We start from the raw sequence: 72,089 nt of genomic DNA, 5'->3' as shown, positions 1-72,089 counted from the left end.
GGCCTACTCTAGGTTGGTTAGACGCCAAATAAGGGGTGAGAGGCAACCTTACTCTAAGAACCAAAGAATTCATGTTTGAGGACTTGGTTACGCCAATTTTGCCTAATGCCCATTAGCTGTACCTTTTCCCTTTCAAAGAAAAGAAAACTATTCTTTTATGCAATCTTATTCTATATTAATTAGATAAAGAAGCTCAGTTACTCATTTAACATTGAAGTTCCCACAAAAAAAATGTCTCAAAGTTCATTAACGTAATAAATAAAGAACAATCATGCCTGAAAGATCCGTTTATGAATTATGAAGAACAATCTTCGATGTCTTCATATGTGCCGTTCCGTTTAAATCTGATTATAGAAAGATCCATGCATGAATTATGGCTAATTATATATAAACATTAGATGTCTAACTATCTATTAAATATGCTCATGATGAGGAGATTGATTTATAGGTGGAAACCAGTTCGTCCAGCGTATCCAAGCATCAAAAAAGTCTCTGTTAGGTGACTTCGTAAAACAATTTCACAAACAACTAGCTTGTACCTTTAATATTTTTGTATTATATTTATTTCAAGGATAAGTGCACTAAAAATCCTAAAACTTATTATTAAAGTATTAATGAGGCCTGAATTTCTCAAAAAATTCTATCAAATCCTAAAACTTGTCACGAAGTGCAATCGAGTTCTAAAATTTTCAAAAAGTACAATAAAATCCTAAAACTTGTCATGAAAGTGCAATCGAATTTTAAAATTTTTAAAAGTGCAATCAATGGAAAGAATAACTAATATGACGAGTTTTATGCCCCGATTGCGGAGAGAGAGAGAGAGAGAGAGTTTTATGCCCCGATTGCGGAGAGAGAGAGAGAGAGAGAGAGAGAGAGAGAGAGAGAGAGAAGGCAACGATGGCTCAAGCGTCGAAAGGCAAGTAAGAGTGTCCATGGTGGGTTCGTGCATGGGAGAGCGAACAAAAAACTAAAGGTGATAATTGTCAAATTAATCTTAAACCTTTTGTATGGATCTCAATTAGTCCTAAACTCTTCAAATTTGCCAATTCTTAACATATTTATGAAATTCCTATGTTATCCTTCCAGCCAATTGCCACAACAAATCAGTGACATGACATCTAGTCATCAATGGCTACTCTACGTGGCACGGCCAATAGTCTAACATGTACAATTCTTGATGAAACAACCTTGTTTTGCATATTTTTCTGATTTTTCTGTTTTTCCCTTTTCTTTTCTTCCTTTTTTGCTTTTCTTTCCTTTTCCACGCTATTATTCATCTTCTTCCTTAGAGAGCTCCTATTCATCGTCCATGGTGGATACAAATATGGAGGCTCAACCTATAGCCATTGAGTTTGTTGAGATCTCAACAGGTACAAGCTCAATGGCCATGTAGGAGGAGCGGCCATTCACCTTGGTTTCTTGCACCTCCACGTAGATCATCCCTCGCCGCGGTGAAATAGGCTTGACGGGGTTGCTGGATTCACGAGCTCTGAGCTTGGAGCTCCTTAAATTTAGCAAGATTCTTATCATTGTCGGTGCTTCTTGTTCTCAACTTTTGAAAAGGAGAAAGAAGTGATAGCAACTACAGGTCACTTGAGAAATATGATGCCGAAGAGAGGAATCATTGTAATTTTATACTTTTATGTAATCACGAAAGATTACAGGTAGCCTATTTACATGCTTTGTTACATGACTATCTAAGGTAATAAGATAAACATAATACCAAATATAATCAATCAAGGATATGCAATATCAAAACAGATATATACATAATCCTGATAGATGTGCATAATCAACTAGATCTCCTAATATCTTTAACAAAATTCATCCAAAATTTAGAACAAGCAAAAGAAAATTAAGAAAACCAAAGCTCTCTATTAGGAAATATTCTAAATATCTCTAGAAGATATCTAAAAGTATATCTAACACTCTTTGAAGATGCATTTGTGAGTCAAGAAAGCCATGAACCAAACTTCGACCACTCGCCAAAAAACGAAATTCAACAAAAGAAGAGGAAACAACGATGAGGGTGGCCTTGTCGAGCTTCAAGGCCGAGTGTTGGGCTACGTCAAACGAAGTGAGGCGGGGCAGGCAACGACAAGTGGCCATGATGACACGTGGCGTAGTGGCGATGACGATTTTCGAGCCGATTTTGGGGGTTGGTGGTGGCCACAATTTAATCGTTTGACCACTAAAATAATAAAAATTTATCACAAATGGACCGACAATTTAATAATTATTCTCGCAAACAATTTTGTTGTTAAGTGAAGGCCCATTTGATCACCAGAACCCACAAATTAAGGGGAAATTGTCAAAAATGGTCCTAGCTAGACATTTTGCACTTTTACGTATTCAGCCATAAATACTTTTAAAGTTTTTTTTATTCTGTCCTATTAATCGAAAATTACTGACCTGAATAATTTTCCTAACTTTTTTGTACTTTTTTGAATTTTTGAATTTTTATTTGTTTTTCCTTTTTTCTCCTCCAACAATCACTTGGCTTCGCCGGCGTTGGGCTAGGGCCGTCCTAGCCGAAGTTGGGGGAAGGCTGCCCTCGTCCTAGCCCAACTAGGGCAGCCCTTGCTTGACACCGGCGGAGCCGAGTGATTATGGGAGGGAAAAAGAAAAGGACAAAAGAAAAAAAGAAAAAATAAATAAATTCGTAAAAATATTGAAATATTATTAGAATTATTGACATCAATGATTTTCAGCTAATATGACTGAATTGACAAAGTGTGAAAAGGTTTAGGACTTTTTTGATAATTTTTTCATAAATTAAAGAGAAATATCTCGTAAAGTGAGCTTTTTGGACTTTTCTTCTGTTTGCTCGCTGACCTAATGTGACAAATAATCAGGACTAGCAAAAGGGCCACACTTCATGTGCACAAAACATCGAGAAAAGAAAATTCTCATCCACATATAATTGTTTTTGTCACGATTCTCACCCAATACCGGCGAAGGCTACCCTAGTCCGAGCCCAATGACGGCGATCCTAGTCTGATGCCGGCGAAGCCAAGTGTTTACGGGAGGGGAAAAAGAAAAGAAAAAAGAAAAATAAAAAAATAAATTTCTTAAAAATATTAAAATATTATTAAAAATTATGAATAGGAATGAATTGACAAAATGTGAAAATTTTTAGGATTTTTTTGACAATTCTTCCGATAAATTAAAGAGAAATATCTCCTAAAGTAAGCTTTTCAGATTTTTCTTCTGTTCACTCGCTGATCTAATGGGACAAATAATCGAGACTTGCAAGAGGGCCACACTTCATGTGCACAAATCACCGAGGAAAGAAAATCCTCAGACACATATAATAGTCCGCGTGAAATCAATATAGTATTCTTTTATAGTTACCTTTTATATTTTTGAAATAAATAATCATATCTCTTCAATTTGAACAATCATGAGTCTAGGGCTTTCGTAGAACTTTTGGGGAAAAATATTGAAGGTTGAAAACTATTCTTATTTATTGTATTTGTAATGTATATCAGAATGGAATTTTTTTATGCATATTGTGAAATTACGCAAGATCGCATATTCCTATTATTTTTCTTCAAATCAACATAACATGTATAATAAGACCCTTTTTTGAATACGATAACTAGCCTTCTTTCTTGGTATTCCCCTGCAAATTGTCTTTAGGAATCTCTCTCTCTAGAATGCAAGCTTTTCTGAGCAGTCGAATAACCAAAGTCACTGAAAAAAAAAATTTACCAAAGTCAACCTTTGACTAAAACACCATTATAGAAGTCGAGAGTATATAATCTTTATTAATTAAAAATTTCATGCTTCATAAAATTTTATGAGCGGCATCTAATTACAAATCCAATTACTTTGGACTCTATTTACTCAAATATACATGATTGAAAAGAAAAACAATGATCATTTCACGAAACATAGTTTTTCACTTGAAAAACTCGAAAAGATCAAAGTAGATGTCTTTCTTCTCATCGATCTAACACCATAAACATCCCTATTCATCATCGTGAAAAACTCAACAAGATCAAAAGTAGATATCTTTCTTCTCATCAGTCCTAACATCCCAAAAATCCCTATTCACGATCGTGAAAAACTCAACAAGATCAAAAGTAGATATCTTCTTCTCATCAATCCTAACACACCAACCATCAAAGGCCTTGTCAAGCGATGATGCTCTCAAAACATTCCTGAACTCGAAAAAAGTGAACGCGTCAAGGCACCCATACTCGATTTGATGATCTGTGAGCATTTTGTCATCCTCAATGTAATCTCCTCCGGCTTTTCAAGCTGTTTGTTGAGGATTTGCTTGGATAGCATCTTGAGATCCATTTCACCCCACAAGCGGTTACTTAATCTCTTTGATGCCAATGTGCTGATGTCGATCGTGCACGACACGCTGAGTCCATAGTCTTTAGTAAGTTTACTTGCGTTTTCGTCCACAGGCCTCGAAACTCGTGCACCACTCAATATCAAGGCCAACGAGGCCAATGATTAAGTCACAAAGCCTACGACACGCTCTAAGGCCGACGATCAAGTCACGAAGCCTGCAATGACGGAGACGCTCGACTTTGCGAATTCAATGACTAACCATACCTAGCTCGTCGGTTATCCATGTCGTGGTTTCCTCATGGTAGAAGAGGACTGTGTGAATAGAAAACATATTTATTTTGCTTTCGCTTGAGGAAAAGCAAAACACTGATGAGAATGCTGAGAATACAGGAAGAGATCGCAAAATATATAAGTCTCGGTTGCAGTTGAATAAGGAAATTTTTTGGGAAATTGAAATATAAAGTATTACGGCTAAGATTATTCCGTTGCAGGTGAATTAGGAAAGTTTTAGGGAAGTTGAATTAGGAAGTATTACGGCTGAGATTTCTCGATAAGATATCAATCAGATTTATTGATCAAAAGACTAACGTGTTCTAAGTAAAAGAAAACACAGAAAAACAAGAAATTGGGCAAAGAAGAAAGCGGAAATAACAATGGCACACCGAAGATAGAAAATTGTTACTTTATTCATTGTTTCCTTCTTTTGGTCATCGATATGATTCCTCTTATTTGGGAAAGATTGCAGTATCACTTTTTCTTATTCCATTCATTATAGTTATATTCTCGTCAACCTCATCTCACTCTCAAAAGGAAATGGATCCCTAACATTGAAATGTCAATGTTAGGGGTGATATCGATCTAATCGGGCTGTGTCAATGTTAGAAGATTCGGATCTCTCTCAAAAGCCCTGACGATATTGGGTGAAAAAGCCAGTTTTTATTTTATTTTCCAAAAAATACATATGACTTGAAGTCGAAAGGGAAACATATTGTTGTATTTTGATAATATAATGACATAAATGGTCAATAAACTTTGATCCAATGTGCAATGTAGTCCCTGAATTTTTTATTTTGAATATGATCCCCAAACTTTAGCCAAATGTGCAATATGGTCCATGAACTTTTAATTTAACCAATAAGATCCATGTCCTTCATATAATGTTAAATCTTTTAAGGGTTCTAATGTTCCAAGTTGTTGACTGCGGAGGCAATTATGATGAATTTACGGAGTTGTATTTTTTCTTTTTTTAAGTTATGTTGATGCGTGCTGTGTAATTGGGAGAATATCCGGTAGTAAGGTAGTTGTCTTTTGATAATGGGCACACATTGATTTAGAGATATGTGACAGGTTAATTTGGACAAAAATAAGGGGAGCTTTATGAGAGATTATTAGATCGGACTAAGCATCTGAAAGTGTGGATCACCTACGCGAAGTTTGAGGAGGCACCAACCATGGCTTCCCTTGGTGATGTTGGCGTTGGGCCAGCCTAAGCTGCCAAAAAAGCTGAAGAAAAGGAGGCAGGTTTTGGCTGAGGACGGTCCAGCTAGGTATGTAAACGTACTCACTCACTCATTTATTCTCTTTGCTACATTTGATGCTTGTCAATGAAGATGTCCCTTTTAGTATTCCGCATATCTCTGCCTTCGATTGGTTTTTGACTGTTGTCTGTTGGGTATCAACTTACCGACTGCCTGCCATAGTGATGGCCTCTTAAATGTTAGCTTTCTATTCCAATTAGCTTTCTATTCCAATTGTTGAAAAGCGATTTACTCTGTGTTTAGTCCCACAATTGATCTTATGGATCTTTAGGATCGCTGCATAAGCCAAAATTTGTGATAGAGTTTGCTTGAAATGTTTCAACGAGTAAACCGGTAGCAGTATAAGCCCAAATTGCGATATATCCCACCACATGTAATTCTCAAGGTCCGGCAAGTTATTATCTCCGAGATAAATATTGATTGCATTCATATTACCAGCTAAAGGAAATCTGGTTGGGAAGTTTGGAATTGAGATGTTTGGAAAAATTCTCCACTCCAATCAACGCAAGTGGTGCTTAACAGATTTTCAACTCATAGAAAATGAATCAAGATACAAATGAGTACCAACTTCACCGTATGCTGAAGGAGGAAAGCAGACCCAGGTCGGTCTTGGAAACCCCGCTTAAAAACCCAGCGTGGTGCGAGTAAACATATGATTGTGGAATGGGGACACATAGGGTCCATTTATTACTTTTACTTATTGCTTTTTTATTTTCTTCGAGTCTTGCACCTGCGAATTCTCAAAATATGCTAATACTGATGTGCGAACGTATAATTTTTCTTTCAAAGAGGCTATGATAGCCATCAATTTGTTCACCTCTTCATCGAAATCGGATGAACAGAACTCTGCCGAATGTTTATGTTCATGTAATTCCATGTTGACCAAGTTCATGGTTAATCTACTAAATGAGTATGAAAAGTAACAGGTCATCGCATCGTCCAGAAGTATTTACCTATTTGAGATTGGCCAAGACTCGGGTGACCCGTTGACCAATTCCCCTAAAACGAACAACTTAATTAACTTCATAATTGTGGCAAAAACAAAAAAAAAATTAATGTCATAGAGCTCACTTATCTAATGCCCCGAAATGCCCTCCAATGGGTGCTCTTCTGGGGTTTCTGTAAAAGACTTAAACGTTACTAATACAACTCGTATCACTCGAAGTCAAGCCGAAAATGATTGAATTTAATCATATTGCTAGGTAAACGGCATTTCTTGTTACGAAAGATAAATATATGTTTCGATACACATATTATGCTACACAAAAATTATGTCATGTTCAAATATCATTGGTAACGACCTGATTTGTTTTAGATAGATCGAATTCCAAAAGTAGTACTCAAGTGGCCCTGCTCCCGATGTCGCGTAGTGTTCTCGAGCAGAAAATCCTAGCCAATTTGTCCTCCTATAATTAGTAGGATGCTTCTCCTTGAAGTAATGCCAAAGCACCATCTTTGAAGAAAAGTTATGAAAATTCTAAAACTTCAAGACGGTGATGAGAGGAGATAAATAAATAAAAGAAAAAGATGGTTTGAAATTTTTATCGCCGCAAAATTAATTCAGCCATCTAAAAATAACACTGACATCTTTTACCTGCTGCTAGTGAGCGAACAAAAAAAAAAAAAAATGCATGTTGAGATGCCTAGGCAGTAGGCAGTCCGTTGGGCATCCGCATGTCTTATGTCCATGACGGGAAGGTTAAAGAGTCGAGGTTCTTGGTGATGAAAACCCAAAAATTACCTTAAACAAGTAAAGCAAATCAAGAAATCGTTGACGTGGTGCGAGCGACGCTGGCACAGCCAATTTTTGACATTTATGAACTTTTCTTATTTCTTATTTCCTTTTTCTCTTTTTTTTTTTTCCTTTCTTCTTCCTTCAGCTGGCTGTCGAGCCCAACGAATTTTCAAGGGCAAGGACCGGTTAGGTCGAACTTACCGGCCTCCGGCAAGGAAAATAAAAAAATTTATAAAAAATTAAACATTAGAAAATGTCGCTGCGTGCTGGTTAGATTAGTTTAGTGCATTTATTTAGATTTAGATTTAATTCTTACATGAGATAATCTCGGAATAACATAACTCATTTGAAGATATTTTATCTTTATTTTTTATTTTCATATTAAGTCTGAAGAGATAAAAGTCTTAAGACTAACAAATCGATAGTTTAGAACATATTGGCCGAATGCATCCCATGTGGCAAATTTTCTCCGCAATTGATGCACGTGGCAATTACATAGGTGAGTGAAGTGGTATGTGTGGAGTAAACTTACATCAAACGGTTAAATTTATATTTTGAGATATACTGTCTTTATTTACTTTTCTTTTTCAAATTTAAAATGAATGAGAGATAAAAGTTAGAAAAAAGATACATCCCGGAAAATGTTTTCGAGGTACTTTCTCTTTATACTTATTTTTTTAAATTTGAACTCATTAAAAATAAAAGCTTGTTGATGACAAAATAATAAGACAATGCTTTAAGTCGAAGCGACTTGCCACAAACGAGCAATATATGAAATGGTAGATAGGTAAATTTTTTTTTTTTTTTTTTTTTTTTTTTTTTTTTTTTTTTTTTTTTTTTTTTAATTATTTAATATTTTTATATTTTTTTTTTTTTTTTTTTTTTTTTTTTTTTTTCCTCCCTTTTTTTTTCAAAACCCTTTCCCTTTTTTCCTCCTTTTTTGTTCTTTTATTTTTTTTTTTTCTTTTTTTTTTTTAAAAAAAAGTTTTCAAAACTTTTTCAAATCTGAAAAAAATTAAAAAAATAAAAATTAAATATTTTTTTTTTTTATTATATTAAAAAAAAAATTAATTTTTTTTTTTTAAAAATATTTTTTTTTAAATAATTTTTATATTTTTATTTCTTTTATAAATTTTTTTTTTTTTTCTCTTTTTTTTTTTTTTATAAAATAAAAATGTTTTTTTTTTTTTAAAAATAAAAAAAAAAAAGAAAAAAAAAAAAAAAAAAAAAAAAAAAAAAAAAAAAAAAAGTTTTTATTTTTGTGGGGGGTTTTTAGTTTGGGGTTTTTTGTTTTTTTATAAATTCCCCAGGTAGTCGGTGTTTACAAATAATCAACACAAGGTATAAAGCTCATAGCACAAAATATCACCGTGTGTTTGTCTCCTCTCCTTGTGCGATGGATAACTCCGCTGTGCGGCTTTTTTAGAGTCCACGGTCAAGCACTTCTTAGAGCCCTCTAACGCGGCTTCAAAGGAAAACCATTACTGTTCATCCTCCTTCTATTTCATTTTACGCGGCTAAAAACAAGACAAATAAACTGTTCTCTTTATACGACCCATCAACAGTGGGGAAAAATGTCAAAAAAATCCTAAACTTTTTTTTTGTGCTAATTCAGCGTTAAACCTTTTGTATTAGTGCCAATTATGTCCTAAACCTTTTATTAGTGCTAATTTAGTCCTAACCATTTTGGGTTTGTGCCAATTCAGTCCAAAATCTTTTATATTTATGCCAGTTGAATTAATCCGATCAATTTTAGCCGAAAATCACTGATATAAATATCGATTGTCCTACGTGACACGGCAAACGCCGACTTGGATATATTTTTTTAATATTATTCTATAATTTTAAATAATTTTTAAGCATTTTTTGGTTTTTTTAAAAATATTTTTAGAAATTATTTAAAGTGCAAAAAAATACTTAAAAAATACTCCGAATTTTCTCGCCTTTTGTGTAGAATCGTTCGTATTGGTCATTACGCCAATGAAAAGAATTGAATCTACCCTCATATTGGTGAGATGGAAATATCCAGGGAAAACTTCTCACGGTAGCAAATGCATTCTTAGATGCCCCATCCTCTCCAAATGTCAAATCTTCCAAACATGAAGGAATTTGTCCAGAAAGATTATTTTGAGAGAGATCCAATATGCTCATGTTTCTCAACAAACATAGATTCGGAGGGATTGAACCTTCAAAGTTGTTTCCTTGTAGTAGAAGAACCTTCAAGTTCCAAAGCGAACCGATCCAACTGGGGACCTCACCCGACAATGCATTGTGTCTAAGATCCAATGTGACAATCGATGAAGCTCTGGAGAGAAACTTAGGGAAATACCCTTCAAGTGTATAATTTGCTAAATGCAAAAACCTCATAATTGTAACATTGGCACATGGGGGAATATTCGGCCCAAGGTTGTTACTTGAAAGGTCTAAAAGATCGAGTTGATGCAAGTTGCAGAAGCTCAATGGCAAAGGGCCTTCCAATAAATTACTCGATAGCATAAGCATTTCCAAGCATCCAATATCTCCAATCCAATTAGGAAGTGTTCCAGATAGGGAATTGTTACTTACATCCAAAACTCGCAACGAGGAGCCATTTAATTTGCCAAGCGATATGTCCCATGTGAAACGATTGCTATCCAAATACAAATATGTCAACCGTAACAAGTTAAACAACCTCAGTGGTAGTTGGCCTTGCAAGTTGTTGCGTGACAGTTTCAACAGACGAAGTGACGTACTATTTTCGGCTAGTGGCTCTGGTATCTCTCCCGCAAAGCCATTATACGACAAGTCCAACATATACAAACGTTTCATATTGCCCATGGAGGAAGGGATTCTACCTTCCAGTAAGTTTGTTGAGAAATTCAAATAGACCAAATTCGGGAGGATATAACCAATCCAGGATGGAAGCTCTCCTTCAATGATATTAGCAGACACATCGAACCACCACATGTTGTCAAGATTCAAATTGGAAGGCAAATTAAGAGCACCTGACAAATTGTTGCCTTGGAGTTGGAGGTGCTCTAGATTGACATTGTTGTCCAATAGCCAATTTGGGAAATTTCCTCTCATTCCACTATGGCTGAGCCGAACACGCCTCAAGTCACACCGTTGTTTTAAGAAGCTGGGAATGACGCCATTTGCGTCTTTGTTGAGCACACAATTGGATAAACCAAACACCTTCAGTTGAGATGAAGAGAACCAAGCGAGTTCTTCCGTATTTACTTCCAGACGATTACGGTTGCCGATGAGGCGGAATACCTCAAGGTTAGAAGTATTGGCCAAGGAAGCAAGCGAAAGTGAGCCTTCAAAGGCATTTCCAGAGAAGACAATATATTCAAGTGACTCGAGATTATGGAGGAGAGATGAAGGAATGGCCCCGCTAAAATTGTTATATGACACATCAAGTACCCGGAGTGAGGTCAGATTGTGGAAGCAGGAAGGAAAAGGACCCCAAAATCCATTATTTTTAATATCCAACTCTTCGAGGTTCCTCAATCTGCACAAGCCTATTAAAGTGGACACAGCAACTTTGAGTATCACCACTAAATTGTACTCGTATCATTAAAACCCTCAGAGATCATGGTTTGCCTCGATAAGGGATAAATTGCTTTATCCATCATGAGATGCGTTACTCAATTGATGTGAAATTCATCAACTAAAAACATTCGTTAAATTGGACGAACAAAACTTGGGAGAAAAATTTTAACTGAAAACTTTAGCTAAATAGATGTACAATAGAACAATAATATAAAGAGTAAATACTATTATCTTCTTCACAAATTTAATTTAATTTTTGTTATAATTATGTGGATTTCATTATTAAAGTCGTAGTCTTTAAAGACGTACAACAGATCATTTTCTCATTATCCATGAATGAAATCGCATTTGAATTGTACCATTGAAACCAAAATTGAGCAAAACTCACTTTCAAATTAAGTGGACTTTGGATAAGTTTCTTTTCATTTTTTTTATGTTAAATGTAAATACTTTAAATGAAATAAGCTATTTCAAATAAGTGAATTTTAGAGGAAGCGAAACTAAATAAACTGTAAATATTCGTTTGTGAAGTAAGTTAATTTTTTTTTCTGATGTTTAAGAAATTAATCTTACTGTAGTGCTTAAACTTAGAGAATATTACGCAAAATAAGAAATATAATAAACTTCCACTCGAATTATTTTAACTTAATTTTAAAAATTAATCTATAATTATTTTTAAAATTTGAAATCATTTAAGATAAAAGCTTGTTGATGACAAAATAATAAGGCAGTGCCTTAAGTCGAAGTGAATTGCCACATGATGAGCGATATATGAAATGGTAGATAAGTGAGAGCTTACCTATTAAGAATATACTTAAATCGTATATGTTTTAGAGTTCATTTCAAATTGAATAAGTTTCGTGATTAACTACTATTAGAAATTGTTTTCTTGATAAACTGTCGTAGAAGAATATACTCTCTCTATATCCATTATTTAAAATTCAAATGAATAGGAGAGAGAATTTTGGGGATAAAAAATGAATAAGCTAATACATACGTTTTGGTTGCATTTGGGTCACATGGCAAAACCGGGAAAATTACCAAAAAAATCCTAAACCTATTGAAATTGTGTAAATTTAGTCCTAAAACTTTTTTTTTTTTTTTTGCTTTTTCCCAATTAAAACCTAAACCTTTTGCACAATCCGATAAATTTTGATCGGAAATTGCCGACATGAACATCGGCCATTCTACTTGGCATATCGATGCTAACGTGGATAATATTTTAATGCTTTTGTCATTGATTTGTTATATTTATTTCTTTTCCTTTCCTTGTCCTTCCTTCACCTTCACCCACCCGACAAGCCGTAGATGGTGAGGGCTGCCGAAGATCATCGATCACCGGACGAGGGCCACGAAGCCTTCGCTCGGCCTTGCCGGCACCCGGTGAAGGCAACCTAGCCTACGGCTGGCGATGCCATGGCTGCACCTCGAGATGAATTGGGCGAGGCGCCCTTAGCCGTGGGCGAGTCCAACCTCGCCGGTCAAGAGCGAAGGCAACCATGACGAGGCTGCCCTTGTCTTGATGTGGGCAGGGCAACATCGCCCGTGGCGGCAATGGTCTTGGCCGGTGGCCCGTGAGCTCCGGCGACACTCGCCAGCCACAATGGGTGAAAGAAGGAAGAGAAAAAAAAGAAAAGAAGGAAAATAAAAAAATAAAAGGAAAAAGAGAATAAAATAAATTTTTTGAAAAATACTAATATAATTGTCCATGTAAGCGCCGACCATGCCGCGTAATATGGCTAACATCCATGTCCGCAATTTTGGTCAAAATTTGTTGGATGGACCGAATTGATATAAATGCAAAGGGTTTAGGACCCAATCACCAAAAAAGAATTAGGAATAAATTGGCACAATTACAATAGATTTAGACTTTTTTAATAATTTTCTCGGCAAAAATTATGCAATTTTCCTTGTTACGTTGTAATCAGGAAGATAAAGTGAAGTGTCACTTGTCGCGTGAAATATACTTTCTTTCTTCATTTTTTTTAAATATTAAAATAATAAGATAATAAAGTTTGAGAGGACGAACAATAAGCTAAAAGCTTATATGTCCAATGCAGGGCACGTTGCAAATGTGTGTAATGTATCTTGTCAAGTTGCTATCACGAAGGCAAGATGAAGTGCTACGTGTCAAGAACAAGAGAGACTATTCTCATGTATGTTTGTCCCAAAGAACGTCGTATACATGAAATGTTTATTTATTTTTTTAGTGGTGCTCATTGTTAATGTGGCTGTCTAGGGGTTTATTAAAATGTGACACGCCTCAACAAATTGTTTGTTGACATGCCCAATCTTGAATATCTTTTTTTATTTCGTTAATTTGAGGTATTATCTTCAAATAAGAGAGATTATAAAACAAGAACGATAACATTTTAGCATCAGATCGGTCAATATAGTTAGTTAGAATTATGAAAGAAAGATATTTTTTAGGTCCACGGTACTCTGCCTTTTGATAATAGTCACTATCAGTATCAGTCAAATGCAACCTTTCTCCTTTGTCATCAGGATCAAGTGATGCTTGAGAATCAAACAGTAGATTTTGAAAACTTGACTCGCTTATTGTACTTGCATTGATATAGGTAATTTAATCAAGAAGTATTACCATAACCAACAAATGATGTGCGTCTTTTTTTGCTTTGTGAAATGTACAAGATAATTTGTTTTTTACTATACTAGCAAAATCTAACATGAAAGTTAATTTAAAAATAATACAGGGTACTATGTCTCCACAGTTGTGCATGTTGCGGGTGTTTTGAATTTTTTTATTATTATTATAAGAAAATGTCAAAGTGAAAGATTTGCATGATTTAGAATAAGCAAAAAGAATGAAAGTAAAAATCAATCGAAACATCTACGTCCATTAAGGTTGATTTGTTTGAGCTTTAGAGTCATTTAAATTTTTAGGCTCCACGGCTCATTGAAATCTATTAAAATTTTCAATGCCTGAAGTTGATCACCATTGTGGTTTAAGATATAAACTTCAACCATTGTTTGATTTTGATTCTTGAACTTTTGCATGTAAATTGGTATACGATATTTGAACTCCTTTCGCATATTGTTATCTCAAACCGTTTGTATCCTTTTAGCAATAACTCACTACATCTGTTTTGTCATTACACTATTCTTCACATTAACCGGGAAAAAAAGTTGCGCAAAAGTAAAAGCATGGGCCCTAAACTTCAATCTTCAAAGATCAGGGATTAAATTGTAAATGACCAAATGTTTAAGGATCACCGACATCATGAATCCGCGATAGAGACATTGAGCATGACATGAGTTTATTCATCGCTTGCATAGACATTTAACTTAATCCTTGCAACTTCAAGCATGAGCCAAACAACTAGAGAATGTCACTTATTTAGATGCATGTCGTTGGCACTAAGTTACTTGAAGAAAATGTGCGGCCAAAATATGATCTAGAGGACGTCAAGTAGAATGCAGTCATGGCTTCTACCTTCAAGACGATCTTATTTTAAAAGGGTGACAAACAAAAGGATTTTCAGAAAAGTACCTTCCAATAACTTTGAAGCATTCAGTCCACAACCACCGATTTCTAAGGCCTTAAGAGATGTTATCCTCGTAATGTCTGTGAGGGCATCATTCACCAAATTGTTATCGTAAAGATCCAGCACCTCCAGATTCACACCCGAGATTGACAAAAGGTTCTCAAAGCCAAACTTTATATACCAAGGCATGGTCTTCTATTTTGCGTGTACCTTCAAGCTTAATGGAAGACAAATGTTGGGTCTCCACTTAAGTTTGCTTGTACAATGTGGGGACTTGTTGTAGATAATTGCCAGATAGATATAGCCTCTTCAATTTCTTCAGGTGCAACGCTCCATTTAATTCTGATTAATAAAAACATCCATGCATGCATTGGTTAGTTAATCATCTATAAATATCAGTTATCTAACAATCCCCAATATGTCGAAATAAACATATGTTCATGACGAGGAGAATTGAATTAAAGGCAAAATACAGTTTGATCCGATATCCAAGCATAAAGAAAGTCTGTGTGACATGACTTGGCAAACAAGTAGCTTGTACCTTTTAACTGTGTTTATTATATTTAGTTAACTAGCAAAGCTGAAATAATTGTGTGCTTCCCACGTGACATTTTTTAACTCTACATTTGTGATTATCACGTGCCAACATGCATTGCATAGTACTGTCATGTGGCTAGCATTCGGCCAATAAGCATTAGTTTTGGCCTGCTTGCGCGAGGTCGCCGCCTCCTCATAAAACGGCGGCCCGCTCAAGGGTCGCAGCGCTTGTGTGAGTGTCCATGGTGGGTTTGTATGTGAGATAAGAAGCGAGAGCAAACAGAGACTAAAAAGGGATAATTACCGAATTAATCTTGATTTTTTTACGGATATCAATTAATCCTAAATTCTTTAAATTTTCCAATTTGATCAAATACCTTTCTATGAAAGTCCAATATAATCCTTTTGGCTATTACAGCAAAAAATTGCTGTCGTGATGTCGCGTCACGAATGACTGACCTACATGACACGACGGACAATCTCACATGTATAATTATTGACGAAACAACGTGGTGTTTGCATAATTTTATGATTTATTTTTCTGTGTTTTCCTTTTCTTTTCTTTTCTTTACCTTTTTTCTTTCCTTTCATTTTCCACGCTATTGGTCCTCTTCTTCCTCAGAGAGTTCCTATTCGTCATCCATGGGCATGGTGGCTCCAGATATGGAGCCTCGGTCTATGACCATTGAGTTTGTCGGGATCTCAACGGCTACAAGCTCAATAGCCATGTAGCAGATTGTCCTCGACCATGACAAAATGGGGTTGGCCGGGGTTGCTGGGATCCACGGGCTCTGAGCTTGGAGCTCCTTAATAACAGCCTCATTCTTATCATTTTCGCCACTTCTTATTTCCAACTTGTGACAATGAGGAAAACGTGAAAGCAATTAAGGCACCATTCTGTTTGTTTCACGAAAAAAAACATTTTGAAAAATATTTTTCGGATTTTTCGGCATTTAGGGGACGGAAAATAAGTGGTTAAAGAAAATATTTTTCTGTCAATGAAAAATTTCCTTTTAAATATGGGGAAAACGATTTCCTTTTTTGAGAAATGAAATATTTTCCTGATCTTTTTTTCCTCCTATCTTTCACACTTCCTTTGTTAATAATTATTTTTTTCACTTTGTTAATTTTTATTTAAAAAAAATTATTTTATTTTATTTTTCTTTTCTCCTCCTTCCTCCTTCCTCCAGCCGCCGCTCCTTCTTCCTTCGGCCGCCACTCCTTCCTCTAGCTACCCTGCAATTGGCCATGACTCGACCCAGCGAGCTTGTGGCGGCCGATCCCGGTGATCTCGGGCTCCCCAGAGGCCGGTGAGTTATGGGGCTTGCCAGATCGGTGAGTTTCGAGCTTGATCAAGGAGCGGTGGTGGCGCTTGAGGAGGACGGACGCAATCTCAGTTTTCCTCCGACAGAGCGCCTCTAGGAGCGGATTCCGCCAAACAGCATTCTGGAGCAACTATGACTCCATCGAAGAGCAAGGCATTACATCAGTAATCGCAGATGACAAAACAAGGATCGTGATTCTACCGAAATCAACAACGAGGCAGATAGAACTCGGAATCAGACACCAAAAGATGACGGAATCGATGGTTCAAGACCAGGAGCGTTGGCGTCGGTGAAGGCGAGGGAACGGATGGCAGAGGCTTCGGAGAGGCGGACCGCAAGGTGGATAGGGTCTCGTGGAAGGGGCCACCGCCGCCGAAGGCGTCGAAGAAGACGATGGCTTCAACTTGGACCGAAGACGATGAAGAAGATGAAAATCATGATTGAGTGCATAAAAAAATATTCTTTTTTAAGATAAAGAATTAAAAAATTCTTTATTTTTTATAAAAATAAAAAATGAAAAGAAAAAAAATTAAAAGGAGTTCATGGAGAAAAATCGAATCTGATTTTCCATACTAAATGACAGAAAATATTTTTCGGACATTTTTCATAGTTTAGCCAAACACCGAAAAACATTGTCATTTTCTTGAAAGATAACTTTTCGAAAATATTTTCCAAAACTCTCATATTTTTCGCAAAACAAACGGAACCTATAGAGGTCTAAAATTCCAAACAAGCAAATGAAAAGTACGAAAACCAAAGCTCTTTGAAGTTGCATTTGTGAGCGAAGAAACCCAAGAGTTTGAAATGACTGATCGAGAGTCGCTTAATACAGAGCAAAACACCTTGAGAGACATTGAATGAGCAGAAACTCAAAAAGACTCACCTATAAAAAAAAAATTTAAAGGATTATTCGCTTCCAACGATGTTGTAGAGACAGAGCGACACGGTGGTCTCAGCTCTCTAAGGAAGAAGATAAACAGTAGCGAGGAAAAGTAAAGAAAAGAAAATGAAAAAGAAGGCAAAATTTTTTAAAAAGTATGCAAAACGACGTCATTTTATCAAGAGTTGTATATGTCAAATCACTGGCCTTGTTACATATGAAGGTAGGCGATGGCTGGATTGCCACATAGCAATTTCAAAGTACAATTGGTAGAAAAGACTAATGGACTTTCGCGACAAAGGTTTAAAACTATATAAGTGGAATTAGAAAGCTTAAGGCTGAATTGATAATTTCCTTGATTAAAAGAGAAGGGGGAAAGTAGAAAAAGGGGAAAGAGAAAAAAGAAAAATAATGAAAAGCATAAGGAAAAGAAAATGGGAAATAAATTTGGACCGTCAAATGGTCCTTGTGTTTAGGTGTTTCAAGAGAGAAAATTTATAATTATCATGAATATAGAGGATCTCAATAATCTAGAGATAGTGTTTGAAGGATTATTGTGTTATTTGTAATTGTAACGGAATCTCGTATTATTTTTTCTAGAAGATGTACCTAGGTCACATCGACAGAACCACGTGGTCATCTATTTTCTTTTTGCCATTTATGTCTATTTGTGTTGGGTGCGTTATTTGACTTAGTTTTCTAGCTTTCTTTCATGTCTGGATGCATTGGTGGAGTGGCCGGTGATTTTGGAACCATTTGCCATCTCCAACTTGGAACGAGTTCATGCGTCCGGATACATATAGATGATTGGAAGCGGTAACCATTAAAGAATTCACTCAAATCCACTTTGTAGTATGTAGCACTCTCGTATGATTTACGATAAGTAAACAATTACTCACTTAGAAACATCATTGACAAAAGGAAAAAAAGAAACAAATAAGAGAGAGAGAGAGAGAGAGAGAGAGAGAGAGAGAGAGAGAGAGAGAGAGAGAGAGAGTCACCTGAGAGATGATTCCAACTTAAATCCAACACTTGAAGGTCCTTCAGAGGAAGGAATAAAGACGCGTCAATAACCCATTGTTGTGGCAAATCTGAGTCGCGTGTATAGTTCAGATATAGTCGAGTCACCCGTGAAGTTGTGTTGTCGTCGCACTCCACGCCTTTCCAGCCGCAACAGTCACCGACCTCGCCTTGCCAAGAGGGAAGAGAAGACCCATTCGGGTGGTTGAAGGCGGCCTTAATCTTGAGCAGCGCGTTCTTCTCTTCTTCCAAGCACCCCATGCTTCTTCCACTCCCCATCAACACCAACAAACACAATAAAAGCAACTTCCTCATGTTTAGGTATGATGTGTTTTGTTTTGTGGGTTCTCTGCTTCTTCTGCAAACTTACGAGGGCCATGTACCCTTTGATTTATATGGGCAGAGTCTCGCCCTTTTGAGTAATTATCACGGTCGGGTAAACTCCACGAAACGACCATGGCCAAACTCAAAGTCTGTTGGGGCCAATCCCACGGAACCCATAAACATTGCCCTTGACTTGACCCAGAACTTCTCTATTATAGAAAGATACAAGAGTATAAAACTAGTATCGCAAAAAAAACGATAAAAACAATGATTATTAGCGATCAGCGAAAAAAATAATAATAATAATCAGTGACTTCACCATTGCAAAAGAAAAACATGCGTGCAATTTTCACTGAAATAAAACCAATCAAGTTCTTCGAGGAAATTAACTTGCTCAACAGTAGAGTGGATGCAAAAAGTATGCTTGACAAGAAATTTCATTTTTTTTAAATTTCAATCTTATCAACTAAAGCAAATACTTAGACAGTTAAACCGATGAGGTCCCAAATTTGACTCTCAACGATCATGTCTTGGAGACTTACCCCGGTGGCATTGGCATATCCCCATCACTCTGAAGAATAGTCCATTGCACGTGAAAAATCTCGATTATAAAAAAAAAAAAAACTAAAGCAAATATGGTTCTAACCATAAAATAAATATTGCTGGTCCAGCCATCTCGTATATCACAGGCCGCGATCTGATATGAACCAAAAGGATGCGGTTCTTTTTTCTTCTGTTTTGCATTTTTTTATTTTAATTATTTGGCGTCCTGTTTCGCTATGGATACGGCATGCGATCCGCAAGTATATAATAATCTTGAAAAATGTTCAATGCGGTGATATTCCTCAAGCAACAAAGTCTATAAATTAAACTAGAACCAACTAAATTTTTTCAAAATTGAATCCCCGGTTACTTGCGATGAAACAATTACAATGAAAATGACATGTGAATTTTTCTTCTGTTTTTTTTTTTTCACTTTTCTTTTCCAATCGATTGATTTCCCAAAAGTCAGTGAAAGGACAAGAATCTCTCGGGGGATTTATCTTGACAGTGGAGATGATTAGGAGTCGTGTGATCACAATTCACAACTTGATAGAGTTGACACCATCATGGTCAACGCAGCGAGCATCACTTATGTAGCTTAATTAAAACAAACTGATTTTTTAGCGTACTTGTCGCTCGGAAGTTATTATATGCCATGTACGCGAAAGAATTATTATTTATCAGGCGGGCTTTTTCCATTGAAAGAAGAATTATATATTTTCAAAGTTAAAATTCTAACTACATTTCAAATTTTGAGTGATGGGTTTAGTAGTAGTTAGTAAGAAAAATATGCGTGATTTAGGTACACGATACTAGTTTGGTTCCTCATGTCAATACGGGTAAACAATCTCATGTTCGGGTCACATGTAAGGATTTTAGCCTGCTTCTTACTTCGATGGCAATGTAAATATATGTTTTGCCGGATATTACTCCTTTTTTTTTCTTTTATATGTGTGTGAAAAGTTGTTTCAACAGGACATTAAGGTGATGGGAAAAGAAACGCTGGCACAATCACCGATCGCATTTATTCCAAAGCGTGATTACCACGGGCGAACTCAAGACTGCAAAAGGCCAATTCCACGTAGCCCGTGATTATCGACGTTGACTTGACCCAAAACTTCTCAAGAATGTGATTATTAGCAAAGTTATAAAAGAATAATATGTGCACAGAGATGAATAACTAAGATATTATGTTGCTAATTTTGATTACATGGGTTGTTTTACCAAGATATATCAAATAAAGGAGCATTTGTTTGGACCATTTAGGGAAAAATAAGGTAGTTTCGATCACTTTGATAAATCGATCAAGACAACACCGTTCAACATTCAGTACATCTTAAGATTAATTTGAAGTTTGAATGAATAATTAGTCGATTAGCTATCAATGTTTCGAATGATACAAGAATATCATGTTAAACTCATGCAAACCATTTTTTTTTGCCATAGAATCAAGGACATGAAAATGATAGAGAAGAAGGTAAGCATCATATTTGATTCAATCACCGTGAAATAGATGAGAAAATTGTCCAAAAAGTTCTATACCTATTACAGCTTTGCCAATAGAACCTTAAATCTTTTCACATTTTGCCAATTTAGTCCATCCAATCAATTGTGATCTTAAATCGCCGATGTGGATGTAGGTCATCCTATGTGGCACGGCTAGCCTGACGTGGACAGAATTTAAAAATTTTCAAATATTTTTATTTTCAATTTTTCCTTCTTTTATTCTCAGCTTTCCTTTCCTTTTTCTTTTTTTTCTTCACTTCTTCCCCTGAATTATTTCGGCCAATAATTCACGTGCCCACCTGCATCAACGAACCCGCCGACTGACCACACTCCCCTCTGGAAAGAAGTGAGGACGAGTGGACGACATTTATGTTTGACTTGAGTCAATTTTGGCTTTTAGCTTTTCCAAGGAACACGGCATCATGATTGACTGATCGGTTCGGATCGGATCGTGAAAGCACCTTGTTCCGATTTTTCAACACTTCTCATAAAGGCTTTCTTTTCGAAAAAGATTAAAAAAAAGGGAGAAAGCTTTGATTTTTATAAAATGGATCCTCGACATGTACCCCGCGTGTTCGAGACGGTGCTTCTTTGTCCGACAAGCATTTGTCATCGCTTTCCAATTGTTTGAACTAGCTTCAAAGTGATTGAGATCCAAGAAATCACTTAATAGTCTGGCGCTAATATTAGCTCCAGACCTCTCTGATCAAGTTTCCAACGGGAAATAATTGTAGAATTTCTCAAAATCAGATTTCAGGAAATTCATCCAAAACACCAAAAAAATTCTTAACAAACATAAATACTTATACGTATGATTGGATTTTCGTAATATGGTAATTCATCCATAGTCACTGAATTGGAAGTTTCTTTCCTTACATTTTTTTTTTGGGCAAATTCACTTCTAATTTACTTTGAAGGTTAAATTGAGTTGATGGACAGAGAGATATGATGGCAGTTTTTTTTTTCCTTCCGTTTTTTTGTAAATTCACATATAATTTCCTTCAAGGTCTGAATTTATTTGTAAATACAATGATCGATATTAATGACTTTCCAATGGGAACAATCTGCAACTACCGCAGATTTCCATGTTAATTCTATTAGGATTCAACGCACAACCATAATGAAGTAAAGCGTATAACGAGAAAGAGAAATCGACAAAAGATTTATCTTGGTTCACTCTTAAATAAGGGCTATGTCCAGTAGAGGATTTCACTATAATTCGCTTTTTGCACATCTCGTTACATCATTCAATTAGATGCTAAAAAGAGTATATATATAGCAGTAGCTATTCATGAGTCCAAGCCCAAACTACTAATGAAAAAATATGGGCTTAAACTATAAAAATTCTATGATGTCCAGGAGGCGCTGTTCCCGTGAGACACCAGCCAGGGCCGCTCTCCGAATCTCTGTACTTTTCTTTAGATGGAGAGTATGAACCATGCCTTATCAAACTTCCTATCTAAATTTGTTTGTAATTATTTGTTTGGATTTGTTCAGCCTCTTCTCTCACCTCGCTCTCTCTCAGCCACGCGTACGCGAAAATGATCCCAAAAATGATCGAGCTTCTCCCCGCAAGACATCGGATGGGATACGAAGCTTCAAAACTTGACATCTTTCATTGTATTATTGCTGGTTTATTTTCTCATTTTTTTCCCTGCAGGGCCTGTATATATTGGTTGATCATACTATTGCCTTCACTGGAGCTAATGATGTAGGATACATCAGTGTACGTTATCTTGACACATAGGGCGTGTTTGTTTCACAAAAAATCACCAATTTGAAACATTATTCTAAAAATAATCACTTGTATTGCCTCCAAAATAAATTAATATAAAGTAATTTTATGATAATGAAAATAACTAGCATTGATTTTTCTCGATGCTGAAGTTAATTATATAATCGGTAGAAATAATTATTTGGGTTAACATCACGAAAAATCCCAAACAGGTACACCTATGAGAAATTTACTCCAAAATATTTATTTTAGCACAAAAAATCCCAAATGGATACACATGTGACAAATTTATCCCATACTAATTTTTTTTTACCACAAAAAACCCAAACTAATTTTTTGACCATCAAAAATCCCAAATTGGTACACTTATGACAAATTGATTTATCAATTTTTTCGTCTATTTTTTTTTTTAAATACCAATCAAAGATGTTGTATAATTTTATCGATTTTCTTCAATTAAATAGAACGGAAAAATTAGTAACACAATAAGTTGAGCTTATTAGTTGGATTCAATGTATCATGTTCTTTGTTTTTTGTTTTTTTTTCACGTGATACTTCTTGACGGGGATGTTCATTATAACTTGACCCCAGGTCGTTACGGTCTCCTGCTATGAAAGCTGGGAAATGCTTTACTTTCTTGATAGAGATGTCCAGTATATAAAGTAAAGTGAAAAGACCTTGACTAAATTTATGTTTCTTTTTCTTAAAAGTAATATGGATCTAATCTTGAGTGAGATTTTGCCTCTTCACCCCCGACAAAGTGCTAGACTAGTTGCTTCTTTTTATCGTAAAGCACTTTGCCAATATTCCAAAAAATTCATTAATGCATGGACCCTTTATCTTACGCGACTTTGAAAACAAAAGGATTGCAATTTTCTGAAGTCTCGAGTAACTTCCAAATTCCAGTTCCAAGGAGAGGGAGGGACGGAGGCAGAAGTGGAAAGGGAAAAAGAAAACAAACGGAAGAAAAGAAAAAAGGAGAACAAATCAACACTGTTCAATAACACATGTGGTGGGGTATAATGTTACCTCATAATAATATTAGAGAAACTCGATTTTTTGAAAGTTAGAGAATCTCAATTTTTAAACAAGGGTTTCACAACCCTCTCGAGATGAACTTAAAGAGGATTTAACAGATTGCTAAGTGGATGCGTATAACTCTCTGGCCTACTCTAGGTTGGTTAGACGCCAAATAAGGGGTGAGAGGCAACCTTACTCTAAGAACCAAAGAATTCATGTTCGAGGACTTGGTTACACCAATTTTGCCTAAGGCCCATTAGCTGTACCTTTTCCCTTTCAAAGAAAAGAAAACTATTCTTTTATGCAATCTTCTTCTATATTAATTAGATAAAGAAGCTCGGTTACTCATTTAACATTGAAGTTCCCCCAAAAAAAAAATGTCTCAAAGTTCATTAACGTAATAGATAAAGAACAATCATGCCTGAAAGATCCGTTTATGAATTATGAAGAACAATCTTCAATTTCTTCATATGTGCCGTTCCGTTTAAATCTGATTATAGAAAGATCCATGCATGAATTATGGCTAATTATATACAAACATTAGATGTCTAACTATCTATTAAATATGTTCATGATGAGGAGATTGATTTATAGGTGGAAACCAGTTGGTCCAGCGTATCCAAGCATCGAAAAAGTCTCTGTTAGGTGACTTCGTAAAACAATTTCATAAACAACTAGCTTGTACCTTTAATATTTTTGTATTATATTTATTTCAAGGATAAGTGCATTGAAAATCCTAAAACTTATTATTAAAGTACGAATGAGGCCTAAATTTATCAAAAAATTCTATCAAATCCTAAAACTTGTCACGAAAGTGCAATCGAGTTCTAAAATTTTCAAAAAGTACAATAAAGTCCTAAAACTTGTCATGAAAGTGCAATCGAATTTTAAAATTTTCAAAAGTGCAACCAATGGAAAGAATAACTAATATGACGAGTTTCATGCCCCGATTGCAGAGAGAGAGAGAGAGAGAGAGATTGGGCAACGATGGCTCAAGCGTTGAAAGGCAAGTAAGAGTGTCCATCGTGGGTTTGTGCATGAGAGAGTGAACAAAAAACTAAAGGTGATAATTGTCAAATTAATCTTAAACCTATTGTATGGATCTCAATTAGTCCTAAACTCTTCAAATTTGCCAATTCTTAACATTTTTATGAAATTCCTATGCTATCCTTCTAGCCAATTGCCACAACAAATCAGTGACATGACGTCTAGTCATCAATGGCTACTCTACATGGCACGGCCAATAGTCTAATGTGTACAATTCTTGATGAAACAACCTTGTTTTGCATATTTTTCTGATTTTTCTGTTTTTCCCTTTTCTTTTCTTCCTTTTTTGCTTTTCTTTCCTTTTCCACGCTATTATTCATCTTCTTCCCTAGAGAGCTCCTATTCATCGTCCATGGTGGATACAAATATGGAGGCTCAACCTATAGCCATTGAGTTTGTTGAGATCTCAACAGCTACAAGCTCAATGGCCATGTAGGGGGAGCGGCCATTCACCTTGGTTTCCTGCACCTCCACGTAGATCGTCCCCCGCCGCAGTGAAATAGGCTTGGCGGGGTTGCTGGATTCATGAGCTCTGAGCTTGGAGCTCCTTAAATTCAGCAAGTTTCTTATCATTTTCGGCACTTCTTGTCCTAAACTTTAGAAAATGAGAAAGAAGTGATAGCAACTACAGGTCACTTGACTTGAGAAATATGATGTGGAGAGAGGAATCATTGTAATTTTATATTTTTATGTAAAAGCAAAAACTGCAAGTAGCCTATTGACGTGCTTTATTACTTGCTATCTAAGGTAATAAGATAAACATAATACCAAATCTAATTAATCAAAGATATGCAATATCAAAACAGATATATACATAATCCTGACAGATGTGCAAAATCAACTAGATATCGTAATATCTTTAGCAAGATTCACCCAAAATTTAGAACAAGCAAAAAAGAAAATTAAGAAAACCAAAGCTCTCTATTAGGAACTATTCTAAATATCTCTAGAAGATATCTAAAAGTATATCTAACACTCTTTGAAGATGCATTTGTGAGTCAAGAAGAAAGCCATGAACCAAGCTTTGACCACTCGCCAAAAAAGGGAATTCAACAAAAGAAGAGGAAACAACGATGAGGGTGGCCTTGTCGAGCTTCAAGGCCGAGTGTTGGGCGGCGTCAAACGAAGTGAGGCGGGGCAAGCAACGACAGGTGGCGATGATGACACGTGGCGTAGTGGCGATGACGATTTTCGAGCCGATTTTGGGGGTTGGTGGTGGCCATAATTTAATCGTTTGACCACTAAAATAATAAAAATTTATCACAAATGGACCGACAATTTAATAATTATTCTCGCAAACAATTTTGTTGTTAAGTGAAGGCCCATTTGATCACCAGAACCCATAAATTAAGGGAAAATTGTCAAAAATGGTCCTAGCTAGACATTTTGCACATTTACATATTCAGTCATAAACATTTTTAAAGTTTTTTTATTCTGTCCTATTAATCGAAAATTGCTAACGTGGATAATTTTCCGTAACATTTTTTGTACTTTTTCGAATTTTTTAATTTTTTTTCCTTTTTATTTTTTCCTCTTTTTCTCTCCGACAATCACCTGGCTCCGCCGACGTCGGGCTAGGGCCGCCCTAGCCGAAGTTGGGGGAAGGCTACCCTCACCGGGGAGGGCGTGGGCTGCCCTCGCTAGATTAGGCAAGTGCTACCCTTGCCCTAAGCCGACAAGCGTAGCCATCCTTGACGCCAGCGAGGCTAATCCTCGCTCGACACCGGTGAGGGCCACCCTCGTCCTAGCCCAACTAGGGCGGCCCTTGTTTGATGCGGGCAGAGCCGAGTGATTATAGGACGAAAAAAGAAAAGGACAAAAGAAAAAAAGAAAAAATAAATAAATTCGTAAAAACATTGAAATAATATTAGAATTATCGACGTCAATGACTTTCTGCTAATAGGACTGACAAAGTGTAAAAAAGTTTAGGACTTTTTTGATAATTTTTTCATAAATTAAAGAGAAATATATCGTAAAGTAAGCTTTTTGGACTGTTCTCCTGTTTGCTCGCTGATCTAATGTAACAAATAATTAGGACTAGCAAAAGGGCCACACTTTATGTGCACAAAACATCGAGAAAAGAAAATCCTCAGACACATATAATTGTTTTTGTCAAGATTCTCGCCCAATACCGGCGATCCTAGTCTGATGCCGGCGACGCCGAGTGTTTACAGGAGGGAAAAAAGAAAAGAAAAAAGAAAAATAATAAAAAATAAAAAAATAAATTTCTTAAAAATATTAAAATATTATTAAAAATGATGAATATGATTGAATTGACAAAATGTGAAAAGATTTAGGATTTTTTTTTGGCAATTCTTCCGATAAATTAAAGAGACATATCTCCTAAAGTAAGCTTTTCAGATTTTTCTTCTGTTCACTCGCTGATCTAATGGGACAAATAATCAAGACTTGCAAAAGGGCCACACTTCATGTGCACAAATCACCGAGGAAAGAAAATCCTCAGACACATATAATAGTCCGCGTGAAATCAATATAGTATTCTTTTATAGTTACCTTTTATATTTTTGAAATAAATAATAATATCTCTTCAATTTGAACAATCATGAGTCTAGGGATTTTGTAGAACTTTCGGGGAAAAATATTGAAGATTGAAAACTATTCTTATTTATTGTATTTGTAATGTATATCAGAATGGAATTTTTTTTATGCATATTGTGAAATTACGCGAGATCGCATATTCCTATTATTTTTCTTCAAATCAACATAGCATGTATAATAAGACCCTTTTTTGAATACGATAACTAGCCTTCTTTCTCGGTATTCTCTTGTGAATTGTCTTTCGGAATATCTCTCTAGAATGCGAGCTTTTCTGAGAGTCGAATAACCAAAGTCAACCTTTGACTAAAACATGATTATAGAAGTCAAGAGTATATAATCTTTATTAATTAAAAATTTCATGCTTCATAAAATTTTACAAGCGGCAACTAATTACAAATCCAATTACTTTGGATTCTGTTTACTCAAATATATATGATTGAAAAGAAAAACAATGATCATTTCACGAAACATAGTTTTTCACTTGAAAAACTTGAAAAGATCAAAGTAGATATCTTTCTTCTCATCAATCTAACACCCTAAACATCCCTATTCATCATCGTGAAAAACTCATCAAGATCAAAAGTAGATATCTTCTTCTCATCAATCCTAATACACCAACCATCAAAGGCCCTGACTATCCCTGTGTATCGATGATGCTCTCAAAACTCTCCCGAGCTCAAAAGAAGTGAATGCATTGAGGTACCCAAACTCGATTTGATGATCTGTGAGCACTTTGTCGTCCTCAATGTAATCTCCTCCGGCTTTTCAAGCTGTTTGCCGAGGATTTGCTTGGATAGCATCTTGAGATCCATTTCACCCCACAAGCGGTTACTTAATCTCTTTGATGCCAGTGAACTGATGTCGATGGTGCACGACACGCTGAGTACATAGTCTATAGTGAGTTTACTTGCGTTTTCATCCACATCCAAGTTCTCATTGCCGAGAAACACAAAGAGCGACGCGGGAATATACGTTGAGTGAAGGGTCTGGAAGATGAGGCATGGCCGACGCAAAGCTGGAGGATCACGACCTTGGCCTCGGAACTCGTGCACCACTCAATATCAAGGCTGACGATCAGGTCACGAAGCCTACGACAATGGAGACGATCGACTTTGCGATCCAACGACTAACCATAGCTGGCTCGTTGGTTATCCATGTCATGATTTCCTCATGGTAGAAGAGGATAGCTGGCTCGTCGTCCATGTCGTGATTTCCTCATGGAAGAAGAGGATGGATGATTTCCTCATGGTAGAAGAGGATGGCTAGCTCGTCGTCGGTTTCTCATGGTAGAAGAGGATTGTGTGAATAGAAAACATATTTATTTTCCTTTCGCTTGAGGAAAAGCAAAAGAAGAATGCTGAGAATTTAGGGAAGAGTAAGGGTGAGCGGTTCCAGGTTCTTTACATGTTCCACCTGGAACCTAAAACCCGGAACCTACCTATCAGAATAGGTACCTGGAACCTACCCGTCATATCTTGAAACCCGTAACCTACCATGTCATAGGTTCTAGGGTCGGTTCCAGGGTACCCAAGAACCTATCAATTTCTTTTATTTTCTTTTATTTTTTTTTTCATTTTTAGTTGAGCAAAATGAGAGTGAACACTACAACATCTAAGAGAAAGTAGAGATGAATGATTTTAGACTCTGTACATGTTACATTTAGAACCCGAAACCAATCCATTAGAACACGTTTATCATTTTTTGGAACTCGAAACCTAAAAATTTGTTTGGCTCCAAATTATACACTCGTCATCGGATGCCATAGAATATTGTATGATCGTGCAAAAACATATATCAAGAAAAATATAAAAATTTATTTCGAATCTAAGGTCCAGGGTTTCGGGTTTCGGGTTCTAGGTAGTGGAACTTGGACCCTATCCGTTGAAACAGGTTCCTCAATTTTTGGAACCTGGAACCTACCCTGCATAACTTGAAACCTGGAACTAGACCGGATCGTACAGGTTCCGGTTCCAGGTTCTCGGTTCTACCCTGGAACCATGCTCATCCCTAGGGAAGAGATCACAAAATATATAAGTCTCAGCTTCAGTTGAATTAGGAAATTTTTAGGGAAATTGAAATAGAAAGTATTACGGCTAAGATTATTCCGTTGCAATTGAAGTAGGAAAGTTTTAGGGAAGTTGAATTAGGAAGTATTACAGCTGGGACTTCTCGATAAGATATCAGTCAGATTTATTGATCAAAAGACTATCGTGCTCTAACCAAAAAGAAAACACAGAAAAATAAAGAATTGGGCAAAGAAGAAAGAGGAAATAACAATGGCACGTCCGAATATAGAAAATTGTTACTTCATTTATTGTTTCCTTCTTTTGGTCATTGATATGATTCCACTTATTTGGGAAAGATTGCAGTATTACTTTTTCTTATTCCATCCATTATAGTTATACCCTCGTCAACCTCATCTCACACTCAAAAACCCTAACAATATTGGGTGAAAAGGCATGCTTTTATTTTATTTGCCAAAAAATACGTATGACTCGAAGTCGAAAGGGAATCATATTATTGTATTTTGAAAATATAATGACATCAATGGTCAATGAACTTGGATCCAATGTGCAATGTAGTTCTTAAATTTTTAATTTTGAATATGATCCCCAAACTTTAGCCAAATGTGCAATATGGTTCTCAAACTTCTAATTTAACCAATAAGATCCATGTCCTTCATATAATGTTAAATCTTTTAATGGTTCTAGAGCTCCAAGTTGTTGACTGCGGAGACAATTATGATGAATTTACAGAGTTGTATTTTTTTAAGTTATTGTTGATGTGTGCTGTCTAATTGGGAGAATAACCGGTAGTAAGGTAGTTGTCTTTCGATAACGGGCACACATTGATTTAGAGATATGTGACAGGTTAATTTCGACAAAAATAAGGGGAACTTTATGAGAGATTATTAGATCGGACTAAGCATCTGAAAGTGTGGATCACCTTCGCGAAGTTTGAGGAGGCACCAGCCATGGCTTCCCTTGGTGATGTTGGCGTTGGGCCAGCCTAAGCTGCCAAAGAAGCTGAAGAAAAGGAGGCAGGTTTTGGCTGATCAGGACGGTCCAGCTGGGTACGTAAAGTCACTCACTCATTTATTCTCTTTGCTACATTTGATGCTTGCCGATGAAGACGTCCCTTTTAGTATTCCGCATATCTCTGCCTTCGATTGCTTTTTGACCGTTATCTGTTGGGTATCAACTTACCGACTGCCTGCCATAGTGATGTCCTCTTAAATGTTAGCTTTCTATTCCAATTGCTGAAAAGCGATTTACTCTCTGTTTAATCCCACAATTGATCTTATGGATCTTTACGATCGCTGTATAAGCCAAAATTTGTTATAGAATTCGCCTGAAATGTTTCAACGAGTAAACCGGTAGCGGTATAAGCCAAAATTGCGATATATCCCACCACATGTAATTCTCAAGGTCTGGCAAGTTATTATCTCCGAAATAAATATTGATTGCATTCATATTACCAACTAAAGGAAATCTGGTTGGGAAGTTTGGAATTGAGATGTTTGGAAAAATTCTCCACTCCAATCAACGCAAGTGGTGCTGAACAGATTTTCAACTCATAGAAAATGAATCAAGATACAAATGAGTACCAACTTCACCGTATGCTGAAGGAGGAAAGCAGACCCCGGTCGGTCTTGGAAACCCCGCTTAAAAACCCAGCGTGGTGCGAGTAAACATATGATTGTGGAGTGGGGACACATAGGGTCTATTTGTTACTTTTACTTATTGCTTTTTATTTTCTTCGAGTCTTGCACCTGCGAATTCTCAAAATATGCTAATACTGATGTGCGAACGTATAATTTTTCTTTCAAAGAGGCTATGATAGCCATCAATTTGTTCACCTCTTCATCGAAATCGGATGAACAGAACTCTGCCGAATGTTTATGTTCATGTAATTCCATGTTGACCAAGTTCATGGTTAATCTACTAAATGAGTACGAAAAGTAACAGGTCATCGCATCATCCAGAAGTATTTGCCTATTTGGGATTGGCCAAGACTCGGGTGACCTGTTGACCAATTCCCGTAAAACGAACAACTTGATTAACGTCATAATTGTGGCAAAAAAAAAAAATTAATGTCATAGAGCTCACTTACCGAAATGCCCTCCAATGGGTGCTCTTCTGAGCTTTTTGTAAAAGACTCATAAACGTTACTAATACAACTCGTATCACTCGAAGCCAAGCTGAAAATGATTGAATTAAATCATATTGCTAGGTAAAGGGCATTTCTCATTACGAAAGATAAATATATGTTTCGATACACATATTATGCTACACAAAATTATGTCATGTTCAAATATCATTGGTAACGACTTGATTTGTTCTAGATAGATTGAGTTCCAAAAGTAGTATTTAGGTGGCCCTGCTCCCAATGTCGCGTCGTGTTCTCAAGCAGAAAATCCTAGCCAATTTATCCTCCTATAATTAGTAGGATGCTTCTCCTTGAAGTAATGCCAAAGCACCATCTTTGAAGAAAAGTTATGAAAATTCTAAAACTTCAAGACGGTGATGAGAGGAGATAAATAAATAACATTACAAAAGGTGGTTTGAAATTTTTATGGCCGCAAGTTGAGAGTTGCCTTACTACTCCTGCTGTGAACAAGGTATGAGCCACTGGTCACCGGCTGGGAAAAGACGAGACCAAACGCAGAGAAAACGAGCAGGAAATTTTCTAACCTGAGGGCAAGCTTATTCATTCATTCAGCCATCTAAAAACAACACCGACATCTTTTACCTGCTGCTAGTGAGCGAACAAGAAAAAAAAAAATTGCATGTTGAGATGCCTAGGCAGTAGGCAGTCCGTTAGGCATCCGCATGTCTTATGTCCATGACAGGAAGGTTAACGAGTCGAGGTTCTTGGTGATGAAACCTAAAAAATTACCTTAAACAAGTAAAGCAATTCAAGAAATCGTTGACGTGGCACGAGCGGCGCTGACATAGCCGATTTTTGACATTTATGAACTTTTCTTATTTCTTATTTCCTTTTTCTCTCTTTCTTTTTTCGTCCTTCTTCCTTCTTCTTTCAGCCGGCTGTTGAGCCCAACGAATTTCCAAGGGCAAGGGCCGGTTAGGTCGACTTTACTAGCCTCCGGCGAGGAAAATAAAATAAAAAATTATAAAAAAAAATTAACATTAGAAAATGTCGCCGCTTGCTGGTCAGATTAGTTTAATGCATTTAGTATATTTAGATTTAAGATTTAATTCTCGCATGAGATAATCTCGGAATAACATAACTTATTTGAAGATATTTTATCTTTATTTTTTTTTATTTTCATATTAAGTCTAAAGAGATAAAAGTCTTAAGAATAACAAATCGATAGTTTAGAACATATGTTGGCCGAATGCATCCCATGTGGCAAATTTTCTCCGCAATTGATGCACGTGGCAATTACATGCGTGAGTGAAGCGGCATATGTGGAGTAAACTAATTACATCAAACGGTTAAATTTATATTTTGAGATATATTGTCTTTATTTACTTTTCTTTTTCAAATTTAAAATGAATGAGAGATAAAAGTTAGAAAAAAGATACATCCCGGAAAATGTTTTCGAGGTACTTTCTCTTTATACTTATTTTTTAAATTTGAACTCATTAAAAATAAAAGCTTGTTGATGGCAAAATAATAAAGACGATGCTTTAAGTCGAAGGAATTGCCACAAACGAGCAATATATGAAATGGTGGATGGGTGAAAACTTACTTATTAAGTGAAAATTATTCAAATGAGATATAAAATCTTCATTGACAAACCAAAAAGTTAAAAACTTATTTACTAAGAAGATTTGACGTTCTTGTTCCTTCCACTTTGTGTAAAGACGCGACACATCTTCTCCTCCGGTGTGGTCTTTAAAGCTTGCCGTGACCTGGAAATTTTCCATCGAAAAGTGTGCCAAACCATTTCAACTCCGATGAGAATGAAGGACATGAAAATGACACCTTATGTAGATTCAATTACTAAAATAAAACCGATCAAGTTCTTCGTGGAAATTGAACGTTCAATAATAACCATGAATGCTCTTACGTCCTTAAAAATATATTATGTATAACACGGGTGTTGTAATATAACGCGAAAATGCTCATAGATCTTGCAATTAAACTAATACGGAATTATTATAGTAACAAGCGAAAAATAACAAAAGACACTAGAAATTTATGTGAGACGGTTCGAGTATCACTAGAGATTTCCCGTGTCTAAATTATATCCCAATGTCCAGGGTTTGTCTCCTCTCTTTGTGCCGCTTTTTCGAGTCCACGGTCAAGCACTTCTCAGAGCCCTCTAACGCGGCTTCAAAGGAAAACCATTACCGTTCATCCTACTTCTATTTCATTTTATGCGGCTAAAAACAAGACAAGTAAACCATTCTCTTTATACGACCCATCAACAGTGGGGAAAAATATTAAAAAAGTCCTAAACATATTGCATTAGTGTTAATTCAGTCCTAAACCTTATGTATTGGTGCCAATTTAGTCCTAAACCTTTTATTGGAGTCAATTCAATCCTAAATATTTTGCATTAGTGCCAATTTAGTCCTAATTATTTTGTATTTATAATAATTGAATCAATCCGGTCAATTTTAGTCGAAAATCACTGGCGCGGATATCAATTGTCCTACATGGCCCTGGTGGTGCTGACGTGAGTATTTTTTAAGTATTTTTTTTACATTTTAAATAATTTCTAAAAATATTTTTAAAAAAACCAAAAAATGCTTAAAAATTATTTTAAATTATAGAATAATATTAAAAAAATATATCCAAGTCAGCGTTTGCCGTGCCACGTAGGACAATCGATATTCATATCGGTAATTTTTGGCTAAAATTGATCGGATTAATTCAATTAGCATAAATATAAAATATTTAGGACTAAATTGGCACAAATGCAAAATGCTTAGGATTGAATTAGCACTAATAAAAGGTTTAGGATGTAATTGGCACTAATACAAAAGGTTTAACACTGAATTAGCACAAAAAAAGGTTTAGAACTAAATTGGCACTAATACAATAGGTTTAGGACTTTTCTGACACTTCTCCCATCAACGGTGGCGTTACTTATACGACGTTCCAAGGAGTCAATCTCTTGGTTGATCATTCTTAGATATTAACATGTTTGTGACCACTCCAAAGAAAATAGATAAAGTTAAGTAAAAACCCTTATCTTGGTAGACCTTCAACATTCAGTCAAGAATTCAAGTCCACCTCATCCAATTCGGGTCGGGTTTTGTATATATAAGCCCAAACAATATATACTTTAACTGTTCTCTACCTCGGCTTGACATTTGAGCCTAAGTCATTGTGTTCATCATCTATATTGGCTCTCCAACGTCCCGACGGGCACTCAAGCATCACAGACGTCTATTAAGCTCAAGTAGAGGATGGACTTATCTAGAGGAATGAAGGTGGTTCACATGTCCACGGGATTTTTCATCGAAAGAAGTTTGTTCATGCTCACATTCGCTCCGACATGGGATATCTCACGCAGAATTGTCGGTCATCAATGAACTCGATTCTCAAGCTCTATCTTTGACTTCTACTGAACACCTAATTAACTTCATAATGACCACATTGCCTCTCCAGCTCTTTTAGTAATCTCCCTGTGTATCACTAACATCTTGCAAAATGCAATGCCATTAATAGAAGCAAGCTCAATTGTCGACCATCTTTCAATTTCTCCTTGAAGCTCCACCTGTATCTAAATACGTTCATATCTTTCTCCATAATTAAGTTTCCCACTCTTCTTCTAAAACATGATAGATTTGTCAAAAACAACCTCCCTGTTGAATATAAAATCGGGTGATCTTCCTCCGTACACCATGGCTTGTATCCCTTCACCAGAGACAAGAATCAAAGTTTTCTTAGAATTTATTTTTTTGGTCAAAAAAGTTTTCTTAGAATTGACCATCAATATTTTTTAAGGTAATAATAGCATAAGGAAAGGCAGCACTTGAGAGGCACAGGCGCGAAGATTGGTGCCTTATTTTGACCCAAAAATTTAAAAAAAAAAAATTAGTCGTCACTATTATTCAGAAAATCAAAAGCGACATAACAATTGTATAAAATTTTTATCCTCCTCTATCCACCAATGTTAGTCGACAAATTTTGGCGAGGACCAGTAACAAGGAATCGAAGTAAGAGCGCTGTTACTCTCGTTTCTCCTGGTTCAGACAATTCGTCGAACACTTTCTAAGCACAATCCGTAACCCCAATAGTAGCATTCGGCAGGCCCTCAGAATCCGTCACCCATTATGCATAGTTCAGCCTCGCCTTCGCCTTCTTCAAATGGAACTAAATCTCGCACTGTCTTCGGAATCGCTGGATTATACTCCCGTTCATTGCCGCAAATTCCAAACACAGAGAAGTGAGCCGAAGCAGTCGCCGTGACCGTCAGAGGCCCCGTTCCGCACGAAGATATGGTGCCTCTGGTTGTCCGGAGCGGTCTTGATGGATCCGGGGGGAGGCTTTGCCTCCTGTTTGTGCGTATGCACTTGCTCTGGCTTCTCGGCTCCGAGACGAGGTCGCACAGATTTCCGACAGAGGAGAGACGACCAGAGTCTCGAAAGGAGATTGATCGTCGCCATTGGTGGCGAGTCAGCGAGACAGAAAGAAGCGTAGCTCCTTTAGAGGAAACGCATCAGATCTGAAGAGATTTAAGCTCCGTAGAGGCTAATTTTGAAGGACAACTTGATCTTCCGAACAAAATCGCCGATCAGTGCTCTTCGTCTTCTCCGTCCCAGAACTGAAGCCTTTATGAGATTTATGGATTAGACTTGTAAGAGAGGCCTGGTGCTTGATGGGCCGCCGTATTCTGATGGGCTTGGTTGAGGCCGAACTTAAAGGATGGGTTGGTTCTTTATCAATATATCTATTTACTTTGCGAAAATGCATCTTTCACTTGTTGATAAAAATTTATGTGTCAACATGGACGAGATCGAATACTTGAAGTTTAGGGTTGCTTGCAAGCGAAGCGACTGAAAGTGAACCTTCAAAAGCATTGCTAGAAGATAGATTCAAGTTACAATCCTACCATACTGTGCAATGTTTCATTGGATAACCTTTTTTGCAATCGACCATCGAAATTGGCATTTGAATCTTCATTTTCTTCTACTCCTTTTCTCGAGCAGCATTTGCCACCTCTTCTCATGCCACTCACACTGCTTGAACATCCAGTCATCACCTCGTTCTTCCCCCCAATCTACTATATTTTCCAGTGCGAGCCCCATTGGCAACTGATATACCTTTGGCAACTGAACATCCAGTCATCACCTCGTTCACCGTCGTGATGCTGCTTGCCCCTTCTCTTTCTACTGGGAAATTCCGGGTGTTTCGGGCAATGCTCTTCTCGTCCATGGGGTTCTTCGGTATCATACCGGCTATCCATGCCTGCATTGTGAATTGGAGCAATCCCCAGTGCCTGATCACGCTTGCTTATGAGTTGGCCATGGCACTGTCTTACATTACAGGTACTTTGTTTTATGTTAACAGGATTCCTGAGAGGCTAAAACCGGGTTGGTTCAACCTTGCTGGTCACCGCCATCAGATATTTCATGTGTTTGTGATCATGGGTGCGTTGGCTCATTATGGGGCTACTCTGTTGCTCTTACAGTGGTGAGATAGAGTCGGGTGTGACAAAACTGTGTAACAATACAAAAATTTAGTCAAAATTCAATTCATTTCGATTGAACCGAGTGCGAGCAATTTGCTGGGGTTTCATGATATTATGTCGTTAGTGTGTGTGTACACCCCAAATCAAAAGGCCCAAAGAAGAGATGGCGCTCCAGGACAGAGGAGATGCCTCTGCATCTAAAAGAGAAGCGGGAATGCTGATTGTATTTGTCGTAATTTTTCTGGTTTTCCATGGAAGATGTGATTTACAATGTGATCATCTATGGGTGATAATCTTTTCTGCTTTCATCTTCTTCTGTGCTGTGGTAGTTCTACTATTGCGCTTCCTGTTTTTGCTAAAGAGCACCACCGCCATGAGCATAGTTTGTTGAGCTCTGTATCGTCGTCTACACGACAGAAGGAAGCCAGAGCAGGAGGATGGTGAATCATTTTGTGCTTTGTGTGGTGAATTTTGAAAGATAAATTATGAACCAATACAACATATAGAACTATTAAGAGTCTCTACCTAATAGGGTTGGGGAAAAAGCAGCAGATGTAAGCAGATAGAATTTGCAGACATGGAACTTGCTTTAGCCCATCTGCTATCTCTGCATCTATCAAAGCTCTGCGGTTAAATAATAAAATGTCTAAAAGAAGCGTAAGCCATGAAGAATTTGGAAGTCCAAAAAGGAGCCATTGTTAGTTAACAGAGAAACTCAGATGATCTAATTTGCAGCTTCGGCGAAGCGTCATTCCGGCAGTAATGACGGAAGAATCGCCTACGTACTGGCAAAGTTAGTTTAACAGCCGGTCTGGCTCCGCAAAATCGGCCACTTCTATGGTACTCCGGTGTAACGTACAACTGTCATTGAAGTTAAGTCCAAAAACAACAGAACCCGTTATCAAATTGTTTTGAGATTCGCCGTAACCAAGTTCAAAGGATCATGAAAAGGTATAAAATAACGAGAGAATACAATTTGCAGAAGCTCAGTGATAAAGGACCACCCAGCAAGTTTCCTTGCGACATCAGAAATTCCAGTAGTTGAATATCATCAATCCAATATGGTATTGGTCCGGACAAGAAATATCACTAAGATCCAAAATACTTAAGCCTGAGCTATCCAAACTAACTGGTGATATACCCCAGTGATTAATTGTCTTCCGGTTACAAATATTTCAAGCTGTCAAGTTAGTAGTTATTGGTAGCATCCGGCCACGCAAGTTGTTGCCTGACAGTTTTTTAGTACAAATAGAGAGACACAACCTACGGCCAATGGCTCTGGCATCTCCCACCTGAGGCCACTATTGGACAAATCTAATGTCATCAACAATTTCATATCGCCTATCCAAGGAGGGATTCTACCTATCGAGTTCCTTGACAGGTTCAAGTACAACAAATTTGGAAGGATGGAATCAATCTGAGATGGAAGCACTCCTTCGATCCTATTGGCAGATGCAGAGAACCAACACATATGGACAAGATTGGACTTGGATGACAAATGAAAAGCATCCGACAAGTTGTTGCCAGTGAGTTTTAACTCGATCCGATTCACATTATTTTGCAATAGTCGGTATCAACACCATTGAACTCCTCATGCACAACACTAGCGAAGAACACTTCGCGTTTTTATGTGGAACTGTTGCATTGCACCATTGCCTGATTCAGTATCCGCAATATATGTAGCACGGCATTATGTTGGTTAACTATGAAACGACACTAAGGTGATGGAAAAAAAAAAAAACGCAGGCACAATCATTGATTCTGATACATATGCAGAAGACAGTCGCTCATAAAATAAATTTGCATCAAAGGTGGGCTCAAGCTGCAGAGCAGTGGTCCTGCAGTGCATGCCTTCATCGTCAAATTGGAGCAATTTTTCTGCGCCCAATCGTTTATGCGAGTAGGATCTTGTCTTGAGACACTAAACCCCGGTTGGTAAACATCAGATATTTCACATCTTGGGTAACATTTGTAGGAATCTGTCAATGCCGGATTTGTTTCAGTGTTGAACTGAACTGTTTTCTCTCCATTCACATACATATTCAAATTAGCAAGACAAGGAATACAACACGAACACTCATAGGAGTCAAGCGTTCAAAATGCAAAATAAAGACTCAAATGCATACAATCCTATTACATAAAGGTCCTCCATTCTTTCATCCTATTTTTCCATCAAAAAATGCTTAGGAGAACAATCTCTACTAGGGAAAAGATGGGATAAGCTTACGAACAAGCTCGAACAGCATGTACCGATAGTACGGGTGTAGGTAGAGAAAAAGAACCACCCCAAGGAATGCCACAACATATGATCCTGCAAAACTCCACAGGAAGGCTTCTCTCCAAGAGTCATCCTCCCTGGTATGATTAAAAGATAGCGGTGTCCCCAGTACTTGATTTGAGTTATCACAGCTTGTTAATGGTGCTCCACAAAGAAGAGGGTTACCTTCATAACTTGCTTTATCAAAAGTTCCAAATTGAAATCTTCCGTTTGGTATCCTGCCTGACAAGTTGTTGTGAGCAACACTAAAATCTGATAGGGCGTAGAGCTCCATCAGTTGTGGAGGGATGGGACCGATTAAGCTGTTGTAGGACATGTCCAAGCTCTCTACATTCTTTAAATTGGAAAACATTTCTGGGATGGGTCCCGTCAAATGATTGTGCGACAGGTTCAAGGCTCGAAGTTCACTCAAGTGGCCGAGCTCTGGAGGAATAAAGCCAGTCAAATTATTCTGCGAGAGATCCATTCCCGACATGAGTCGTAGAATGCTGCCCTTATAAGATTCCAGCCTACTCTTTGTCATAAAGTTTACTTTTTCTAAGTCAAACTTTTCGAAACTTGCGTATTGTTCATAATCCAAATAAACAAAATTGAACCTACCCTCATATGGGTAAGATCCCAACTGATACGCCACTATCCCCATAGCAAATGCATTTATAGATACCCCATCCTTTCCAAATGTCAAGTCTTCCAAACATGAAGGAATTTGTCCAGAAAGATTATTTTGAGAGAGATCCAATATGCTCATGTTTTTCAACAGACACAGATCTGAAGGGATTGAACCTTCAAAGTTGTTTCCTTGCAGTAGAAGAACCTTCAAATTCCTAAGCGAACCAATCCAACTGGGGACCTCACCTGACAATGCATTGTGTCTAAGATCCAATGTGACAATCAATGAAGCTCTAGAGAGAAACTTAGGGAAATACCCTTCAAGTGTATAATTTGCTAAATGCAAGAACCTCGTAATTGTAACATTGGCACATGGGGGTATATTCGGTCCAAGGTTGTTACTTGAAAGGTCTAAAAGATCAAGATGATGCAAGTTGCAGAAGCTCAATGGCAAAGGGCCTTCCAATAAATTACTTGATAGCATAAGCTTTTTCAAGTATTCAATATCTCCGATCCAATTAGGAAGTGTTCCGGATAGGGAATTGTTACTTACATCCAAAACTTGCAACGAGGAGCCATTTAATTTGCCAGGCGATATGCCCCTTGTGAAACGATTATTGTCCAAATACAAATATGTCAACCCCGGCAAGTTAAACAACCTCGGTGGTAGTTGGCCTTGCAAGTTGTTGCCTGACGGTTTCAACAGACGAAGTGACGTACTATTTTCGGCCAGTGGCTCTGGTATCTCTCCCACGAGGCCATTATTCGACAAGTCCAATATATGCAGTTGTTGCATATTGCCCATGGAGGAAGGGATTCTACCTTCCAATAAGTTTGCTGAGAAATTCAAATAGGACAAATTCGGGAGGATATAACCAATCCAGGATGGAAGCTCTCCTTCAATGTTATTAGCAGACACATCGAACCACGACATGCTGTCAAGATTCAAATTGGAAGGCAAATGAAAAGCACCCGACAAATTGTTGCCTTGGAGTCCGAACTGCTCTAGATTCACATTGTTGTCCAATAGCCAATTTGGAAAATTTCCTCTCATTCCATTGTGGTTGAGCTGAACACTTATCAAGTCACGCTGTTGTTTTAAGAAGCTGGGAATGACACCATTCGCGTCTTTGTTGAGCACACAATTGGATAAACCAAACACCTTCAGTTGAGATGAAGGGAACCAAGCGGGCTCTTCCGTATTTACTTCCGGACGATTGCGGTTGTCGATGAGGTGGAATACCTCAAGGTTAGAAGTATTGGCCAAGGAAGCAAGCGAAAGTGAGCCTTCAAAGGCATTTCCAGAGAAGCTAGTATATTCAAGTGACTTCAGATTATGGAGCAGACATGAAGGAATGGCCCCGCTAAAATTGTTATACGACACATCAAGTGCCCGGAGTGAGGTCAGATTGCAGAAGCGGGGAGGAAGAGGGCCCCAAAATCCATTAGAATTGATATCCAACTCTTCAAGGTTTCTCAATCCACACAAGCCTGTTGAAGTGGACATTGCCACTCCGAGTATCATCACTAAATTGTACTCGTATCATTAAAAACCTCAGAGATCATGGTTTGCCTCGAGAATGGATAAATTACTTTATCCATCATGAGATGTGTTTCTCATTGGGTATGACATGCACTAACTAAAAACATTCGTTAAATTGGACAAACAAAGCATGGGAGAAACGCTTAATTATAATTATGCAGATTTCCTTATCCATGTCGTACTCTTTGAATGTGATTTTCATTCACCTAAGTCTAACCTCGAGATCATTTTCTCATTATCCATGAATGAAATCTTATTTGAATTGGTACCATTGAAACCAAAATTGAGCAAAACTCACTTTCAAGTTAAGTGGATTTGGGTAAGTTTCTTTTCATTTTTATTTTTTTTGTTAAACATATATGCTTTAAATCAAATAAGCTATTTCAGGTAACTGAATTTTAGAGGAAGCGAAAGCAAATAAACTGTAAATATTCGTGTGCGAAGATTTTCGAGGTGCTTTCTTTTATACTTATTTTTAAATTAAAGTCAATGAAGATAAAAGCTTGTTGATGACAAATTAATAAGACAATGCTTATAAGTCGAAGTGAATTGCCACATGATGGGCATATGAACGAACATAACTCCGACTTTACCTATATATGAAATGGTAGATATGTGAAAGCTTAGTTGTCAAGCGACATTATTCAAATAAGAGTTAAAATCTTCAATGACAAACCAAAAAGTTAAAACTTATTTACTAAGTGAATGTTAATCATGTGATGAAATAAGCTAAAATTGAAATGATGAATAGAATATTTTTAAATGGTATGTGTTTTAGAGTTATTTTTAATTAAATAAATTCCATGATTAACTACTATTAGAGATTGTTTTCTTGATAAACTATTTATAAGTTGCTTTCAAATTTAGTTATATCATGTAAGAATATCCTTCCTCTGTATCCATGATCTAAAAGTCAAATTAATAGGAGAGATAATCTGGGGGGAATGAAAAATCATTTAATCTATTTGTAATTGTGCTAATTCTGTTCTAAATATTTTTTTTTTCAATTGAGTGCTAAACCTTTTGCATATTTATTTTTTTTATTTCGTTATAAGAGAGATTAGAAAACAAAAATGATATGATATTTGCATCAGATCAATCGATATAGATAGTTAGGATTATGAAAGGAAGATATTTTTTGTGTCCATGGTACTTTGCCTTTTGATAATGGTCACTATCAAATCAAATGCAACCTTTCTCCTTCGTCATCAGTATCAAGTGATACTTGAGAATCAAATAGTAGATTTCAAAAACTCGACTTGCTTACTGTAGTTGCATTCATATAGGTTATTTAATCAAGAAGTATTACCATAACCAGCAAATTATGTGCGCCTTTTGTTGCTTTCTTTGGGGTCGTCTTTTTTTTTTTTTTTTTTATTTGTGAAATGTACAAACTAATTTGTTTTTTACTATACTATCAAAATCTGACATGTAACTTAATTTAAAAATAATACAAGAAACTATGTCTCCACAGTTGCCGGTGTTTCCGATTTGAATAAAAAAGAAGAAGGTAAAAGTGAAATATTTGCAAGATTTAGAATAAGCAAAAAGAACAAAAGTAAAAACCAATCGAAACATCTACATCCATCAAGGTTGATCTGTTTGAGCTTTAGTGTCATTTAAATTTTTAGGCTCCTCGGCTCATTGAAATCTATTAAAACTTTCAATGCCTGAAGATGATCACCATTGTCGTTTAAGATATAAACTTCAAGCATTGTTTGATTTTGATTCCTGAACTTTTGCATGTAAATTGGTTATACGATATTTGAACTCCTTTCGCATATTGTTATCTCAGACTATTTGTATCTTTTTAGCAAAAACTCATTGGATCTGTTTTGTCATTACACTATTCTTCACATTGACCGGGAAAGAAAGTTGCGCAAAAGTAAAAGCATGGGCCCTAAACTTCAATCTTCAAAGATCAGGGATTAAATTGTAAATGACCAAACGTTTAAGGATCACCGACATCATGAATCCACGATAAAAACATGGAGCATGACATGGGTTTGTTTATGGCTTGCATAGACATTTAACTAAATCCTTCCAATTTCAAGGATAAGCCAAACAACTAGAGAATATCACTTATCTAGATACATGTTGTTGGCACTAAGTTACTTGAAGAAAATGTGCGGCCAAAATATGATCTAGAGGACGGCAAATAGAATGCAGTCATGTCTTCTATCTTCAAGACAATCTTATTTTAAAAGGGTGATAAACTAGAGGATTTTCAGAAAAGTACCTTCTAGTAACTTTGATGCATTCAGTTCACAACCACTGATGTCTAAGGCCTTAAGAGATGCTATCCTCGTAATGTCCGTGACGGCATCATTCATCAAATTGTTATCGAGGTAATCATTCATCAAATTGTTATCGTGAAGATCCAGCACCTCCAGATTCACACCTGAGATTGTCAAAAGGTTCTCAAAACCAAACTTTATATGTCAAGGCATGGTCTTCTATTTTGCGTGTACCTTCAAGCTGAATGGAAGACAAATTTTGGGTCTTCACTGAAGTTTGCTTGTACAATGAGGGGACTCGTTGTAGATTATTGAAAGATAGATATAGCCTCTTCAATTTCTTCAGGTATGACGCTCCGTTTAATTCTGGTTAATAAAAACATCCACGCATGCATTGGTTAGTTAATCATCTATAAATATCAGTTATCTAACAATCCTCAATATGTCGAAATAAACATATGTTCATGATGAGGAGAATTGCATAGGCAGAATATACAGTTTGGCCCGATATATTCAAACATAAAGAAAGTCTGTGTGACGTGACTTGGTAAACAAGTAGCTTGTACCTTTTAACTGTGTTTATTATATTTAGTTAACTAGCAAAGTTGAAATAATTGTGTGCTTCCCACGTGACATTTTTTAACTCTACATTTGTGATTGTCACGTGCCAACATGCATTAGTTTTGGCTTGCTTGCGCGAGGTCGCCGCCTCCTCATAAAACGGCAGCCCGCTCAAGGGTCGCGGCGCTTATGTGAGTGTCCATGGTGGGTTTGTATGTGAGATAAGAAGTGAGAGCAAACAGAGACTAAAAAGGGATAATTACCGAATTAATCTTGATTTTTTTATGTATATCAATTAATCCTAAATTCTTCAAATTTGCCAATTTGATCATATATCTTTCTACGAAAGTCCAATATAATCCTTTTGGCCATTATAGCACAAAATTGCTGACGTGACATCGCGTCATGAATGACTGACCCACATGACACGACGGACAATCTCACATGTATAATTATTGATGAAACAACGTGGTGTTTGCATAATTTGATGATTTTTTTCTGTGTTTTCCTTTTCTTTTCTTTTCTTTACCTTGTTTCTTTCCTTTCATTTTCCACTCTATTGGTCCTCTTCTTCCTTAGAGAGTTCCTATTCATCATCCATGGGCATGGTGGCTCTAGATATGGAGCCTCGGTCTACGGCCATTGAGTTTGTCGGGATCTCAACGGCTACAAGCTCAACAGCCATGTAGCAGATTGTCCTCGGCCACGACAAAATGGGGTTGGCCGGGGTTGCTGGGATCCACGGGCTCTGAGCTTGGAGCTCCTTAATAACAGCCTCATTCTTATCATTCTCGCCACTTCTTATTTTCAACTTGTGGCAATGAGGAAAACGTGAAAGCAATTAAGGCACCAATCTGTTTGTTTCACGAAAAATAACATTTTGAAAAACATTTTTTGGATTTTTCGGCATTTAGGGGACGGAAAATAAGTGGTTAAAGAAAGTGTTTTCCCGTCAATGAAAAATTTCCTTTTTTGAGAAATGAAAATATTTTCCTAATCTTTTTTTTCCTCCTATCTTTCACACTTCCTTTGTTAATAATTATTTTTTTTTCACTTTGTTAATTTTTATTTTTAAATAAATTGAAATTGAAAATTTTATTTTATAATTTTATTTTCTTTTTCTTTTTTTCTTTTCTCCTCGTTCCTCCTTCCTCCAACCGTCGCTCCTTCCTCTAGCCACCACTACCTCTTCCTTCCTCCAGCCACCCCGCGATTGGCCATGACTCGGCTCAACAAGTTTGTGGCGCCCGATCCCAGCGATCTTGGGCTCGCCAGAGGCCGGTGAGCTTGGGGCTCACCAGATCGGCGAGCTTCGCGCTCGACCAAGGAGCGCTGGAGGCGCTTGAGGAGGACGGACGCAATCTCGGTTTTCCTCCGATAGAGCGCCTCCAGGAGCGAATTCCACCACGCAGCATTTTGGAGCAACTATGACTCCATCGAAGAGCGAGGCATTACATTAGTAATCGCAGATGACAAAACCAGGATCGCAATTCTACTAAAATCAACAATGGGGCAAATAGAACTCAGAATCAGACACCAAAAGACAACGGAATCGATGGTTCAAGACCAGGAGTGTTGGCACCGGTGAAGGCGAGGGAGCGGACGGCAGAGGCTTTGGAGAGGCGGACCGCAAGGTGGACAGGGTCTTGTGGAAGGGGCCACCGCCGCCGAAGGCGTCGAAGAAGACGACGGCTTCAACTTGGATTGAAGACGATGAAGAAGATAAAAATCGTGATTGAGTGCATAAAAAAACATTCTTTTTCAAAATAAAGAATTCAAAATTTTGATTTTTTTTATAAAAATAAAAAATAAAAAAAATTAAAAAAATTAAAAACAGTTCATGGAGGAATATCGAATTTGATATTCCATACCAAATGACGGAAAATATTTTTCGGGTCATTTTCATAGTTTAGCCAAACACCGAAAAATATTGTCATTTTCTTGAAAAATAACTTTTCAAAAACACTTTCCGAAACTCTTACATTTTTTGCGAAACAAACGGAGCCTATAGACTCGTCTAAAATTCCGAACAAGCAAACGAAAAGTACGAAAACCAAAGCTCTTTGAAGTTGCATTTGTGAGTGAAGAAAGCCAAGAGTTTGAAATGACCAATCGAGGTCACTTAATATAGAGCACAACATCTTGAGGGACATTGAATGAGCAGGAAAAAATGACTCACCTATAAAAAAAATTTAAGGGATTATTCGCTACCAGCGGTGTTGTAGAGACATAGCGACTAAGTGGTCTCAGCTCTCTAAGGAAGAAGATAAACAGTAGCGAGGAAAAATAAAGAAAAGAAAATGAAAAAGAAGGCCAAATTTTTTAAAAAGTACGCAAAACAACATCATTTTATGAAGAGTTGTACATGACAAATCACCGGCCTTGTCACATATGAAGGTAGGCGATGGCTGGACTATCACATAGCAATTTCAAAGTACAATTGGCAGAAAAGATTAATGGGCTTTCGCGATAAAGGTTTAAAATGTAGTTTTAGAAAGCTTAAGGTTGAATTGATAAGTTCCTTCATTAAAAGAGAAGGGGAAAGTAGAAAAAGGGGAAAGAGAAAAAAAAATAATGAAAAGCATAAGGAAAAAAAATGGGAAATAAATTTGGACCGTTACATGGTCGTTTTGTTTAGGTGTTTCAAGTTATGTTACACAGACACGCTCTCAAACACATTTTATGCGTGTCGGACACGTGTGCTGGACACGATCGGAGGATACGCTGTCAACCAAGTGCCTAACTTTCCTACGCGCAATCGATACATAGGACAAGCTAAGGGTCTGTTTAGCGGTGATTCCGATCCTCTGTTTCTGTTCCCAGAAACAAAAAAGGATTAGAAACATGTTTGGTAATGAAAAAAAAAATGATTTTGATTCCGGTCCCGGGAACACTTTTGGACCACTTTTCAGAAGCAAAAAAAAGATGATTCCGGTGTTTTGGAACATTTTTGGGAATCACTTTTTTGCACGATATACTTATGACTTATCCCTCATACTTATAATTAAATTTTCAATATAAAATGGTATTATTTAAAAAAAAAAGTCCAAGTGGATTTTCAACTTTACATAAATTAAAATAAATTAAAATTCAATTTTAAAAATTGCTAAAAACTAATTTTCTTAAATTAAAAATTTTATTTAAAGTAAATTTAATTAAAAAAATTAAAAATTTAATAAATTGAGGAAATAAAAAATATTTAGATTTTTAATTTAATAATTTAAAAATAATTAAAAATAATTAAGATTGAAAAAAGCTAAAATTTTGAAAAAAAATTCTCGTCACCAGATTCTTCCCCTCCCTTTTTTTAAAAAAATTATTTTTTTTTGTAAAATTTTAAGCCTATTTTGAAATTCAATTTATATTTATATTGATATTTAAAAAATTAGTTTTATAAAATTTTTAAATCTAATTTTTTTTATATATTATGGGACCTCTAATACGCATGTTTTTTTTTCGAATTTTTATATTTTTTTATTCTAATTAAGTTTGTATTTTTTTTATTTCCTATTATGTTTTTTCAACTTTTATCTTTTTTTTTTATTAAAGACAGGACCCAACCCTCCTCGTTGCAAACTAAATATCCATTTTTTCTCCATTTTTCGAGCCGCACAAAAAATTTGTCGAGTCGAGTGAAAAAAAAAAAAATGTAGTTGAGTTGCAGGTCTTGTAAGCTTGTACGATGTGTAATTACAAGAGTGCAAAACTATAGGCGGTTGCACAATGAGGAACTTTTCTTTCATTTTTTTTTTTTTGGTAATCAATCTAAAAGTCACAAGAAATAATAACAAACAAATGATTTAGACAAATTCTGTAAATGTAATACAAATTACTTTTCAAACAATATAAACAACTGCATACTCATGACAAATCGACAAACGAATTGAGAACGGAAATTTTGTTGCTATTTTTTTTTTTTTGCTCCATAATCACTATTTGATTATTTTTCCTATTCTTTGCCATCAAATATGATTATATAATTATTTAATTTAAATGACAAATTGGGAACGGAAATTTTGTAATTTTGTTTCAGGAACAAAAATTTTAAACAATTACTAGAGAACATTCAGAAAACAGAATAAAAAAAGTGATTTTGATCAGAATCATTTTTTGAAAATAAAATCATTGCCAAACAAACCCTAAGATTCGCGGGTCCCAATGTCACTTCAAACACGCCTTGTACGTGTAAATAAAATCTACACCAAACCGATGGGCTTCCAGCCTTTCTCACAGCCCATTCCTTCAATCTAGTTCGGCCTATTGCACTGCGCCCCTTTTTATAAGAAGCGTTCCATCACTTTCTCCACTTTTTGGCCTATGTGGGACACGGATTGCCCTTTTCATCATAAACCTATTTCCGTACGTGTTTGTCACGCACTTTCCATTGCGGGTGGGCCACATCGGTTCCTCAACCCAGGACGAGGATGAAGATCTCGCAAGATCTACTGTTGGATCAAATTGACGGTCAAGATCTCATGTAAAAAATCTTAAGCACCAATCTAGCACCTCCCACAAAGTTTATTACTATTTTGTCATCGTTCAGAATTCAATATATCTAAGTGGAACTCCCGTTCTGAGTGTCAATGTTGCTTCAAGAAATTGATAATTTATTATGTATATATAAAAATAAATATTTAATATACAATGTGTCCTAACGTGTTGAAATTCTTTATTTTTTGTGGAATCACGTGTCGACGTGTCGTGCCGTGTCCCGCGTCCCGTGTCATGTCGGCGCAACATAGGTTTCAAGAGAGAAAATTTATAATTATCATGAATATAGAGGATCTCAATAATATAGAGATAGTGTTTGAAGGATTTCTGTGTTATTTGTAATTGTAAAGGAATCTCATGTTATTTTTTCTCAAAGATGTACCTTGGTCACGTCGACTGAATCACATAGTCACCTATTTTCTTTTTACTATTTATATCTATTTGTATTGGATGCGTTATTTGACTTTCCCTGTCTAAATAGACTGAAGCACCAAGTTTTCTAGCTTTCTTTCATGTCTGGATGCATAGGTGGAGTGGCTCGGATTTTGGAACCATTTGCCTTCTCCAACTCGGAACGAGTTCATGCGTCCGGATACATATAGATGATTGGAAGAGGTAACCATAAAAGAATTCGCTCAAATCCACTTTGTAGTATGTAACACTCTCGTATGATTTACGATAAGTAAATGATTACTTACTTAGAAACATCATTAACAAAAGAAAAAAAAACAAATAAAAGAGAGAGAGAGAGAGAGAGAGTCACCTGAGAGAATATTCCCACTTAAATCCAACACTTGAAGGTCCCCCAGAGGAAGGAATAAAGACACATCAATAACCCAATTCCATGGCAAATCCCAATCGCGTGTATTGTTCAGATATAGTCGAGTCACCCGCGAAGTGGTGTTGTCGCACACCACGCCTTCCCAGCCACAACAGTCATCGTCCCCGCCTCGCCAATACGGAAGAGAAGACCCATTCGGGTGGTTGAAGGCGGCCTTAATCTTGAGGAGTGCGTTCTTCTCTTCTTCCAAGCACCCCAGGCTTCTTCCACTCCCCATCAACACCAACAAACACAATAAAAGAAACTTCTTCATGTTTAGGTATGATGGTGTTTTGTTTTGTGGGTTCTCTGCTTCTTCTGCAAACTTATGAGGGTCATCTACCCTTTGATTTATATGGGCAGAGTCTTTCCCTTTTGAGCAATTATCACGGTCGGGTCAACTCCACGAAACAACCATGGCCAAACTCAAAGTCTGCTGGGGCCAATACACAAAACCCATAAATATCGCCCTTGACTTGACCCATAACTTCTCTAATAGAAAGATACGAGAGTATAAAACTAGTATTGCAAAGAACGATAAAAACAATGATTATTATCGATCAATTAAAAAATCAGTGTGGCTGATCATCCTCTCGAACCACCTATTGATCATCGTGTTTTTGAGATCTACATGCTCCTTGTCCAAATGGATACTTAGCGGGGATTCAAAACAAAATAAAGATGCGTTATAAAAAAAGGGCCGTGAGAGCGGGACCAAATAATAATGATCAGTGACTTCACCATTACAAAAGAAAAACATGCATGCAATTTTCATAGATTTGATATAACAAGATGACGACACCGATCATTATTCTACATATCTTATAATTAATTTGAAGTAGCAATGACTACAAAACTGCCGAACTACCGATATTTAGAATAATGAGAGAAAATATACTCTCAAATTCGTGCAACAATGCAAGGATATCTTACTAGCAATTCAATAAGAATCTTTTGTAACTGTTATGCCACGATAGAAGCAGATCCATTTGGGTTGTACAATTCAAATGAAGGACACTTCATTTTCATGGACCATTGACGAATAGCGAATCCCATGAAATTTTGATGGTCCACATTAAATTTAACATATGTATAAGGCTCGTAGAATACTTGCTCATGGCCGTGGGTTAAACGTTTCTGCTGAGGATCTCTTCAACTCAAAGATGCGACCCAAGTCTTATCCTCCTCATGTGGTCCTTAGAGCTTGCCGCGAACCATGAGTTTTCCAAGGAAGAAAAGTAAGCAAAGCACGTCAATTCTGTTGACAATCAAGGACGTGAAAATGATGAAGTAACCACAGTTGATTTAATCACTAAGATAAAACCAATCAAGTTCTTCGAGGAAATTAACTTGGTCAACAGTAGAGTGGATGCAAAAAGTACGTTCGTAAAAAATTTCATTTTTTTTAATTCAATCTTATCAATTGAGGCGAATGGTTCCAAACCTAACACCGATACGGCAATCCAAAATATTGCTGGCTTGACCATCTCAAGTGTCACAGCCGGCAATATGATATGGACGATATACTGAACCAAAGGGCGCGGTTCTTTTTCCTTTTGTTTTGCATTTTTTATTTTAATTTATTGGCGTCCCCTTTCGCTATGGACGCGGCGTGTCATCCACAAGTATATACTCTTGAAAAATGTTCAACACGAAGATATTCCTCAGGCAACGAAGTCTATTTCCACCAGAAGCACCAACAAATTTTTTCAAAAGTGAACCCCCGGCTACTTGCAATGAAGCTATTACAACGAAAATCACATGTGACTCTTTCTTTCGTTTTTTTTTTTTCACTTTTCTTTTCCAATCAATCGATTTCCCAAAAGTGGGCGAGAGGACAAGAATCTCTCGGGGCACTTATCTTGATAGCAGAGATGATGAGGACTCATGTGGTAATTCACAACCTGATAGAGTTGATGCCATCATCGTCAACGCATCAATCATCACTTTCATAGCTTAATTAAAACAAACTAATTTATAAGCGTACTAGTCGCTTGGAAGTTGTTATATATGCAATGTAAGTCAAAAGACTTACTTATCTAATTAAAACAAACTAATTTGTTTTTACAAGGAAAGAAAAATCAAATATTTTTGCAGTTAAAATTCTAACTATATTTCAAATTTTGAGTAATGGGTTTAATAGTGATCAATAAGAAAAATATGCGTGATTTAGGTACACCACATTAGTTTGGTTCCTCACATCAATACGTGTAAACAATCTCGTGTTCGGATCATGTATAAGGATTTTAGCCTGCTTCTTACTTCGATCGCAATATAAGCATATGTTTTGCCGGAGTTTACTTTAGGTAAGCAGACTTTCGAACGTAAAGAAAGTGGATTACTTCATGAATCATCAATTTCTCAAAAGTGAAAAGTTGTACAAATGAGTAATAATCTGGGGAAGTCCAAAGGCATCGAAAGGTTAGATTGAGTGGAACATTTTGACTTTTTTTATTTATTTTTTTATATTTTTAATGTTACGATTATGTTTAATGCGGTTGTGCTTAAGTGAGTACTGGGGCATAATTAATCACTCGGGAGCAAATGTTATTTTCAGCCATGGAGTCAGGAAGCTAGGGGCAAACAGGCTGGAAAATAAGGTTGGAAGTTTCTTCCCTTACCCTTTTCCTCCGGTGGGGTCCTTGAAGCATGCCGTGACCTGGAAAATTTCCAAGGAAAAGTATGCAAACCATTCCTAATCCGATGGGAATGAAGGACATGGAATTGACAGAGAAGAAAGCAGGCACCGCTGTTGATTCAATTACTAAAATAAACCAATCAATGAATGCCCAAAAAAACTTAAAAATCTATTATGTTTATTGCGCTCTTCAAATTACATGCTTTCAATGGATGTGATTCGTTACATTGTGTGGGTCCTATGTAAACTCACGTAATTGTACTAGTTAGAAATCTTTGCTTTAACATGTTCTGGGTCCATGTGCAAAAGTTGTTTGGTCAAACTCAAAGTCTGCTGGGGCCAATTCCAGGGAGCCCATCAATGTCGCCCTTGACTTGATCCAGAACTTCTCTATTGTAGAAAGATACAAGAATATAAAACCAATATCGCAAAAAACGATAAAAACAATTATTATTAGCGATCAACAAAAATAAAAATAAAAATAATCATTGACTTCACCATTATAAAAGAAAAGCATGCGTGCGATTGCGATGGATTTGATAGAGCTATCAAGATGATACTCATCAATGTTCTACATGTCTTATTATTAATTTGAAGTATCAATGACCACAAAATCTCCGGACCACTGATATTTAGAATAATGCGAGAAAATATAGTCTTAAACTCATGCAACAATGCAAGGATATCTTGCTAGTAATCCAATAAGAATCCTTTTTAACTGCTTTGCCACGATAGAAGCAAACCCATTTGGGTTGTACAATACAAATAAAGGACACTTCATTTTCATGGACCATTGACGGATAGGGAATCTCATGAAATTTGAGTGGTCCACATTCAATTTAGCATAAGGCTCGTGCAACCCTTGCCCGTGGGCCGTGGCCGTGGGTTAAACGTTTCTGCTGAGGATCTCTTCAACGGAAAGACGCGACCCAGTCTTATCCTCCTCCCCATTCCACATGTGCTCCTTAGAGCTTGCCGTGGCTCATAAGTTTTCCAAGGGAAAAAAGTAAGCAAAGCATGTCAATTCTCTTGATGTAATCACTAAAATAAAACCAATCAAGTTCTTCGAGGAAATTAGCTTGCTCGACAGTAGAGTGGATGCAAAAATTATACTTGATCAAAAAATTCATTTTTTTTTAATTTCAATCTTATCAATTGAAGCAAATGTGGTTCTACCTAACGCCAATACGGCGGTCCAAATATCGCCAGCCTGGCCATCTCAGGTGTCACAGCTAATGATTGGATATGGACGATCCTGAACCGAAAGGATGCCATTCTTCTTTCTTCTGTTTTGCATTTTTTATTTTAATTTACCTGCGTCCCTTTTCGCTGTGGATGAGGCATGTGATCCACAAGTATATACTCTTGAGAAATGTTCAATGCGGTGATATTCCGCAGGCAACGAAGTCTATTTCCATTGGAAGCACCAACTAAAATTTTCAATACGTGTAAATAGTCTCATATTCGGATCACACGTAAGGATTTTAGCCTGCTTCTTACTTTGATCGCAATATAAGTATTTTTTTGGCCGGACTTTACTTTATATAAGCCGACTTCCGAACATAAAGGAGGTGGATTACTTCATAAATCATCTATTTCTCAAAAGTGAAAAGTTGTACAGATGAGTAATCATTTGGAGAAGTCCAAAGGCATCGAAAGGTTAGACTTAGTGAAGCATTTTGACTTCTTTTATTTATTTATTTTCTATTTTTAATATTACCATTATTTTACTCTTTTTATTTTTGTATGTGTGTGAATGTATTATGTTGGATGCGGCAGTGCTCAAGTGAGTTCTAGGGCATAGTTAATCACTAGGGAGCAAATGTTATTTTCATCCATGGAGTCAGGAAGGGGCAAACAGGTTGGAAAACAAGGCTGGAAGTTTCTTCCCTTACCCTATTCGTCGAGTGGGGTCCTTAAAGCATGCCGTGACCTGGAAATTTTCCATGGAAAAGTATGCAAGCCATTCCAAATCCGACAGGAATGAAGGACATGAAATTGACAGAGAAGAAAGCAGGCACCGCAGTTGATTCAATTACTAAAATAAACCAATCAATCAATGCCAAAACAAAACTTAAAAATCTATTATGTTTATTGTGCGCTCTTCAAATCACATGCTTTTTTTTGGGTCGAAAATCGCATGCTTTTTCAATGGATGTGATTCGTTACATTGTGCGGTCCTATGTAAACTCACATAACGTACTGGTTGTAAATATATACACAAAGCTTTGTAAATTAAGGAGGTTAATGGAGAAATTTTTCCTACATCCACGTGTGATAAAATAAACAGGGACATAAACCCTAAGACTCTTCCTTATCAGGAGATAAAATAAACAGGGGACAAAATAGGAAGTAACTATTACAAATTCCTAAATTAGCTCTAATTTACAGCTCATGTTAACAAGCAGTACCCGATGAAAAGTACATGCTGGTTTAGTTTGAATACGACATTAAGGTGATGGGAAGAGAAACGCTGGCACAATCACTGATCGCATTTATTCCAAAGCGTGATTACCATGGGCGAACTCAAGACTGCGTAAGGCCAATTCCACAGAACCCGTGATTATCGATGCTGACTTGACCCACAACTTCTCAGAAAGAGAAAGATGAAGAAATGTTAGAATGTGATTATTAGCAAAGTTATAAAACACTAATATGTGCGCAGAGATGAATAACTAAGACATTATGTTGCTAATTTTCATTACAGGGGTTGTTTTGGTAAGATATATCAAATAAAGAAGCATTTGTTTGGACCATTTAGGGAAAAATAAGATAGTTTCGATCAATTAGATAAACCGATCAAGACAACAGCATTCAACATTCAGTACCTCTTAAGATTAATTTGAAGTATGAATGAATGATTAGTCGATGAACTATCAATATTTTGAATGATACAAGAATATCATGTAAACTCATGCAAACCATTTTTTGTTGAGAATTAAGGACATGAAAATGATAGAGAAGAAGGTAGGCACTGTCACGACCCAAACCCCGCGAGCTCGAAACATCCCCTCTCTGGCCACGACCGTGTACAGTTTTCCAGGATCCAAAGGCCACAGAAATAAAACATATGCAGAAGTAGAGATAAATCCCCGTACAGAAACCAACAACGTTACGATAACTTGGGATGGTAAAAACAAACTTATGTACATATATACATAGTTGTTACAAACTCTCAGAACTAGGGCTTCAGAGGTCACCGTATAAGCTTGTGACCACCTATAACAAAAAAATTACATGGTCGAAGCCCATTACACTTCCAAAGAAAAACACTCTACAAAAGTTAAGATGCCAACTATTCTAGGCCTCGTCCTCGTCTTCAACTACCATCTCATCCCAAGCTGCCCACAGGTCCTCGTCCACTTCCGATGGATGCTCCGTATCAGAAGGCTCCACAACTTCCCCATCCTCTTCGGTCGCCACGACATCTAGGCTGGGCTCCACGTCATTAGGACCAACATCGGGGTGTACCACTACGCCATCTGGAGGTGAGGCGCTAGTGGGGTCCCATTCCCCAACACCATTGTAGGGAATATCGAAGCCGGTCAACGGACCCACTGTCAAATCTCCGTGGTGGTACGTCCACGCCACGTACGTGTGGGTCTTCCAAAAGAGCTCTCCTGTTTCCATCCAAATGGTAGTAACGTGCCTATAGTACACCTTGTCCTCTCCCACCGGGTACTCTGTCACTACGGTTTCCATATCCTGCGGAATACCGAACCTCCGAGGTGGTTCATTCATTGTTACGGCGGAGGGTCTGAAAAAAAAAAAAAAAAGACGAGTCCACGACAGGGTGAGAATAAATCTCAATAAGTCAATCCCTAATCCCAGGTTAGGGCGCTAGCGCCTCCCGACACATTCTAGGTGAGCAATTTCCAACAATTCTTCCTTCAAGCAAAAATTCCACAAATAAATTCCCGAATATTTCATTCTTTCTCCAAAAATTGTCACACCTACACAAATATTCCACGTTACTCCCATAACGGCGTTCCACACCTCATATTGTTAATAAAGTATTCCACGTTGCTCTAGAACTCGCGTTCGACGCCTCAGGCTATCGTATAAAATTCCACGTTGAGCCAAAGCCCGTGTTTAACGCATCAGGCTAACATATAAAATTCCATGTTACTCAAATGCCCACGTTTAACGCATCAGGCTATCATATAAAATTTCACGTTGTTCCAGAGCCCGCGTTTAACGCATTAGGCTATCATATAAAATTTCACGTTGGTCCAGAGCCCGCGTTTAACGCATCGAGCTATATTATAATCGGACAGACCCGCGTAATAACGCCTCAGGTCACTATCCCGCGTTTAACGCCTCAGGATAATATAATAAACACAACCCTGCGTTTAACGCCTCAAGGTAAAATAATAATAACAAAGCCCATGTCATAACGCCTCGGGCAAAATATGGTCTTATAAAGTACGAACCTCGTGTCATAACGCTTCAGGGTAATATTCCACATTTCCTCTCAATTAATCTTCATAAAGACCATATAACAACAATAATTGCTCGATCACTCGTCCAATACCACATGATCACTTAAATCCTTTCGATTGATCAATCTTCGCCACGTGATCATGCTAAACTTCCCGATTAGCAGATCGAGACCATCCGATCTCACCAATTTTTCTCCAAATAAAGATCGGGACCACACGATCTTTCTAATTTTCCTCAACTGCCCAATCGAGACCACTCGATTTAAGTATACTGGATAAACACTCGATCGGAACCACGTGATTCACTCACATTGAATAAATAATAAATTGGGATCACCCGATTAGATCACGCTCAAGCCGTCGGCCAATTGGGCCACACAATTAATTTAAGCTACCACAAAAATTAATCTACGCCACACGATCGAAATTATACGAACGTAGCAATCAATAATTACTGTACGATCAAAATTATACTAACGTACATTTAATACGTATCATAGAAATAAACTATAGTAATGTGACAATTAATATGGGCCGTACGATTAAAATATCCCCACGTGCAATAAACCTCCACCACTCGATTAATCTACACTAAGCAGGAATTAATCTCCGCCGTCGGATCAATCTACCTAAGCAAGATTCAATATAATCCGTCGGATTAAAACATGAAAGGCAAGATTAAATCCTAGCCATCCAATACCAATCATGCAATTTCACTATTCATGCAAGAACACATCTTTTCTCTCTCCTCTCCCTCTCATTCGGCCAAGGCATAATCCAAGAGCAAAACCAATAAATTTTTCACCAAATCTCCTCAACCTAAAGTTCATTAGCAACCTAGATACCTAATCTAAGGTTAGGAACTAACTTACTACAAATCTAGCAAATTTTCCGGCGAGAAGTCGAGGGAAGTTTTGATCCCAACCGAGGGCTCCGGCGACTCCCTTGATCGGCTTCAACCCAAGTTACTCCGGTGGTTCAAGGAGGTTCACAGTGGAGAATTGAGCTCCGGCAGTTCAAGGCGACATTGGCGGTGGCTTGGAAAATTTTCGGCAATGGAGGGTGAGGGAGAGGGAGATTTCGGCCAAGAGAGAGAGAGAGTGAGCTAGAGAGAGAAAGTGGTCTTGACTTAATGAAGAAGAAGGCCAAGAAATTGATTAATAAAAGGTTGGATACAATTTGGCATAGATATTTTTGGGTCTTCAAATCAAGAAGGGCAAAATGGTAACTCCACCATCCAAGACTAGTCAACATTTTCGGCTAAGAGGGGGTATTGACCGAAATGCCCTTCGGCCAAAGTGAAAAATTGGGTATTCTCCAAGGGTAAATGGGTCTTTTCCCATTTCCAGTCTAAATTTTATTTTCCTGAATCTTTTTGGGCGAACCGCGAAGAAATTGTATACTGGATGAGGAAACGTCCAAAATTTAATTATTGAAACCCCTGAAGGTCCGACGTCAAATTACGAAGCTCGATTCGCGATCAATCTCGATCAATTGAAATTTCAACGTATCTCAAACTAACGTGCGGCTTTTAGGAGTTACGCATATCGACCCGTGATTACTATCAAGTTTAAGAATTTCTCGAGCCATGGCAACTTTAGTTGTCATTCAATTGCGAGGGTCAATCACTAGTATCGATGGACACGATCGTTAGAAAATAATTTAGAGACGTTCGGAACACATACGAGGTCAAACGGAATCACCCGTGATCCAAGTGTAGGGTATTATCCTAATCGTTCCTTAATCATTTTAGGATCGGCCCATATTGGTCCAAAATATTCCCTCGACAATTTTCATGGCCAAAGAGTCGGTCCAGGATCAAGTTCTTAGGTCCACGTACTTGATTTTCCTAGCTAGCCATTCCCATTTGGTTAGTCTGCTCGACGGGGATCAATTTCGAGTGAGATTAGACTGAAATACATCAATGAGACTTTTCATTTATTCAAAGCTTCGAAAACGCGTCGAAATACAGGATGTCACAGGCACCACAAATGATTCAATCACTATGAAATAGATGGGAAAATTTTTCAAAAAGTTCTAAACCTATTACGGTTTTGTCAATTCAGTCCTAAATATTTTAATTTTGCCAATAAAACCATAAATCTTTTCATGTTTTACCAATTTAGTCCATCCATTCAATTTTGGTCGAATATCGCTAACGTGAATGCGGGACATCCTATGCGGCACGGCTAGTGCTGACATGGACAAAATTCAAATTTTTTTCAAATATTTTTATTTTTGATTTTTTCTTCTTTTATTCTCAGCTTTCCTTTCCTTTGCTTTACTTTTTTTAATTTTCTTTTTTTCTTCATTTCTTCCCTTCACTGGCCATCAATAAGCATGACGACGGTTGGCGAAGTTGCCGACCTCGAGGCAAGGGCCATCCTACCCTTGTCTAGGCGAGTGAGGGCGACCCTCATCGTGGGACCAGCTAGGGCTACCCTCGCCAGCCTAGGCGAGGCCAATCCTTGCTCAAGATCAACATGGGCGGCACTCGTCCGAGGCCCGCGGAAAGAAGAGGGGAGAAAAAAGTAAAGGACGACAAAGAAGAAAAGAAGGAAAAAAATGAAAAATGAAAATAATATATATAATTGAAAAATATGAAATATCACTAAAATTTCCCTACTTCGGTGTTGGTTGTGTCACATAAGACGATCAGCATCTACATGAGTAATTTCTGGCTAAAAGTGGCCAAATAGACTCAATTGACAAAATGTGAAATGGTTTTAGGACTCAATTGACAAAATTAAAAGATTTGGGACTAAATTGGCAAACTGCAGTAGGTTTAAGAACTTTTAGACAATTTTCCCGACATAAAACCAATCAAGTTCCTTAACAACAAAGATTTGAAATAATTTAATATTGGAGATAATGAAAATGCTCTTATATCGGTTATAAATTCTGCATTATCAATGTGTATGTGAACATATATACACATTCTTTTATTTATCTGAAAAAGTTGTGCAGTGTATAAATTTTTTTAGTGTCCGCTATCTATTTTCCCTTGTACACGTATTAAAAGGGTCTTTGTGCATCATATGATGTGGGAAGATTTCAAAATTAGTGTTTGCCACAGAATTATTTTATATCTATTTTTACTATCATGATAACAAATGTTAGGTTTTGAAATTACTGTAGGTTATTGAGTCTGACCATTTGTCAACTTCTTAATTGCACCCTCCATGCTAATGGCAATTCCTGAATCTAGGTCATGTATCATCACGTTTAGTAGTCAGATATCTAAGATATCCTTTAATTTTCTTATGAGCTGCATGATATAATGACTTTCTGCTAAAAGACTTGAGGGCATTTCTCTGGATTTTCTCCGGAGATTTTCCTTGAACAATAGTTATTTTTGGGAGTTCCCCAACGTGGCTCGGGCATGTCATTACAGTGTAATCCATTACTTGTTAGTTTAGTCACCATACTCTATCAAAATCATCAATTAAAGATGTTGTATGAAATTATTAGTTTTCTCGACCAAATTTATCGAATCGAAACAGACAAATCAATAACACAAAGAAACCCGAACCTATAAATCCATAAGTTGAGCTCATCAGTTGGATTGACTATCACATGTTCTAATTTTTCACCAAACGAATATTAACTTATTAAGCTGAATGTTTATATGCCTGCTCCATCATGTAGTGACTCATGTACAATTTGAGGAAGTCATTTTGGTAACTTGGAATAAAATTCTTTATTTTCTGGATAGGGATGTCCATCCTCCCAAGTCGTCTTGGCCACCGTGCGATAAAAGCTGGGAAATGCTTAACCTTTATGACAGGAATGTCCATTATAGAAAGTAAATGGCAAGACCTTGACTGAATTTACCTTTGTTTAATCCAAAAACAATATGAGGATGACGGAAAATTAATAATTTCAAGCGAGCGATATGATGTTAATGACTTTCCATTGGAAAGAATCTGCAACTGCCGTAGATCTCCATGTTAATTCCACTTTTTTTTCTTCCACTTTTTTGTAACTTCACATCTTATTTCCTTCCATGTCTAAATTTGTTTGTAAATATAGTGAAAGATGTTAATGATTTTCTGTTGAAAAAATATGAACTTAAACTATAGAAGCCCTCTTGTTCAAGGGGCGCTGCCCCATTGAGACACTCGCTGAGGCCGCTCTCCGAACCTTTGTACTTTCCTTGGGATGGAGAGTATGAACTATGCCCCAACAAACTTCCTATATAAATTTATTTGTAATTATTTGTTTAGATTTGTTCAGCCTCTTCTCTCACCTCACTCTCTCATTCATGCGTACACGAAACTGATCCCAAAAATGATCGAGTTTCCCCCCACAAGACATCAGATGGGATATGAAGCTTCAAAACTTGACATCTTTCATTGTATTATTGCTGTTTTATTTTCTCATTTTTGCCTTGTAGGACCTATATATATTGGCTGATGTTGGAATATATAAATATTAAATCACGTATTCATCTATCAACTTAAGTATTGTCTCATTTAGAAGAAACATAGATAATGCTTATTTGAAGATACGAGCATCATCTTATACTTCGTTTGGATGGCACTCTCACTGCTGATGGAAATTATCTGGTTGTTATGAAAATCTTGAGCTTTTTCACTCATTGAATGGCCACATTATCTCATCATACGCCCATTTTGGTCGTCCATTCAATCCGGCAAGCGTGAGAGATAACAATCTAATGCAGATCAAAATCTTGAAGATTTCAGATTTGCTTCGGCTATCATCTATCTATCGTTCATGCTAATTCAAACAACTTTGCTGGGGCTATAAATACTTCCTTCGCTGATCACAAAAAGGGTGCGCTCAGAAGTCCAGAGAACTCACGTGAGGATATCGAGGGAGAAAGAGGCCGAACATCCTTTGGCCATGTTTGCACCGCTGTCCCATTTTGCCCTCCCGCTGACTCCTTCTCTTTCGAGTTGCTTCTGTTTGGCGTCACTCTCTAGCTTCTGTCCAGATTGAAAAGAGCATTTTTCGGTGTCCAAAATGGCTCTGTTTTGGAATCCCTTCACTTGATCTTTGCTACAGGTTTCAGATACGAAATTTGAGGTCGATTTGCCTCTGTTCGACTGCGAAACCGCCGCTGTCCAACCTTCGCACACGTCCTTTAGAGCTAATCATCAAGAGCGATTCACTTCATCCACGGGTTGATCGATTTGCGGAGCTTGAATTTGACAAACTTGTCAGATTAGGTAACGATTCTTCTAACTCAATGTATTTAGAGTTTCGTTATCAATATAATTAACTGAATATCAATTGATTGCTTTTGGTGCTAAAATGGACAACTTTTCATCAAAGTTCGAACAATTCTAGCTTGAACATAGTTGTGCCATCTTTACCCGATTTTGTATATTGCCAATCGAATTGTGTTGAGCTTCAACCCAGAGTCACGTAAAACATGGCACAGTATTGTACACCCCTAGTCGTTTGTTCGGTGATGATTAGTTTGAATTACAAGGAATTGTTGAATTACGAAGCTCGTACAATGAAAATTCAGAACCTCCTTTGCTTATCATGTTTTTTTATGGTTGTGAATTTCGTATATCTTGGTTGGGACGTTCAAGCGTTGTAAAAGTGTCTATCTTGATTGTTTTGATCGATCTGTGAGTTATCTTGCCTATTCATAAGAAATTTTAATTCGGTAATTGCGATCTTGGAAGATGAAAATCTTAGGCAAATAAATCAAGATGAGCACTCAATCCTTCGGTATGTCTGAATATGAATATCCGTATAAAAGTTAATTGCCGATTGTGTTCATTTTTGTTTGAATCTGTGGATGGATATTTGTATACTTGAAGGAATCTTTCTATGGGTTGAGAATCATCTAATACCTTCAGTGTTCAACGATCATGCATGGGGATCAATTGGTGGTCAAAATACTTTATGATTTGACTATTCGATAAGGCGTTTTTTATTTTTGCATTGCATATTGCTTGTTGTTCGTTAATCGTTCATTTTATGTTTATAAAGTTTGCATAATTTTAAATAAACGTGCTCATAATATATGCTCCTCAATGTGCCTTGTCCGATCAGAAAAATTAAATTGCATGCCTTAGCCATAATCTCATGAAATGAGTTGACAAATACTTCGGGGACCCTTATTTCTCGTACCGAGGCATGCTCACGTGAGCTTAGGAAAACTAAAGTATGAACCAACGACATGTGACCCATGCACATGAAATGACAGGGGTCCTGCTACAAAAACATCGGGTGTTAGCTTGTGTTTAAGTTGGCCCGTTTATTGTGTTCGTATGAGAAATCATTGTAACGAGTGGTGGTGGTGTAAACCTAAATATTATAGTGAAATCCTTTTGCAGGACATAGCCCAATTCTAAGGTGAACCTGGATAAACTCGTGTGTCATCTATTTTTCTATTTTCTGTGTTTGTTCTGATTCGGTTTAAGATATAACTCCAACAATTAGCTCCGGTGAAGGTAATAGTGCGATCAGCTGTTGAAATATATAAATATTAAACCATGCATTCATCTATCAATTGCTTTTAGAGCAGTTGGTAGTGGTCCCATTAAAATCTTTCATGGTATCAGAGCAGAAGGTCCCGAGTTCAAACCTTTTCAGGCCCTTATTTGTCTCTCCAATGAATACCACGTCTTTTTCTATCAGCTTACTCTTTTAGAGTAGTTGATCGTGGTCCCATTAAAATATTTCATATCTACTTTCAAATGTTCTCCTTTTCCTTTACTTTGACTAAGTATCTCACGACCAAACCAACACTCACCATGCCATGCATTCTCCCGAAGCCACCATTTCATGAGAAATTCTTATCCAAGTACAAACGGATACGAAGTAGTTGGGCACGTGGGTTTCTACTCCACGTGCATACGGCCCATCAAACTTTCCTCTCTCTTTTCGATCAAAAATTTTCGTTGTGTCATATGTTGGGCTGATCTCCAAGCCGAATATGTCTTCGTGGATTCCGGTCCGAATGCTCGTCAAATTTTTAAGCTCAATTTCCTTCGTCGTCAGTCCGAGTAAATGCAAAGTAATGCAAAAAATATAAATATACAATGCACGAGAAATTAATTTTTGATGAAAACTATTACTAGTTCTCATTTTATACCATAATAAATATTTTTTTAAAAATCAAAATTTAAGGATCAACAAGTTAAAATTTTCATTTTTTAATCAATTGAAGCAAATGTGGTTCTAAACCTAATGCCCATATGGCAGCCCAAATATCGCTAGCCCGGTCATCTCATATGTCACAGCTAGAGATCCGATATGGACGATCCAAGAACCGAAAGGATGCGTTCTTTTTTCTTCTATTTTGTATTCTTTATTTTTTATTTATTGGCGTCCCTTTTTGCTATGGATGTGGCATGTGATCCACAAGTATATACTCTTAAAACATGTTCAATGCGGTGAACAGTGTTTGTCAACCTCTTTGGTCCCTTGCGGCACTCAATTTCGCAATCTAGGGCTCACAATTCAATGCTTTGTGGCTGTGTATGTGTTGACACTTAAAATAATCCAAGAGAGACTCGTGACAAGCACGTGAGGAAGCGATAATCAGCTACGGGAAGAAACACCGAAGCAAGGAACGTTTCAATCAGAAAGGTGCCACGTGTCGGGATAAATTCCGGCGCCACTTCCTTATAGAACAAGAAAAGCGCGCGGAGGGAGGCCACGATCGAAGCGGTTGGCGGTAATCCCCACGAGGTAAAAAGAAAAGGCGCGAAGACTAGGAAACCGTCATCCACGTGGCTTATGGAAAAGAGCAAAGCGTGGGGCCAAAGGAAGAAACCGCTCGGCGGTTACCAAAGAACTTGCCTATAAATACCTCGCAATAGCAAGATACAAGGACACACAACAAATCCAAAACACCTGCATTATCAAACTAGCTCTTAGCTCTTAACCTTTAGCCTTTAGCCTAGCCTAGCTGTAGCTTTGAGATTCCCGTCGTCGATTCAATTCCGGCGAGTATCATATCCAGAGTTAGGTGTCGTCGATTAGATTCCGGCGTCTACTCATTAGGTTTAGTACCGTCGATTAAATTCCGGTGTTGCACCCTTCACCCATCCCGTCCAATACCGTCGATTCAATTCCGGTATTGTGTCCTATAATTCCCCGTCTAGTGCTGTCGATTGAATTCCAGCATTGTGTCCTACGTTATTCCCCGATCCCGTCGATTCAATTCCAGGGTCACGTCGAAGTCTGTCAACGTCATGTCACTATTGCGCATTGGGCCGTCGAAGTTGTCGAAAGCCCGTTTGTAACGCGCCCTTTTGTGTAAATCTATTGCATTTGACACTCTCTATCCAAAACTCGACCCAGAACCCCTTTTCGGAAAACGAACGGATTAAGTTCGATAAAGATTCTCGCGCAAGCAACCTTCTTTGGGCCATAGTCAATCCGGGCCTAGAACCCATAACCAAGAAAGCCTTGTCGAAGGATTTTAACGCGCAACAATCTTTTTTGGCACGCCCAGTGGGACATTTGGTGTCGGTTCGAGAGAAGTGCTATGCCACGCACACGAGGACGTAACAACATAGACGGTGGTGGAGACGAGCCCCAGGAAGAAATACAACGAATGGAGTCATCCACGGCCCATCAAGAGGACATCGAGGTCTCTCGACGTAACGTTGAGGAACCAAGGAGAAATCCGGAAGTGACGTCTGTCATGCTAACATCGATAAGGCGGACCATCGAAGAAGTCCGAAACGAGTTTGCTGATCACATGGTACAATGGATGACCGAGGTTGTCACGCCATTAATCATCAACACGTATCACAAATGTGCAGCAGGACAACATGGGATTACAATTAACCCACTTCATGCTCAAGAAGGGAATGGTTTCGTACCAGCAGCAAGTGGCGGTTTACCAAGAACGGCACCGCCAAATATAGGCCTTGCGGGACGGAATACTCAGCCTTTAGCACCTCCCCGGATTCCGCAACGAGAAGAGGCGTTACCGGCCAACGAACCTAGACCCCGGTAAATGCGCATACAGGTATGTTCCCTAGACATCCTATTCGTCAAGATATACCCGCGGGTACTGTTATGTTTCCGGGACACCCTGTTCGACAAGACGAGAATATTGCTCGTCGGGAGGTAGTTGCTCAACATAACCCCGTCCCTATCAATGAACAACCGGTACCCATGATTATCGAAAATCAGGGGGCAATGCCCTTTAGGGGGCAATGGCAGGCTAGGGGGCAAGATCGGTTACCCCAAGTCGGGGGCAAGGACAAGATCGGACACCAGTCAGTACGACTCGGATATCGCCAGATGAATCAAGCCCTACAACCACCAGGCCCCGAGCCAATGTTTCAGCCTGTTGTGCAACCTATATATCATCCGCCACAACCTGGATATCAAATGCCATATCAACCACAGTACCATCAGCCGGTGTTCGACCGGGCACCCGTATACATTGACCCAATGGTAGGATACCGGGCTAATGTTTACCGAAAACCGTACCCGGATTGGATGGATACGATCCCGTATCCAAGAGGGTTTAAAATACCCGAGTTCACACTTTTTACTGGCGAGGATGATCAGTCCACGTATGAACATATCAATCGTTTCCTAGCACTATGCGGGGATGCTACACATGCGGATCACTGGAAATTAAGGCTCTTTCCATTATCCTTGTCAAAAACAGCCTTTACGTGGTATACCGCACTACCACCCAATTCGGTGTTAACATGGGAGCAGATGGATCGATTGTTTCATGGCCAATTTCGGAGGGCGATGTCGAACTTATCAGTAGCGGATTTGTCGACAATGAAGCGGATGACAAACGAGGCGGTCGACCGCTTTATTGCAAGGTTTAAACGGGCTAGGAACAAATGCTTAGTTCCTTTACCGGAAAAGACATTTGCTGAGTTCGCTTTCAACGGATTGAAATTCAAAATACGAGATAGGATGGTGGGGCATCCATGTGCAGATCTATTCGAATTATCCACGATGGCAACAAAGCATGAAAGCCTGCTCAAGGAAAAAGACAAAAGGCATACCCGAAGAGGAGATGTAAGTTTTGACGAGCCACCCGATTTTGACGAAGAGTCAACGGAGCCTGTCGAAGTAGCCGTCGCCCGATTAACCATCGACAAGCCATACACTTGCCAAGCATTGAAACCAGCAAGGATGAAGGAAAAGTCAACTATAATGGCTAAAGCAAAAGAGGCAGTGTACTATTCATTCGATGCGAATCGAGCGGAAGAAATTTTCGACATATTGCTGGCCGACGGACAAATCAGCCTGACAGAGGGGCGAAAGATACCGTCCAAAGAAGAATTAGCGGGGAAGAAGTATTGCAAATGGCACCACTCATGGAGCCATAACACATCGGATTGTCTAGTCCTTAAAAAGAACATTCAAGAAGCGATTCGACAAGGAAAGATCAAATTCGCCGAAGACAAAGGGAAACCCCCGATGGATGTGGACGCGGATCCTTTTCCGGTGATGACTGGAATGGTATCTTTAAAGCAGTCAAGTAAAGGCCATACGTCGGCAAATTTATGCGCTTATTGCAGGCGAAAATTGGAAAACATGAGTACGCCCGAGGAAGGGTACCGAAAGAGCGGTCAAACTAGTCAGAGAGATAAGACGCCTTTTCACATCGAAAGTGCCATACCTCGAAGAAGTTCCAATCATCGGAAAGTTTATAAGTCACTTAAGCGGAGATACGATGAAGGGGACCCTACAATTGGTACTTTAGGTGAGCCAAGTGGCAAGTTTGATTATTACGTAAGCTATGGTCCACCAACCCCACATCCTCAAGAAAGAATCCACTATGGATGGGGAAAGGAGTTCGACAGAAATTTTCGACAAGGCGTTCATAAGCCACATCGTCGACGCACTCTTAAGATACCAAGCAACCCCGTAGAGGGGTCATGGTATGAGGTGACGGAAGATCAAGAAAAGGAGAAAACCTTGACCCGAACTCGGAAGAGAAGGGTGCAAAGAAAGAACAGGGTCCGCATACTACGGCAACAGGAGATTCCAGCTAGTCATGACTCGATGGCAGCAGCTCCTAACCACACCAAACTCAGGAGGCCGAGAAATCCGGTTTGGCGACGACGACCAGAGGAGAGACACCCAACTCAAGAAAAAGAGGACAAGGGTACAAAAACACATAAAACATCTGAGTCAATCCCGATTTAAAACCCCTATTAGCGGGTCAGTATCCCCTCTAAGCTCTTGTATGGTACGAGTTAAATTGCCATGCGAGTTTCGGCTCGAATCAACCTCAGCTGACGGCGGCGACAAGGAAACGACGCAAGAAAAGGAAGGGGCTCGGTTTTCCTTCAGCGATGAAGAGACCATGGAATTCAGGAAACCCATGGAAGATCTCTCAAATCATTTGAGGTCGCTCAATATAAATGCCAAGATCAACGGACGGCCAGCAATGAAAGTACTTGTGGATGGGGGTTCAACATTAAATCTCATTCCATACCGCATCTTCAAGAAAATAGGAAGAAATGATGACGAAATAATCCCATCGAATATACAACTGTCTGATTTCACCGGCGAAATTACCGAAGTAAAGGGAGTGTATGTCGCCGACCTGACCGTCGGATCAAAAACATCGAGGACGTCTTTCTGCGTCGTCGACGCCGACGGATCTTATAACTTGCTGTTGGGACGAGATTGGATACATGGAAACCAATGTGTCCCATCGACGCTTCACCGGATGCTGGCATTTTGGAATGGGGACAAAGTCGAATATGTAAAAGCTAATCCCCGGACTTGTGTTACCTGGACCCGTATATCCGGCCGGGACAAAGTGATGCCGGATGATTGCCTTCGCATATCCAAACCGCCCGAAATGGACCCAAGAGATATTGCATTCTGCCGTTTCGACAAAGGGAATACCGAATGGATCCCAAGAAAGGAACCGGTGGAACCAATCGACCAGTTTTTCGATGGAAAGTCGGTCATTTGCGCAAAACCTCGCTAAGAGGTATGCGGCCTACGGGGCCGAGCAAAGTGATCAAGCTAGACAGCTTGCAGACGGCATTTTAGATTTTGAATCCCCAATTAAGGATGATGACAAGGTAATTCAAGCTCAAGACCCACTGGAAGAGGTCAATCTCGGAGATGAGGCCTATCCTCAACCTACTTATGTGAGCCAACTACTCGATCAATGGTACAAGGTTCAAATGGTAAACCTATTGAGAAAATATAAGGATTGTTTTGCCTGGAATTACCATGAGATGCCCGGTCTTTCAAGGAGCATAGTTGAGCATCGCTTGCCAATTAAGAGGGGATTTCGACCACACCAACAGTCTGCTAGAAGGTTTGCTCCCGAAGTAATCCTTAAAATCAAGGAGGAGATCGAGCGTCTCCTTTCGGCCGGATTCATAAGATCAGCAAGGTACGTCGAATGGTTATCGAATATTGTGCCTGTCAAGAAGAAGAATGGCAAACTCCGAGTATGTGTTGATTTCCGCGACCTTAACGCGGCCACCCCGAAAGACGAGTACCAGATGCCCATGGCCGATGTGTTGATCGATTCGGCCTCCAATAATGAAATGATGTCCCTCATGGACGGACATTCCGGGTATAATCAGATATTTATAGTAGCAGAGGATGTTCACAAGACAGCATTTAGATGCCCTGGGGCCATTGGTACGTTCGAATGGGTCGTCATGCCTTTCGGATTGAAGAATGCCGGTGCTACGTATCAAAGGGCAATGAATTACATTTTCCACGATATGATTGGGGAATTCTTGGAGGTCTACATCGATGACGTCATCGACAAGACAGACACTGTAAGTCATCTGGACCACCTAGAACAAGCTTTTGAGAGAATGCGCAAATTTAAGTTAAAAATGAATCCTTTGAAATGCGCCTTCGGGATAAAAGCTGGTAATTTCCTTGGTTTTCCGGTTCATCAAAGAGGTATAGAGGTAGACATGAATAAAGCTAAGGCTATTTCAGAGTTATCGTCTCCCGATAATAAAAAACAGCTGCAAATGTTAATCGGGAAATTAAATTTCTTGCGGCGTTTTATAGCTAACCTCTCGGGAAAAATCGAGGTTTTCTCCCCGTTGCTCAAATTGAAGAATGAGCGAGAGTTTGTGTGGGAAGAGAAACATCGGGTGGCTTTCGACGGGTTAAAAGAGTATCTCATCAAGCCACCAGTGTTGACACCACCAAAGGCGGGACGGCTATTGAAGTTGTATTTATCGGCCGGCGATACAACGATCGGGAGTATGTTGGCTCAAGAAAACGACGAAGGGAAAGAGCAGGCCGTGTACTACCTAAGTAGGATGCTCAATGATGCCGAGACGAGATACACGTCCATCGAAAAACTCTGTTTATCAACGTACTACGCCTGTACAAAATTACGACATTATATGTTGCCGACTACGGTACATGTAATTTGTAAAACAGACGTGATTAAGTACATGTTGTCCAGGCCAATCATTAGGGGCCGGATTGCAAAATGGGTGTTCACTCTGATAGAAATCGATCGGATTTATGTGCCGCTCAAAGCGATAAAAGGGCAGGCAATATCCAATTTCATTACCGAATATCCTTCGGGTTTAAAAGTCGAGGATGATGAAAATTATCTGGGTATTGCGTCTTGGATATTATATTTCGATGGGTCGGTGGCATCCGGTTCAAGCAAAGCGGGAATCATGGTCATATCACCTTTTCGACAGAAAACAAAACTCATATTCAGGCTTGACTTTGAATGCTCAAATAATCAAGCCGAATATGAAGCCCCGATCGTGGGGCTGAATGTTTTAATTGACATGGGGATCAGGTCAATTAAAGTGAAGGGCGATTCTCACCTGGTGATCAAACAACTAAATGGTGAGTATCAATGTTTGAATGAAAACATTATTAGGCATCACCACCTGGCAAAAGAATTGTTGTCGAAGTTCGTCGAATACGAGCTAATCCATGTCAAGAGGAGTGAAAATTCAGAGGCTAATGAATTGGCTCGGATGGCGTCGGGATATCGTATATCGAAGGAATTAGCGGACCACATCATTACTCGGGTAAGGACCTTACCATCAATAGATGCCCGGGTAATGATGATTGAGCGATCTGAAAGCTCGGGAGAAACCAACGGCCAACAAGATTGGAGAACCCCTTTGGTAAACTACTTGAAAAACCCGGGTTCTGGCGGTAGGGACTTCAAAAGGAAAGCCTTAAAATATTTGTTGATCGACAACGAGTTGTATCGAAAGACAATCGACAGTCTGCTTCTCAAATGGTTAGGGCGGGAGGAAGCAATGCTAGTCATGACGGAAGTCCATGAAGGGATCTGTGGTGCACATCAGGCTGGATTGAAAACAAAGTGGTTGTTAAGGCGACATGGGTATTTTTGGCCAACAATCACCCAAGACTGCATCGATTACGCGAAGGGGTGTCAATCGTGCCAAAGGCATGGACCAATCCAGCAAGTACCTGCCGCACCGATGAACCCAATTATCAAGCCGTGGCCTTTTCGAGGTTGGGCAATGGACATAATAGGGAAAATTTATCCTCCCTCGTCGAAGAAGCACGCGTTCATTTTAGTAGCCACAGATTACTTCACAAAATGGGTTGAAGCGGCGTCATATAAAAGCGTGACACAAAAAACGGTTAGGGAGTTCATCGAAGAGCGAATTATTCATCGATTTGGAATTCCGGAGACTATCACCGCTGATCAAGGGATAGTCTTCACAGGCCAAGAAATACGAGACTTTGCTAAATCGAGGGGTATCAAGATGATTCATTCGACGCCCTATTACGCTCAAGCTAATGGCCAAGCAGAAGCCTCCAACAAAATAATCATCGGATTGATTAAAAAACATTTGGAGGACAACCCAAGGGAATGGGACTCATTGTTGTCGACGGTGTTATGGGCTTATCGAACTTCCAAAAGATCAAGCACTGGAGTCACTCCTTACATGCTAACGTATGGACAAGAGGCCGTGTTACCCCTGGAGATTACGGTGCAATCATTAAGAGTAAAACTCCGGGATGGTATGGCTAAAGAGCAAGACGATGAAATGATGTACACCAATATTGATGAATTGGGAGAAAACCGAGCCACAGCACTGGAAAAATTGATGGCTCAGAAGCGAAGGGTTGCCAAGGCTTACAACAAACACGTGAAAGCCAAGCGTTTCAACGTAGGAGACTTGGTGTGGAAGACTATTTTGCCTATGAACCTCGACAATGAAAAATTCGGCAAATGGTGGTCGAAGTGGGAAGGACCATACTTGATAGTAGACGCCCTCCCAGGAAATGCATATCGAGTAATGGAAATTGATGGAAGAGAACTACAACGCTCAATCAACGGGAAGTATTTAAAAAAGTTCTACCCATCGATGTGGGAAATGCGGGAAGGGTTAGAGGACAAGGAGTGAGAAAATCCAATTCATTCATAAAACTTCCATACATTCCTCACTCTCTCTTTCCCTCTTTCTCTCTTTCTCTCTTTCTCTCTCCTTCTCTTTTCCTTTCTCTCTCTCTTCCTCTTGCTCGCTTGCCCCAGCAGGCCCTTACTGGAAGTGCTCCTTGAAACGGACCACGAAGCCTCGCAGCCGGCACTCCAACTTGGCATTCTCTTCTCTTGCGCGGTGATGAGCTTCACCAACTCTTCCAAAGATCACCTCCAGCTTGTCCTTCTCACTCTCCAGCCGCTGAAGGTGTTCCTTCCGACCCCGTAGAAGACCATTGGTAGAGTCCAACATGACCTTCAGACCCTCCAAAGGAGCCCCAATGGAAGCCAAGGAACGGGTCTCGCAGGCTTGACCCGGTTCGTGTTCCCG

The 72,089-nt window shown here is 38.1% G+C and overlaps 3 protein-coding genes and 1 pseudogene across 3 annotated transcripts; 1 reads left to right on the top strand and 3 right to left on the bottom strand.

The window, feature by feature from the left end:
• Positions 1-9,498: 9,498 nt before the first annotated feature.
• Positions 9,499-14,810, bottom strand: LOC115757379 (receptor-like protein 15). The gene is made up of 2 exons (XM_048278059.1): positions 14,627-14,810; positions 9,499-11,084 (listed from the first exon to the last, which is right to left on the bottom strand). The coding sequence occupies exons 1-2, from the start codon at positions 14,808-14,810 to the stop codon at positions 9,499-9,501; spliced, it is 1,770 nt and encodes a 589-aa protein (XP_048134016.1).
• A 20,727-nt stretch (positions 14,811-35,537) lies between these two features.
• On the top strand, positions 35,538-37,038 carry LOC125314832 (annotated as a pseudogene).
• Positions 37,039-38,810: 1,772 nt separating this feature from the next.
• On the bottom strand, positions 38,811-43,520 carry LOC115732551 (receptor-like protein 13). Its single transcript, XM_048278058.1, has 2 exons — positions 43,400-43,520; positions 38,811-41,108 (listed from the first exon to the last, which is right to left on the bottom strand). The coding sequence occupies exons 1-2, from the start codon at positions 43,518-43,520 to the stop codon at positions 38,932-38,934; spliced, it is 2,298 nt and encodes a 765-aa protein (XP_048134015.1). The 3' UTR covers positions 38,811-38,931.
• A 61-nt stretch (positions 43,521-43,581) lies between these two features.
• On the bottom strand, positions 43,582-49,570 carry LOC125314831 (receptor-like protein 9b). Its single transcript, XM_048278057.1, has 2 exons — positions 49,213-49,570; positions 43,582-43,763 (listed from the first exon to the last, which is right to left on the bottom strand). Exons 1-2 carry the CDS (start codon positions 49,541-49,543, stop codon positions 43,582-43,584), a joined length of 513 nt encoding a protein of 170 aa, XP_048134014.1. The 5' UTR covers positions 49,544-49,570.
• Positions 49,571-72,089: the final 22,519 nt, after the last annotated feature.

Source organism: Rhodamnia argentea, chromosome 4 (assembly GCF_020921035.1).
Source record: "Rhodamnia argentea isolate NSW1041297 chromosome 4, ASM2092103v1, whole genome shotgun sequence".
NCBI classification, from domain to species: domain Eukaryota; kingdom Viridiplantae; phylum Streptophyta; class Magnoliopsida; order Myrtales; family Myrtaceae; genus Rhodamnia; species Rhodamnia argentea.
Note: the sequence above shows the minus strand (reverse complement) of the source record. Positions and strands in the feature narration are given on the sequence as shown.

Coding starts and splice junctions, on each gene's coding strand:
- LOC115732551 (XM_048278058.1), bottom strand. CDS start 43,520: ATGAATGATTACCTCGATAACAATTTGATGAATGATGCCGTCACGGAC. Junction 41,109..43,399: donor TGCATCAAAGTTACTAGAAG/GTACTTTTCTGA, acceptor CCACTTCAACAG/GCTTGTGTGGATTGAGAAAC.
- LOC115757379 (XM_048278059.1), bottom strand. CDS start 14,810: ATGCCTTGGTATATAAAGTTTGGCTTTGAGAACCTTTTGTCAATCTCG. Junction 11,085..14,626: donor TGCTTCAAAGTTATTGGAAG/GTACTTTTCTGA, acceptor CCACTTTAATAG/GCTTGTGCAGATTGAGGAAC.
- LOC125314831 (XM_048278057.1), bottom strand. CDS start 49,543: ATGAAGAAGTTTCTTTTATTGTGTTTGTTGGTGTTGATGGGGAGTGGA. Junction 43,764..49,212: donor AAGTGGGAATATTCTCTCAG/GTGACTCTCTCT, acceptor TTTATTAACCAG/AATTAAACGGAGCGTCATAC.